At 38.5% G+C, this 72,089-nt stretch overlaps 4 protein-coding genes across 9 annotated transcripts in view; 1 reads left to right on the top strand and 3 right to left on the bottom strand.

Moving 5' to 3' along the window:
* LOC144026673 (3',5'-cyclic-AMP phosphodiesterase 4C-like) overlaps positions 1-13,073 on the top strand; it is an 88,799-nt gene extending 75,726 nt beyond the window's left edge. For all 5 annotated transcript variants that reach the window (XM_077533561.1, XM_077533562.1, XM_077533564.1 and 2 more), the window contains 8 exons: positions 4,565-4,737; positions 4,802-4,900; positions 6,330-6,494; positions 6,578-6,677; positions 6,863-7,017; positions 7,378-7,500; positions 7,595-7,777; positions 9,199-13,073. In XM_077533561.1, the coding sequence (XP_077389687.1) occupies positions 4,565-4,737; positions 4,802-4,900; positions 6,330-6,494; positions 6,578-6,677; positions 6,863-7,017; positions 7,378-7,500; positions 7,595-7,777; positions 9,199-9,708 (1,508 nt within the window). In that variant the 3' untranslated portion in view covers positions 9,709-13,073. The remainder of the gene's footprint in view (positions 1-4,564; positions 4,738-4,801; positions 4,901-6,329; positions 6,495-6,577; positions 6,678-6,862; positions 7,018-7,377; positions 7,501-7,594; positions 7,778-9,198) is intronic.
* LOC144026674 (gamma-interferon-inducible lysosomal thiol reductase-like) lies at positions 11,440-18,034 on the bottom strand. Its single transcript, XM_077533566.1, has 7 exons — positions 17,754-18,034; positions 16,688-16,876; positions 16,540-16,611; positions 15,511-15,600; positions 14,786-14,938; positions 14,472-14,540; positions 11,440-13,252 (listed from the first exon to the last, which is right to left on the bottom strand). Exons 1-7 carry the CDS (start codon positions 17,883-17,885, stop codon positions 13,193-13,195), a joined length of 765 nt encoding a protein of 254 aa, XP_077389692.1. The 5' UTR covers positions 17,886-18,034; the 3' UTR covers positions 11,440-13,192.
* A 3,803-nt stretch (positions 18,035-21,837) lies between these two features.
* LOC144027296 (phosphatidylinositol 3-kinase regulatory subunit gamma-like) lies at positions 21,838-36,831 on the bottom strand. Its single transcript, XM_077534699.1, has 12 exons — positions 36,256-36,831; positions 33,948-34,545; positions 28,725-28,859; positions 28,448-28,547; positions 28,170-28,268; positions 27,548-27,728; positions 27,238-27,360; positions 27,006-27,145; positions 26,577-26,753; positions 26,295-26,363; positions 25,074-25,235; positions 21,838-25,004 (listed from the first exon to the last, which is right to left on the bottom strand). The coding sequence occupies exons 2-12, from the start codon at positions 34,177-34,179 to the stop codon at positions 24,815-24,817; spliced, it is 1,608 nt and encodes a 535-aa protein (XP_077390825.1). The 5' UTR covers positions 34,180-34,545; positions 36,256-36,831; the 3' UTR covers positions 21,838-24,814.
* Positions 36,832-39,078: 2,247 nt separating this feature from the next.
* Positions 39,079-67,154, bottom strand: kank3 (KN motif and ankyrin repeat domains 3). 2 transcript variants are annotated; one of them, XM_077534819.1, is made up of 12 exons: positions 66,985-67,154; positions 53,669-53,741; positions 53,035-53,120; positions 49,856-51,625; positions 48,442-48,544; positions 48,079-48,306; positions 47,883-47,973; positions 47,404-47,623; positions 45,514-45,660; positions 43,876-44,072; positions 42,077-42,178; positions 39,079-41,155 (listed from the first exon to the last, which is right to left on the bottom strand). In XM_077534819.1, the coding sequence occupies exons 3-12, from the start codon at positions 53,069-53,071 to the stop codon at positions 41,096-41,098; spliced, it is 2,955 nt and encodes a 984-aa protein (XP_077390945.1). In that variant the 5' UTR covers positions 53,072-53,120; positions 53,669-53,741; positions 66,985-67,154; the 3' UTR covers positions 39,079-41,095. The 2 variants fall into 2 exon arrangements, with proteins under 2 accessions (XP_077390945.1, XP_077390946.1); XM_077534820.1 differs by lacking the exon at positions 66,985-67,154 and adding an exon at positions 63,288-63,442.
* Positions 67,155-72,089: the final 4,935 nt, after the last annotated feature.

The following is a 72,089-nucleotide window of genomic DNA, read 5'->3' as shown; positions in this document are numbered from 1 at the left end:
CGTGCGTGTGCGTGCGTGCAAATACGTATAAATTTATACTCATTCATTCACCTAAAACCTTATAAATATCCCATTACCCTTCGCCTTAACCAGGTACTTCAGAATCTTGCCAGAGTCGTGAGATTTAAATGGTCAGGAGACCAGAGAAAAGGTCAGAAAAAAAAAGAAAGAGAAAAGAAAGGTGACATCCAGCACCGACCAAACACTTCCTGCCTTCCCCATGATTACAAAATCAAAGTCTTACGCCAACCCCGGAAGCCTCTAAATTCCAGCAAATTTAGCGAGATCTCAAGAGCCCAGAGGAAAAACTAAAGAGAGGAAGGAGGGAAGGATCGATAAGGCAGAGTGAGATCAATAGAAGCCAGTACATCCAATCCATCAAAGTGAAGTCCAGCACCAACAAGACCCCTCCTGCGTGGTTACAAAACCGGAGTCTTATGCCAACCCCAGAAACCTCATACTTCTAATAAATTAAGATCTCAAGTGACCAGAGGAAAAACTAAAGAGAGGAAGGAGGGAAGGATAGATAAAGCAAAGTGAGAACCACAGACACCAGCACCAACTGATTCAAGGGGCTGTGGGAGGGAGAGGGTACTTCTGTTGAGTTTCAGTAGATGCTGGTGCGACGGATCTGGCATGCATAAGGACCACCACCAAAGAAAGAAGCCGTCAACCGCGGTCCAGCAAAGCGAGCACCCCCCCCCCGGAATCCCCAGGCCGCGGCAGCACCAAGGCCACCCCCAAGCCACCCGAGCGGACACCGGTCGGCGAGCCGACCCAGACACCCGGAACACCCCCGCCCCAGCCCCGGCCCACACCCCCGAGCCCAAGGCCGCAGAACGAGGCCCAGCGGGCCCCCACAGCACCCCACCGGTCCCCAGCCCCCATCCCCCCACGACCCCCCCGCACCCCACCCAAACCCGCCATCCACCACGACCCAGGCCCCACCACCCCCGACCCCCGAACACACCCCGACCCCCAGCACCCAACCCCCCACCCACCCATACCTCCCCCCCCCCCCCCCCCCCCCAAACAAGCCGCCCCCCCCCGACGGCCGCCACCCCCCCCCCCCGCGAACCCGGCCCCCCGCGAGAACCCCCCACCCCCCCCCGGAAACCGGCACCGGGCAGCAGCGCAGAGAGGGAAGATGTGCCCACCCCACCTCCAGCCGCGCGAGATTTGCACAGCGGCGGGAGGGGGGAAGCAGAGGAGGAAGCACCACTTTTTTTAATCCACAAAAAAATGGCTGCGGCAGACATAAGATATGAGCATAAATGGCATTTTTTTGTCAGACATCTGGTTATACAATGTGCAACCACCCAGTAGCAGTGATGACTAATTGTGGTCAACTCCATCTTTTAAGTTGACCATTTCTGATCGAGATAATAAAATCCCCCCCCACAGACCCACAATGTCACCTCTCGCGTATTTGTCCTCCTTCATGAAGCAGGAAGCAGCTTGCTAACGAACAAACACAAATGCTGTACAATGCTCGATGAATTGTTCTCACTTTTATGAGCAGTTCAGTTTCTGCTCTGTACTGAGACATAATGGTCATTGTGACATTACTAACACAACAAAATCTTTTCTTAAAGACTTTTTTCACGATTCTGTACACAGTATCTCCTATTTGGAGGTTTTTATTAGGGATGGGCGAATACCAAGTGTTTGTATCGAGCCGATACCCTGCCTTATTTCATTGTATCGGTAGGGATGTAACGATAAGCGCAATATCGTGATATCGTGATATTAAAACTGCCACAATATCGTCGTCGTCATGTTCATGATATTTAAATGCAACACATCTGTTAAAGAAAGTCTGGTCGAGTTCCATTGGTGCAGATCGAGCACCCTCTGGTGGCTAGTTTTTTTTTTCTTTTTTCTCTTTTCACAAAGCATGTTTTGGCCCTTCTATGTTTAAAATCTACACTAATTGTCAGATGAAGGGAACGTAATATGCCTGTGAAGCAAGTCAATATGTGGAGGAACTCAATGTGTATGTGCATTAATAACATAATATAATAATAATAATAATAATAGGAATAAAACATAATAATAATATTAATAATAATAACATAACATTGATGTTATGTACAAAAGCACAATATTGTGTTTTATTTTTGTATGAGCTCATTTTTTCTAAATATTATGACCTTTTTTAAATATCGCCAACCTCCCCACAATATCGTGTTAATTATCATATCGTGAGCTTCATATCGTGATAATATCGTATCGTGACGTTTGAATATCGTTACATCCCTAGTATCGGTACTCTTACTCGGTACCAGTATTGGCCGCCCTCTTGTGGCTGTTTTACAATCAGGAAGTAGACATTTGAAATTAGAAGAATAGAAAATTGACATTAATTTCATGCAATTTTAAGTAATAATGCTCAATTTGAATAGGACTTTCTTTAAAATTAACTCTCATTGTTCTTTTTTTCGGTGGGAGGTGTGATTTTATGTTACAAAAATAATACTAGTGACCGTACTTGGTATTGGTATCGTGACTAATGGAAAGTTGTTGTACTGTTATCGGTCTTAAAAAAGTGGTATCGAACATCACAGGTTTTTATACTTTTATATTGTTTTCATCAAGAAAAAAGGAAAAAATGTAAGGTTTTGTTTTTGTTTTCAATTAAAAATCCAAATCTATCAGTCATGTCTAATTGTTACATAGAATAGTGTTCATGAATGTTGGCATTAATATTATTCACTTGTGTCCATGTGCTGTGTCTATAGGGAGGAAATTGGCTAGCTATTCTATTCAATTGACTTAGAGGCAAATTTCAGCATTTTAAATGCAAGGCTACAAGAAGAAATTGAAATAGCACAGAGATGTTTTTTTTCTAGACAAGAGCTAGGAGGAGAGGCTTGCTTCTTATGCAGACAAATAGTACGAGGAATTTTCCTCCCCTAAAAAAGAAGGCGGCGCGGTACCAGACAGCATTCCCAAACACATTGTGTGGCGTTGTCGTAGCAACAGGGTGCAATATTATTAGAGGGCATGTTGCATCAATAGAAGAATCAGTCTACACCAGCCGTGCCCGCCGGGAGGATGGCGGCTGAGCCCAATCAGGAGGTGGCTGCCCTTCACGCCGCGTTTTGAGATGGGTGCCTCCATGTCCTGCCTGGCTGCGCTCGGAGATGACCACCATGGTTTCTGGTGTGAGAAAAAGACGACATTGTGAGGGAGGTGAGCGTCATAGCCTTGTGTGATGCCAGCACTCTGACGTGTGTGTTTTGGGGTTCGCATTCGGATCTTCATTGATATCCTCTTCATACAGGTGCAAGACGTCCTTTAGAAATACTGTGGAGCTTATGTGGATGTAATCTAAAGGTTGTTGTTCGATTTTATGACTCCAAATTGGAATATTTTGCTGGATGTAAAAAAACAAACAGATGAGTCACTTTGAACATGCACGTGCTTCTGCGGACAGCATCTTTGTGTCAACACGTCATGATGTTACGTTCTTTTTGTTTTTAGTATTACCATCTACATTGTAGATTATACCCTAATTTCTGATTGCATTTGTATGCATACAATACTGTATATTAGAAACATCAATTTGCTTTTCTATTTGTGTTACATCTGGTCTTGTTTCTGAGCTTTTCATTCATGGATATACTGTAGGTTTTTTCTTGTTAAGGTTTAGGGCTGGGATGTTTTGGTCCTGAGCAAATCCCAGTGGAAAAACATTACTATTTAAAAATACTACGTGACCCACATTTGAGGTGTGGTGTCAGTAAGAGTATTTGAAGGGAATGTGTGCGTCATGCAGTCATGGGCAAGAAGTGTAAATTCAACAATTCACTCCTTGCTGTACATGTTTGGACTGCCAAAGTGTCAATTACAAAATTGCTTTTCAAAATTTAAAATAAGTGGTGAAACAGGCCCAAAGATTACAGTTATGCATCCACACATCTGTTTGTGCACCCTGGATGATTGTTACTGTACATGAATGCTACCTCAGGACACTTAACTCATTCACTCCCAGACATTTTCACAGAAGCAGTCCCGTTCACTCGCTCCCGGCTGTTTTACTGGATTTGGACTGATTTTGCAAGGCCCACAGAATATTGTGTTCTATTGCTATAAAAGCATGGAACCTAGCAAAAGAAAGATTAAAGTCTCTTCTTTCACAAGGAAAAAAAGTGTGTTTCTATCCGTTTCCGTTTTGCAGCAATTAGCATTAGAACACAGCTAAGTTTCATCAGTTTTCACAAATCTATTTAAAATGAAAGTAATTGAGCTTTTTTTTCTAGATGGCCCTGGTTGATTTCCTTTGCTCTGCTGCCACCTGCTGGCCGTTTGTGTAATAACTACCATTTCTGCAACCGTTCTTTGCAGTTGAGAGGCTGCATCAAAGCCTTCTGTATGCTCTAGCATAAAAAAACAAAAGAAAAAAACATATAAATACGTCTTTGGGACACTTAGAACATTAAAAAAAACGTATTTACATGTTATTGGGAGCAAATGAGTTAAGAAAACCTGTTGCTTTTTCGTACTTTCAAAAGTATCACACATACAGTAGGTCTAAAAATGGATTCTGTCCTCTATGCAGAGAAACAACATGATGTGGAGATCCTGTCTCCGCCGCCTAAAGAGAAGGAGAAGAAGAAGAGGCCCATGTCACAGATCAGTGGTGTGAAAAAGGTCACACAGAGCCCCAGCCTTGCGTCCACCTGCATACCTCGTTTTGGTGTCAACACCCCACAGGAGAACCTGCTGGCCAACGTGCGTCTACAAACACACAGAGAAAGAAAACATGCGTTACACGTGTCATGTTTTACTTCCTCAGGAGATTGAGGACCTTAACCGGTGGGGTCTGGACGTATTCAAGATAGCAGAACACTCTGGAAACCGCCCTTTGACGGTCATCATGTTCTCCATCTTCCAGGTAGGAACATCTCCTAACCCAGGGGTCTGCAACTTGCGGCTCTGGAGCCACATGTGGCTCTTTAGTCCCTCTCCTATGGTTCCCTGTGCGTCTGTAAAGAAAAATAATAATATAGAAATTTATATTTTTTACATATGCATTTGTATTTTTAGATCAAATATTCTTCAATTGAATTAATTATTTAGATTTAAAAAAAAATAAAAAATATTCAAAAAAATGTCAGCGTCCAAATTTTAAGTTGTGAGAAAAAGCTGAAATTTTTTTTTTTTTTTTTAATTACCTAAAAATGATCATAAAATATCCAAATAGGAAACGGAAAAAGCAGAAATTTATCATAAAATGTCCATGAAATTGCCAAAAATGTCAGAAAATCGAATAAAAAAAATGTTCAAAAAGTAACCTAAAATGTCCACACAAAAAAAAGTAAAGCAGAAAATTACCATAAAATATTTTGGAATTGCCAGTATAGTCAGAAAATGTATTTAAAAAAAGTTTTAAGTAGAAAACATTCAAAATGTAATTATAAAATGTCCAAAAACAAAAGAAGAAATCCATAAAATGACCGCAAAAAAGTCAGAACATTTATTTTTAAAAGAGCAGAAAAGAAAGCATTTTAAAAGTAACTATAAAATGCTCAAAAACAATGAACAAATCCCGATAATTACAATAAAATGTCCACAAAATGTCATAAATTTGCTGGCAAATAAAAATCAGCAAAAATGTCAAAAAATAGCCATAAAATATCCAAAAAAGGAAGTAATAACTGTAATATGGTCATAAAATTGCCCAAAATGTCAGAAATTTAACAGAAAGACAGTAAAGTCTAAAAAGGTATGAAAAACGAAGTATGAAAAATGCACACAAAAAAAAAATACAAAAATTAAAGACGAAAGGTAGAGGAAAATTAACGCATTTTTTTGTCATTTGTGGTACAGCTCTAATTAGCTCTCAGGCACTCAGTAGATTAGACTAACATTAACACACTTCATCACGATCTTCAAAGGTTTTGCGGCTCCAGACATATTTTTTGGATATTTATTTGGCCTACAACGGCTCTTTTGACAGGAATTGTTGCTGACCCCTGTCCTAACCAAATACAGCACAGGGAAGGGAACAAAAAGTTGAATCTACAGAAAGAATGAAGACAACCCTTGTTTATCACAGGGGATATGTTACAGTGAATATTTGGGATTTAGAGACATCATAATAAAATCTAAACTTTTTTTCTAGTTTGACCCCTTCCACATGCTTTAAATATATTCAAACGTATTTTTTTCAAATTTTTCCAAATAAAAAATATGGGCCTTGGGGCTCAATAAAGGTTTGAGCCTCTTCTCACTCTCCTGCTATATACAGTATTTACAGTAGCTACTGCATAAATCATTCAAAATGCTTTTTCAACATGACTTCTCTCTTTGGACCCTACCAGGAGCGAGATCTTCTAAAAACGTTCAGAATCCCCATTAACACCTTCATCACCTTCATGATGACCTTAGAGGACCATTACCGTGCTGATGTCGCTTATCACAACAACATCCATGCAGCTGATGTTGTGCAGTCCACGCACGTGCTCCTGTCGACGCCCGCTCTCGAGGTGAACTTCTTCATGATTTGGAGTCAAATATGACAAATACTTGTGAGTATGCCTTTTCTAACACCATCTTTGTGTCCTTACAGGCTGTATTCACAGATTTAGAGATCATGGCTGTTTTGTTTGCCAGTGCCATTCACGACGTGGACCACCCGGGCGTCACAAACCAGTTCCTAATAAACACAAGTAGGTCTTTTGATCTAGTGATAAAATACTTTTTCATCATTATGAAAAAGACGTGTGAGAAACAATTCATTTTCATTTGACACTGCTGAGAGCCATTTCTTAATATTTTGTTTGAGAGTCTGTAACTTTCTTTATTGAGTTTCCAGGTCACATATTTGAAGCAGCTTCCAACTTTTCCTTCACAGGTTCCGAGTTAGCGTTAATGTACAATGATGCCTCAGTGCTCGAGAACCATCACCTCGCCGTGGGCTTCAAACTGCTCCAAGGGGACAACTGTGACATCTTCCAGAACCTCAGCAAGAAACAACGAGATTCCCTCCGCAAGATGGTGATCGACATGGTGAGATTTTGTGCTTTTGCTTTTTTTGTTCTTTTTTTCTTTTCAGTTTAGGACATAACCTGTGAGCTGAAACTGTTCTTGAATTGAATTGAATTATTGAACATTATAAGCACAAATTCCAATTACTTTTACTCATATCATGCTCGTACGTTCAGTAATCCTCCATTACAGTCCTTAGAATGAGATATTATTTACTGATTATGAAAAAGAAATCCAGAACCTCTGACTGAGACCCAAATGCTCCAACATCAGCCGGCGTATTCCACATACTAAAATAAAATATAGTACAATTCTTTTTCCTAGTTGTTTGTACTATTTACAAGTACTATTGTAATGTATCACCTCTAATGTCGTGATTAGGTGCTAGCCACAGATATGTCCAAACATATGAACTTCTTGGCGGACATGAAAACAATGGTGGAGACCAAGAAAGTGACCAGTTTGGGAGTTCTGCTGCTTGACAACTATTCAGATCGAATCCAGGTTAGAGCACCCCCTGTTGACAAAACACAGAATGTTTTCAATCATCATCTTTGTGTCAAATCATTTCTTTGAGTGAGCCTGTTTTCTCCTCCAGGTTCTTCAGAACATGGTTCACTGTGCCGATCTGAGCAACCCAACCAAGCCCCTCGAGCTTTACCGTCAGTGGACGGACCGTATCATGGTGGAATTCTTCACACAGGGTGACAGGGAACGTGATAAGGGCATGGAGATCAGTCCCATGTGTGACAAACACAATGCCTCGATTGAAAAGAGCCAGGTAATACGTGTTTTGAACTTGGGAGTCAATCTAGCTGACCAGTGTTTTTTGTTTTTTGTTTAAATTGCTGACAGACATTTTTCCTCCCAAATGTAAGTGGGTGGGAAATAAACTTCAAATGTTCCATATGTGTCCTTGATTCATAACCAAAAACATGTTTGGTAATGTTAAAAGTTGTTGTTGTTGTTGTTGTTGTTGTTTAGATGTTTGTGCTACAATACAACATAACCACTTGTACACTTTAATCCAGTATAAAAACTGTATAACAAATTTACTACACTGAATTATATGATGTACAGTCGTTGCTGCATCCTGCCATGGCATGTTTCTAACAGTCGTGCCTTGAGATAAGTGACGTAAGAGGGTTTGGGGTTTTTTAGATACAAGCCATTTTGCTTGAGACAGTTGAGACAGGAGCGCTGTGTTGTGGCAGTTAACACGCTTTAATATAAGCTGCAATGTATGAAAAGAGGCTTCAAACTGTTTAATGCCACGCCAGTTGAAGCTTACTGTTAACTAAACATAAACAAAGAGAATTACATTTTGTTTTTTTTTAAAACAGCCAAACTACTGCCTGAAGAGAGGCCCTGCTAGCTTAATGCTAATTAGCATGCAGTGATTTATGCAATGTATTAAGTACATGTAGGCAGAGTAACAGTATTCAGTCATCTTCTCTGTCTTGAGCTCAGAGGGAAATTGAAGCATTATGAATCTTACTTCAATTGTAGGTCATGCCCCGCTAAAATATGATTAGCTGCTGAAAATGGTCATAATGCCTCAATGAACAGCATATCCATCTGTCTATGTTATACGTAATGGGGATGGGCGAGTATTAAGTTTCAGTAGTGGCCCGATACTCGGGATGTAATGATAATGGCAATATCGTGATATCGTGATATTAAAACTGCCACAATATATCGTCATCGTCATGTCATGATATTAAAAGCAGCACGTCTGTTCAAAAAAAGTCAGGTTGATTTCTAATTGTGCAGTTAATTTAACTTTAATTTTCACAAGGCATGTTTTGGCCCTTCTATGTTTAAAATCCACCCTAATGGTCAGATGAAGGGATTTTTTTTTTTTTTGTATGAGTTAGTTTTTTTCCAATATTGTGACCTTTTTTTGTATCGTCAACCTCCCCACAATATCGTGATAATTATCGTATCATGACCTTCATATCGTGATAATATCGTATCGTGACGTTTGAATATCGTTACATCCCTAGTATCGGTCAAAATCAAAATAAGGAAACCAAATATTTTATTTTCATCCCGAAATCTCAAACGAAAGGGAAAGATCCCTGACTTGTTGTGATGAAGGTATTGTTAAATTAAAAGCTCGCTGATACAGCTTTTACATTGAATCTCATCGTTTTCAGTTTTGTTGTCATTGCTGACATTGTTTGTGTCTTTCTTGCGTAGGTGGGCTTCATCGACTACATTGTTCACCCTCTGTGGGAGACGTGGGCGGACTTGGTGCACCCCGACGCTCAGGACATCCTGGACACCCTGGAGGACAACCGAGAGTGGTACCAGAGCATGATCCCGCGCAGCCCCTCGCCTTCAAGTCCTGACGAGTCGCACGCCGATCTCCGATCAGGAGCGAGCTTAGGAGGCCCAAACCCGCCGTCGGGGGTAGGCGGGGACAAGTTCCAGTTTGAACTGACGCTGGAGGAAGAAGAGGAGGACGAGGAGCTGGAGTCTGACCTGGAGAGTCCGTTGGAGGATGACCCCGAGGTGGAGGCGGAGCGACACCAGGACTCCTCCTCCCCCTCCACGTCCCCGGACCCGCGCAGCAGGTATCGCCCTCCTTCGCCCGCCAATCTGACGTTGCAGAGCCCCCACCCACACAGGACGACGAGCTCGCCGAGACGGGAGGGATCGAACGGTGAGGAGGATGACGGCGCCCCCTGCCTGCGCGAAGGCACATAACAACCAGCACAACCTGCCCTGCTCAAAAAGACAGACAGCAGCACTGAGAGGAGGCAGGGCGGGCCCTTACCTACCAATAAAGTCTGTAAAGTCACCACAGTCCCTTTACACTGGAGACAGCCTCTCTGTAGACAGAGGGATGACCCCCCTCTTTTTAATGTCATATTTATATTGTCCTCTCTTTGGGTGCCTCCTTAATTAAGTCTTTATTGTTTCCCATCCTGCTTTGGGAGCGTCACTTGGACTGGGAAGAGTGACTCTCTCCCAGAACAAAAGGTAAAAGAAATGTCTTCCTCCAAAATAACATTTGTACCTTTTGGTGATGAAATGAGAGCTGCGTTGGTGTGACAGGGTCTTGGAAATTATTTTGCACCATTTTAAAACCATTCATCATCTTATCTTGTTGAAATGATATGTAATTAGTAGTTTTTGTTTGAGGTGAGCAGCGAGAAAAGTGATGGACCGAAAACCTCAGGGTATGAAGAGAAACACAAATCGAATGTAGCATGGATGCTGTGCATAACCCAAAGTCATTCCCACTTCCAATTTACCTCGAAGCTACACATAACTGGGACTTGTCAACCAGTTGGAAACAAAAAAAATAAATTAGGCACAGAGAGCAATCAAATTGTATGCATATATATTAGGGCTGCACAATAATGTTGTTCAATATTGCGATATTGAATGGAAATGCCTTTATCTAATGAAAGCAAATACATTTTTCATGAGGCAAACTAAGCAGGTGCCATGTATACTTAGCTGATTGTCATAACTTATTTTTTCTATATATTATTCTTCTTATTATATATTTTTAAAGTTATTTAGTGTTAGTCATCCCCTTAGGCACTGCTCTCCAATTGGATGGCGAGGTGCATTATTTTGCATTTCACTGGTCAAAGTCAGATAACTGCATACGAATCCATTTGAAACTTATTTGTGCAGCCCTAATATATATATATATATATATATATATATATATATATATATATATATAGAGAGAGAGAGAGAGAGACCATCTTGTAGCACCTGAGATTAAGCACTGAAGAAGACACCACCTGTAGTCTAAACTTTTCTCTCTTTTTTTTTTTTTTAAACCTGAGATTAATTTATATGGTGCCCTTTTTTTTTTTTTTTAAAACATGTTCGGACTTCATTGTCCATTTGCTGGTCGTGTGTTGATGTGGTTCAAAAGCATTTAGTTTTTCTTTGATCAGGGTGCCTCCAGTCCGCAGTAGCACTTTACCATTTCTGTTGCCGAGCTCTTTGAATGTGTCACTAAGGGCTTCACCCACTGTAGGCCTGCACATCAGAAATACAGTACAAGTTGCCTGACGGTAGGCATGAAAATACAAATATTTTGGTGATTTGGTATTTCACAAACTAGAAGGAACATCTTTACAGCGAGTTGTAGGTTAAAACAATATTGGCTGACAAAATGTCCCATCTAAGCCAAACGTGCTTTGATTACTTCCACCAATCGTGAACAAGCATTGACAGGTCCTGTTTTCAACAACTTGCTTTTATGTCTTGGCCCATGCCTTAAATAGGGAAGGGCGTTTGGATATTGGATTGCTAAAAAGTCATGGAATCTCTCCTCCACAAAACAATCATGTGTGTCATATTACATAGGAACAATCAGATCACCCACATACAGTATGCTGTAGTCCAACTGATGCGTTTAGTTGCTAATGAGGCAATGTTGTAGTTTTGCTCTATTCATCTGATTGTGTGAGACGACCAAAAAAAAAAAAAAAAAGCCACATTTTCTTGTTTTTCCACCTTGTTGGCCTGCCATTGACCTTAAATCATTTCAAACTGGTGCAAATAAAATAAACAAATATTTTGTCAGTGACTCCCAATATTCACTAACTTTAACGTTTTGTATTTTTAAAGAAAACTGAAATGTAATAATGAGCATATATTTGAAAATGTACTTCTTCAGAACTTAACGATTTTTGGCAATTTCAGAACAAATTATTATAACTGCTCATAAAAACCAATGCATATAATAAACGTATGCATCAAAGGTTGTGATTCATTAACATTGGGTCACTGGCAAAACATTTGGCAACATTAACATTTTTTTTATTTTTTTTTGTGCCATCAGTACTCATAGCTTAGTGTTTGTTGCAGCCTTTACATCATAACCACAGTGCCTGGTTCTTAATGAAGCATTAAGTCACCTCAATTCAGTCAATCAAGTCACCTTCATGTTAAAGGGACCTGCTGACTTCTGATCCCATTGTGAGCTTGATTATTCAGAAATATAAGCAAACTGTTTTATTTCCTTTCACATTAAAAAATAAATAAATGAATAAAAGGCAGGACCAAATTTCATACAACAACAAATTAATGTCCTTGTTAGAATTGAAACTAGATTCTTTGTTCTCTGCCCAGCCCACTGGTAGCCAACACTTTTACAGTGAAAAATGAAATGGAGCACAGGAAGTGATCAACACCACTTGGAAGTTAAGCGCTTGTCTGTAATAACAGTAAAAAAATAAAACACCTGCCAGCCTACAATGCTACATTTTTACACTCAAGGTTTTAAATTGATTGTATTAAAGTCAATGACTTTATTGTGATAGTTTTTCCAATGATAACTATATTTAAAACGGACAATTAGTTTTAGTTCTAACTGTGTAGTTTAAAGCCTTTTTGTGTACTAAATGTGTGTCCATTCTGTAGATGAACGTTTATGGCCAACAGAGGTCGGAGGGGAAAAAAAAAACAGGAAGTTAAAACAGCACTACACAATTTGCATTTATTGCACTTCCTAATCAGGTAGTGGTAGGAAACACTAGTTTCAAAGTATTTCATGAACACAGTATGCGTTATCGATCAGCCTTTCTATTTCATGTGACTTAGGACGTTGGCCGTGGATGTTAAAGGACCAGTGTGCTGTTTTTGACACGCTGAAAACAATCGTATTTTGCATCTGGATTTAATTGAGTCAAATGGAAAGAAAGGAGTGAAAGGTTGGTGAGTTAAACTCAGCATTGTGGTTCTTTGCATATAAACACTAGTGCCAAAAAGTGTTCAATGTGTACACAGGTGTTAGTGCTCTTATGTTGCCATCATGTTAGTAATGTTGCTCAGCAGCCTTTTTGTCGTGCTAACTTCGCTAATGCTATTTATTCTTCTTCATTCTTATCTGTTGAGGGAAACGTACTTTAAAGAACATTTAATTGTTTAATCATTTGTTGAGCCTCAAGATCAAATCTAAAAGTATTGATATGTGTACAACTGATCTGCCACTCAACATTTTTGTCAAAGAAAAATTTGTCCTGTTAAGCCAAATGATTTTCTGGACGTTAGCATATTTTGAGGGGAAATGCCAATAAATTACTTGGAAATTGATGTCACAGTTTTTTTCATGATTATCTTTTTTTTTTTCTTTTTTTTTTACACAATGTGTTAGTATGACTCCAATGTAAATGCATGTGACAATTAATGAATATATGTCAAGTGTATTGAGACGTTTTCAGCAGAAGCCTCTGTCAAGTCGGACCGGCGCGCCGTTGCAGGCTGGAGGCTTCACGCCCTGCAATCATACAGTCACATGATTTCAGCATGCATGACACTGTCTAAATTAGTGATAGACCGAGCGGTATGTATTTTCCAGGGCCGATACGACACCGATTATTAGTAGTCGAGGAGGCCGATAACTGATATTTGGATCAGATATTTAATTGCAGTAAAACTGAAAATACCTTTTTTTTATTTTTATTTTTTTTTTTTATTATGTTGAAATGCCATTGAGCATATTGTTAAGTTTTTTTTTTTAATTAACCATATAGAGAATGTTATGTTTTGAAATTTTAACAAACCCATAACTGTAATGTTAAACTTTCTCTCTTTTTTTATTTATTTTTATTTATTTATTTATTTAAATTAAAAAAAGTACAGGGAGTTCCCAATTTCAGCAGCATCTCTTATAACATGAAATTTTAAAGGGATACTTCACTTATTTAGCCCATTATAGTAATAAAAAGTTAATATTTTGTCTATAATTAGATTCTTTCATTTGTCACGTACAATTAGTACCTTTAAAAACACATTTTGCGATTTGCTGTCGACTGAAAATGACATCACAAGGGCTCAGGTAACCAATCACAGCTCACCTGTTTTCTAGGTTTGGTCATGTGACATTCACAAGCTGAGCTGTGATTGGTTACATGAGCTCTTGTGACGTCATTTTCAGTTGACAGCAAGTTGCAAAATATGTTTATAAAGGTACTAATTGTACATGAAAAATAATGAAAATATCACATTTATTATAGGCAAAGTATTAACGGTTGACTGCCAAAAATAGCTAAACAAGTAAAGTATCCCTTTAAATAAATACATAAATGAAAGATTCCCTGAAGTTAACCCAGTTTTAAATTGATCTCGAAAGATCACTGAACGACGATCGCTTGCAAACTGAGCAAATTTTGGATTTTTGTCAGGGTTCATAAAAGGTTTCAAAAGGTGTTCACAGGCAGTCGAAAATTGTCTTAACATGTTTGAAATTTCTTTGCAACATGAAAAACTTTGTGACAAGTAAAAACTGTTATCTTAACCCTAACAAAGTATTCGCCGCTCAGTGATATTGCAGCTTTATCGGCCTTCTGACTTGTGAAAAGTGCAGATGCAGGGTATTCATCAAAAGGCCAAATATCAACACAGATTATCATTCTTTATCGCAATCTTTCATCAGGTAATCATTAGCATTCAAAAACAAAAGCAAAAAACTTCTAGCAACAAAACCAATATCTCACCTTGTAAAGTTGGCAAACCAAATGGAAGAGTGAGGACATGGCCTTGTCTTCATACTCCTCTGTGAACTCCTGGCAGACAGTTCATCTTTAGTCATCAGTTCTGAACTTATTAACTCACTCATATTAAATGATTTTTGGGCCCAAAAGATCTTCTTTTTTTTCTTCTTGGTAATGAAGCTCCAAATCGTGATTATTTTTTTTCTATGTCAGATGTTGAACTTACACGTCAAAAATACAGTCTGTAAACAATTCTGATCACCTGGTTTGAATTTTCCTTGCTGAGACGATTCCAAGTGTACGTTTGAGTCTCTTACCCCATTGAAGGTGACCCAGGGGACGTGCGCGTGCGGAGGGCTTAACGCTCTCGTCATGACCGCGTTGGCGTGCGTCAGTCTCCGGCCCAGACCTCCCTTGACACAAGACTCGACGCTGGCCCAGGAGACGGCGGGGGCGTGCATCTGAAGACACTACAACAACAACACACATGCAGAAGAAGGCTCAAAATAGGATTGTAGGTCATTCAATTCACTCCTGTTTGAATTCCTCATTGAGAAGCATTTCAATAACCTGGCACCAACTTCCATCCATCCATCCATCTTCTTGACCGCTTATTCCTCACAAGGGTCGCGGGGGCTGCTGGCGCCTATCTCAGCTGGCTCTGGGCAGTAGGCGGGGGACACCCTGGACTGGTTGCCAACCAATCGCAGGGCACACAGAGACGAACAACCATCCACACTCAAACGCACACCTAGGGACAATTCGGAGCGCCCAATTAACCTGCCATGCATGTCTTTGGAATGTGGGAGGAGACCGGAGTACCCGGAGAAGACCCACGCGGGCACGGGGAGAACATGCAAACTCCACCCAGGAAGGTCCGAGCCTGGACTCGAACCGGAGACCTCAGAACTGGGAAGCGGACGTGCTAACCACTCGAGTACCGTGCCGCCCTGGCACCAACTTGTAAATCTTTATTCATATCGTGCAGCAGCTATACCTAATTTTACTTATTATTTTTAAATCTCTTCAAGAAAATGCTCACCGGCTGGGCTGCACTGAGAGCATCAGCAGCGGATTCCATGCAGTAGATAGTCTGAAAAGCTGTGGGGCCGGACAAATGAAGGATGCAGGCCTGAGGGGAAGTGTAGTTAGTAACATTATTAATATTTTTAATAATTTTATTTGAATTATTTCTATAACTTTTTGTTAAATAACTTGTTTGTGATAAATCAATTATACAATTGAAGTGAAAAATCACAGAAGCGTGTTGCATTCACTTTAAGGGGGAAAAAAACCCAAAAAACTTTTCTGACTAATTTTTGGGGGGAACTTTGTTTTTGTTTTTTTTTAAGTATTTTTTTTTCTGTTTTTCTGAATATTTTTGTCTGTCATTAAAAAAAAATAAAAATCAGAAAAACAGAAGAAAAAAAAATATTCCTAAGAAATCAGAAAAAAATGATTCCAAAAAACAGAGCACCAACTTCTGTTTATCAGAGTATTTTTATTTTTTTTTTATTTTTTATTTTTTTTTAGACCTCTAAACTCCAAATGACTTGTTGCAGACCACTGACCTGTATATATGACTGGATAGCCGATAGCCCAGACTGTTTTTCTGAATAATTCTTTCCCTGTTTTTCGGATTGATTTTTTTTTATGACAGAAAAAAAAATATTCGGTAAAACAGAAAAAATATATATATATTCAGAAAAAGAGAAAAAAATACTCAACCACCAAAAAAAAACACCCCCCCAAAAATAGTCAGAAAAAAACAAAACAAATTTTTTTTTTCAAGTGAATGCAATCCGCTTCTGTAAAAAAATAAGTTAAATTACAATGAATTATCATTATTCATTTATATTTTTTAAATCTACTCATGGAACGACCTGCCCCTTTTAAACCCTTTAAAAAAAAAAATCAAGTGAATGCAATACGCTTCTGTAAAAAAATAAGTTAAATTAGAATGAATTGTTATGATTATTATTATTTATTTATATTTTTAAAATCTACTCATGGAACGACCTGCCCTTTTTAAACTCAAATGTGTCTCTTTCGTACTAAAGGTCCATATAACCTCAATCACGTTCCGACGGCACTCTGGCTCCCCATGCTGGCAGGTGACGGTAGTGTTACCGGACACTAGCTCCTGCGAAGAAATACAGTATTGAAAACCTAATAAAAAGTAATACCACTAGGGAAATACTACCAAATAATAGTCGCACCTTTGCATTGCCATACGGCACCAGTGTGACCTTCATGATGTCCTGCAGCATGGACCAGGTGGGGAAGAGCTGCTGAGTGATGAACACCCTGCAGGCTGGACACAAACTCTCGTAGTAAAGAGTGACCGACACCGGCGGAACTGCCTCCTTTGGACGTATGGCGCTTAGTTCCATACATTGCTTCTGTACCTACAGAAGGGGAAGGAAACAATATTAAATGGCCCCATTAGTGACTGACTGTGAAGTACAAGCATCCATTTTAAATCGACATAGCATGGAATAAATCGACAGAGGTAGACAGATGTGCCACTGTAACCACTCACCACCGACAAAGACAAAAACAGTCTAGTAAAAAGTCCAAACATTCCGTTTGAAATCTAATTTATCTCTTTATGAAATTTAGACCAAAACAGCCCATCCGGTCACATGCGTAAGCACCAGCCTTTAATGCCTGAAGGATGACTCCAATTAATCACAACAACTCTATTCAGCTCAATCGAACTTATATTAATCTCAACTCAGATGTACTGTTTTCATTGACCTTATTGCAACTATTGCGCTGTGCAAACCAGGGAAAGGAAACTGGTGGCCCGAGACCACACTGAGTGGCTTCTTAATTAATCATTAAAAAACATAAGATATTGTTTTGTTTTTGTTTTAGGGCGGAAAATTACAACTACAATGTGTGGACCTCTGCATAAAATAAAAAAAATAAAAATAAATATTTTTTTAAATTTAATTTAATTTTTTTTTTTGTGTGCATTGAACTAAACCCATTTTTTGTGAATATTTTGTATTTTGGAGGTTTAGCCGCATTTTTTTTGTTAGTTTATATATATATACGAATATGTATGGTTTGCAAACAAAATAATAATAATAATAATCCAAGACCTGCCACTCTAAGTACAGTGCACCTGAAAAGAACAGTAACAAATTCTACTTTTATGACTTCCCACCACTGCAATCCAGTATTAATAATCACTGTAATTACCACTAACTGCTCTGACATGAAAAAGGTGCGCATGTGTGCGTTCTAACTTAAAGTTGCAACCCTTCGTCTACTCACCTTGCATTCAACAGCAATCAGCAGGGAGCGACACCACTGCGATGGAGGATATCGACAAGACGGTTTAGGATGAGACGCGGTTGAGATCCGAACATGGCAGAGGATGACGACCACAAGAGCCGCGAGCTTCATGTCGACTTGATGATGGGAAAGAGAAAAACGACGGAAGAAAGGAAGGAAAGGCGCAGGGAGTGGACAGACCCAAATTATCTGCTCACAACTGTCAGTCGACTACAGTCAGGTGCAAAAAAAAAAAAAAAAAAGATGATGAGTTCATGGTCCCTGGTAAACTCAATAAAAAGTGAACAGCGAAGAAAAAAAAAAAAAAAAAAAACTATATTTAAATAAGTTGGAGTGTGGTGATCAGAACTTGATGAGATACATGCTAGTATTTCAATTACTACAATTATTATTTCTCTTTATATTGTGTCCATGGGTCCATGATCCATCCATGGTGACGAGAGCAAATTGCGACGAAATGATGAGTTCAAAGACCATCGTTCACTCTACAGCCTTGTCTAATAATAATAATAATAATAATAATAATAATAATAATAATAATAATTGGCCAATGTGGAGATTAGCAGGCTGATGAGAAAGAGAAACAGCACTCTGTCGTGCAGATTCAACAAATAATCTTACTAGTTCTTAATATTTGGGTGGCCACTAGAGGCCGCGCGAGCTCACGTCTGGAAGCTTTATTAGCCTCACCTTGTGGCGTCCCCTACCGATGTTTCGTTAGATTGCAGCCCCCGCAAAAACACCAACATTTCTGTAACATGTTTTAAATGTTCTAATTTATTGATTAGCACTTCACAGTATTGTACTTAAGAAAAACATACTGCAACATAAATGAATAAAACGTGCGTGCGTTTGCCACTAGGGGGCAGTATAATAATTTTAGTTTAAGTTGAGGGGGGGGAAAGCGCATCATTTTCTGAGTTTTATGTATAATTTTCCAGTAAACCTCAACTGGGGGTGGTAAATAAAGCACTGCTTATTCTGAAGTTCACTGCCACCATAGCTTTTTAGTCACAACTCGAGGCAAAAAAATGGGCAGAGCGACTGTTTTTTTGTATATAAAAAGAAAACAACAACAACAAAAAACTAAGACTGGACATCGGGTATTCAGGTTAAGGTATTAATGTATTAATTGTGATGATTTATTAGGTATTATAAGGTATTATATACAGTATAGTGTACAGCACTGTATACACTTACTAAATAGTGTAATTTGTACACTTTCAACGCTGTTCCGGACCACGATTGTAGTTACCAATTATGTAAAATTGCTTTTTGTAGTATATTGGCCACCTTGGTCAAAATATTAGGGGGGGTGAATAGGTTCAAGTGCGGTTCTGCAAACTAAAGAAACTTGAGCGTGAATTGTTTGTAAATCTTCATCATTGATGATTGAAAGAATTTAGCTAATTCAACTAGATTGTTAACTGTGGAATTCTGCCCGAAATTGGACAAGAGAATATTGTAAAATGAGATATGCACTCTTATTTTACATCTTGACTTTATTTGGTAGTTAAAGTGCATACATGGACAAAGGGAACTCTGTAAGAAGGCAAGGAAGGACAGGAGTTTTACACCAACTAAAACATTTTCAACCAGCACATTTCTTTAGATGACTGACTCCTAAAAAGAAAGACAAGCTACCGCGATACAACACACAGTGTCATTGCATAATTGAAATAGTAAACAAACATTTACATGAACATGTATTTCTTCACAGCAATTGACTATTAAGTGCAGCTAGATGATTTGGATCAAAGCAAAGGGACAAATTCCTACGGTCACAACAGCAACAAGCCAAGGTCACAAGAACAGTACGCACTTTGTTGCGTGTACTACAGAAACAAGAAGAGGTATTTGATCATACGCACAGCTCAAACTGAAACAAAATCTCCCCAAGTATAGAAAGTCACAGGGTATTTCAGGGTAAGTCTTCTGATTTGCTGTTTTATTTCTATTTGGATGACTGTGGTGTCTGTTTGACAAATTGACAACATGAAAGATGACATCTCTCACTTTGCAACACTTCCATTAATCACACCAACCCCCCACGGGACATTCGACATCTCTTGGCTTTTCAAATATTCCAGCCACACTCTGCAGTCCCATAAGATGACATCTACCAACCTCATGCTATTGCTAACCCTGGAAAAATCGCAATTATCTTCGGACTTGTGATGGTTAATTGTCTTCACAGTTGTGTTAAATCAATTAGATTACACTACAGATGTCTGGATCATTATCAACTTGACCATAACATTTTTATCATCCACACCACAAACTAGTAGTACCTTGCACTTATTTCCAATCAGTCAAAACCCAATTTCAAGGCCTGAGTATTGTTTCTTTTAACCTGTAAGAAAATCCGAGGTATTTCAAAGAACATTTTAATGGCTACCCTTTTTAAATAAAGTTTTCTCTTGCGCATGGCGAGTCCGCTGAACTTCCACTGGCTAGTGTAATCACGACTAGAAAGCAAAGTAACCATTTTCAGTGCATTGAACTTTTTCTTTCTTTTCAGTCACACAGTAATGAAACACTAACAGAGACCACAAATACATACTTGTCTACATAAAATAATAAAATGGTTAAGATGTCACACACAAACAGTGTTTCTGAGTCTTCTCACAACATGTTTAGCACCACCACAAACGGGCTTGCTTCATTATCGACATGACATGATCACGTGAACACGGTCGTCATCATTTACATCAATTGAGATGTATTAGTGCAAATTCTGTGTGTCGGATTGCCACCATTTTAGAGCTGCTGTGCAAGTCTTGTGATTGTGCATACGTATTTCATACATTTTCTTTCAGCAAGGACATTTTAAACTGTTGCCTGTTTAGCTATATGATCATCATGTCTAGAACAGAAACAAGAATAGAAGCACTCAACATATGTGCTCACACAACATCCTATTGTTCAGGGGTTCTCAAACTGAGGTCTGGGGACTCATGGGGACTCGGGGAACCATCAAATAATTTGCAACAAGTTATTAGTGCATCATTTTAAAAAGTGTGACGCACCTACATAAACTCCTGACTACCAGCAATTCAAATTTGTCCTCTGTAGTGGACATTTTTAAACCTGAATATCTTCCACCCAGTGCAAACGATTGAATCAACTCCTTTTGTGCTCTATAGAGGACTCAACTCAACTCAACTTAAAGAATAGGGTAACAAAACAAGAACAAAGCAAACATTTTGAAGTGCGAATACATTTTTTTTTTTTTTTTACAATACATTTTACATCAGTAAATAAATAAGAAGTAGGCGAGTGAATAAAGAGATAAATAAATGCATAAACAACTTTATTCATTTATTTTATTTTTATATTTTATTATGATTATTTTTAATTAATTATTTATTTATTTATTTATTTATTTATTTATTTATTTATTTATTTATTCATTCAGAGCTGTCCAATGATACAAAATGTGTAGGGGTGGGGCTTCCCTCAGTGCAAGCACTTTTTAGGGAAGAGGAAAAGTAAGTGTTTAACACTTTTTATTGAACAAATTTAGGTTTTAAATGTTGTTAGCAAGGGTGGCATGGTGGATAACTGGTTAGCACGTCCGCCTCCCAGTTCTGAGGACTCGGGTTCGAGTTCCGGCCTTCCTGGGTGGAGTTTGCATGTTCTCCCCATACCTGTGTGGGTCTTCTCCGGGTACTCCGGTCTCCTCCCACATTCCCAAGACATGCATGGCAGGTTAATTGGGTGCTCCGAATTGTCCCTAAGTGTGCTTGTGAGTGTGAGTGGTTGTTCGTCTCTGTGTGCCCTGCGGTTGGCTGGCAACCAGTCCAGGGTGTAACCTGCCTACTGCCCAGAGCCAGCTGAGATAGGCTCCAGCACTCCCCGCGACCCTTGTGAGAAATAAGCAGTCAAGTAAATGAATGAATGGATGGATGGATGTTGTTGGCAAAAAAAACTCTTAAGAACACATTAAAGTATTGTTTGAATTATTTTAACTGTATTTGAGCCTAGCATTTAAGTTTTAAAAAATGTCCTCAGTAGTAGACACCTCATAGCTTAAAAAGTTTTTGTTTTGTTTTTTTTCAAAAATTTCTTTTGCAGTATTCTAGTTACTTCATAAAGATTGGGGAATATCAAAATAAACATGATAGGACAATATTTTTTTTCCTGGTAATCAGGAGGCTATAGGGGCAGCCACTAAAACAAACAATTAAATTACTCCTCCCTAATTACAAGCTCTCATATTATTATGCCATATGACAAAAATCTTACAGCCCATCCCAGCATGAATAAAGGCTAGTTGGTTTATTTTCAGGAACATACCAGTAATTCTTGTGACAGAAGTCACCAACATCGAGCCCATAGGAACACATGAGTAACTCATGGCCTGTTTTAGATCACCAATGATGAGACATTGGGATTTCCTCGGAATGTTGTCAAAGTGATCATCTCAAAACAAACACTTGCGGACATTTATAATCTAGGGACAGTAATAAAGTGATGCATACTGATATACAGTTCGAATTATAAGAGTATCCTTGGAAAATGTTGCTAGGTCGCAGCACCCAAAAAGTTGAGAACCCCTGCCATAGGCAACCTTTTGTTAGTCCTGTACACGAAACAGCATTGCTCTCAACAGAATTACAAACTTCACATTTTGACTGTAGCTTCAGTTCATGCACAGTTTGTTCAGTCCACCATCTGTGCAGTATAGCCGAACACACTGAGTGGCTGAGAGTAAGCAGTGCTGAGTAAACAAACAGACAAACAAACAAACAAACAAACAAACAAACAAACAAACAAACAAACAAACAAACAAACAGACAGACAACAAACAAACAAACAAACAAACAAACAAACAAACAGACAGACAGACAGACAAACAAACAAACAAACAAACAAACTTGAGAACATGAAATGTGGGTGACACACAACAGACCAATAATGAGACTGTATTGACTAACATACGCACCCCTAACAGCCTTTTCCATTTCGGTCATACATAATACTTGATGGTGTTAGTTGCTTACTATAAAAATAATTTTGAGTGATTTAAGTGTTATTTGATGAGCACCAATCCGCCTCCGCTCTGCGAGCACAATCAAGAAGAGCAAACCTGTCCAGGGCTGACAGGACCTGGACAGATCTGAAATGTAAACACATTTAGAGAGACTAAGAATGCTTCTTACGGACCGCTGTTTTGATTGTACCTCACAAATGCTTTAAAGAAACTCATCCTAACACTGCACCGATAAATGTAGTTGGATTTCAATTCTGCTCGTCAACAGAACCGAAAATTCAAAACCGGAAGTCGAGGCTGAGCTCAAAGTTAACCTTCCGACAACTCGAATGGACTTTTTTGTTGTGCTTTTTCTGTGCAAAATGGAAATATCGTTACAAAACCACCCAAAGGCACTTTTAATCCAGAATTTCACGGACTACTTTCCCCAGTCCAAATCTTTTAACCTGGATCGGCAGATGCAGATGCACTGTAATCAGTCACCAACACTTCAGTAAAGTTAGCTTCAATTCATATTGTATTTGTTATGCTTTTGTCACTGTAATCATTATTCTTCTTATCTCCTTCATTTTAATACTTAAATGGGATCAAACACCTTTCTCATTGTGCTGCAATGATGTGCACTTTGACCTTATCGTCATTGTGACTAAAGATACAACAGGGACCAAACGTAACCTTAAAGTGGATTTTTAGGTTGTTGTTTTTTTTAACAGTACATTTCTTCTTATCTTATACACTATATCTAATATTATTAAATAAATTGCATATTTACCACACACAGGCATAAACGAAAGAGAGAATCTATTATGTTGCAAATGTTGCCATTTTTTTTTTTTTTGGTTCAACTCGATTATTTAATCTTTAAAAATCATGATCAAGTATGCACGAAATTCAACATATGAAATGTACGTGTGCATGCATGTGTTTACAAATGATTCCTAGATATACTTTAGATACTTAAACAAATTAAATGAATGGGATTACTTGTACTAGATGCTGTCATTAGGAAAAGTCAATTTTATTCTTTGATTTTTATTTGAAAGTTAAGAAAATATATATATTTTCTCGAAGAATATTTTACTTTAAGGGGGAAAAAGTTTTCACTCAATCTGAATTAGCAAGTCAGATGATCAGTGTATCTCTCAAATTAGTTAAAAAATAAAAAATAAATTACAGCGTCTTTTAACTGAGACAACATGGCAAACTAATTAAGCAATCCAGTACATCGTAGGCAAGGCCAAGGGTGGGCAAAATATGTCTGTTGTGGCCCACATAGGGCACAAGTAGTTCTTTAATCTGATCCAATGAGCATTTACAGTGTCAAGTCATGTCTTGTATTCACTTAATATTTTTTTTTAAGCCTTAAATTGGTTCATAAAATGAATTTATTAACCATGCATTCATTAATTTAGTTAATTTATTAATTGGGTAATTGATTTATTTCAAGTAATATATTAAAAATAGCACATTTTGATTTAAAATAATCAACAGAAAATTAATTCAATGCATTGTAACTTGAATAAGTGAAAGTTAAGCTGTTAAATAATAATAAAAAATGTTACATATATATGTTACATACAATATTCAACTTTTTTTTTTTTTTTTTTTTTTTTTTTTTATTATTATTTTTTTTAATCAAATGTGACCCTTGAACCCAAACATTTTTGCCCCTCCCCGGTCTCGGCCCTAATCTGTTCAATTCTTTCTATTGTTGTCTTCCATAACAGAACTTGATCAACTTGACATGTAAGCAAGTCTGTATTTTACCATTTAGAGTAAACTACTTTGGAGCATTGGAAATCATGATGGCTGTTGTTTTTTTTTCTCTTTTTTTTTTTCTATTTTGATGTGACATAAATTGGATATACAGTGTTTAAAAAAACATTGAAATTGTAAAAACACTAATCATTTTTTCAGTTTGAGCTGGTTAAAGGTGTCCCTCATTTTTTCCTTATTTTTTTTTTTCTTTCTTTCTTTCTTTTTCTGAGTGCTCATACAGTGACGCGTTGAGAAAGTGCTATCAGTGTGACGTGCTGGTGGTTTCTCAGCTGGGCTGCTGGCTGAGAGCAGGCCAGGCCAGGGTTACATTCAGCTGCTGGTTGTGTTGGATCAGGGATGTGTGCTGATAGTGGAGGACCAGCTCTCTGAGCGACGAGTACAGGTTGTAGGGCTCCGCAAAACCGTAGCCTGTGGACGTCCTGTTGATCACACAGTGCTTCACATGCCCGTCCGCACTGTGCAGGAGGACACGTGTCACTTTCGCTCACTTTAGAAATATTGCGATCAAATGTTAAGGTACTCACACAACAGAGCAGGCAAAGGATCCTTTTTGACTTTGGCTATCTCTGATGAGGAAGGTGCCGTCTCGTTTGCCTTCCAGAAGCTCTTCTGCCTGCTTCCGAGTCATACCTCCAACGTACCAAGTCCTCTCTTCATGGTGCGTGTCATCTGCTAGAGTGTACGGGCTAACAAAAGGTAAACGAGTCAGTTTTGTTGCCTTTTTTTTTATTTAAATTTTTTTTTTTTTTTTTTTTAGATGTATTAAATATCCAGTAGGCAAGGTGGTAGACTCGCTAGGACATGGTCTAAATTGTGGCGCATAGGGTGCAAAATGATTTTGATGGGTTTGATCAGACAGATTCTGAGCTTTATTCTTACTTTACTTAATAATTACTTTTATCAAAATCTTGCCCTGGACAAGGTTTGTTGGTGGTCATTTGGGGTGGCCTGAGAGCGGCCAACACGTAGCTCTGACCCAGCCTTTACTGTCCCACTTTCATTGGTGTACTTTACATTTCGTTTGTCTAGGATGGAGATTGATGTGTTGTCCATAGAATTTTTTTTTCATTTGATTATTTAATATTTTAATGGAATGGATTTAAAACAAAATACAATTATCAACAAATAAGTATTTACTATAATTATAACATTACTACTGTGTTAGTGACGACATGACTTATTTGCTCCCAAAATGTATAAATACATTCTATTTTAAATGTTTTAAGCGTCTCACGTATTTTATGTTTTTTTTTTGTGCTAGAGCATACAGAAGGCTTTGATACAGCCTCTCAACTGCAAAGAACGGTTGAAAAAAAAAAAGGTAGTTATTATGGCCAGCAGGTGGTAGCAGAACAAAGGAGAGCAACCAGTGCCATGTTGACAAAAAGCTCAATTACTCACAATTCTAAACAGATTTGTGAATAATGATGAATCTTAGCTATATTCTAATGCTAATTGCTGCAAAACGGAAACAGATAGAAATATATTTTTTTGTCCTGATGAAAGAAGAGACTTTAATCTTTCTTTTGGTAGGTTCCATGTTTTTATCGCAATAGTGCACAATATTCTGTGGGCCTTTCAAAATCAGTCAAAATCCAGTAAAACAGCCGAGAGTGAAGGGGATTGCTTCTGTGAAAATGGCTTCTGTGAAAATGGCTGGGAGTCTATGAGTTAATGTAGTTTACAGTACACAAGTGTCACCATGGCAATTTACAAATGTTTTATGTCTAAATGCTGACACTCACTCTTCTTCACTCCGTACACCAAGCCAGTCATCAATTTGGCTCTGCCTGGTTCCTTGCTGAGAGAGCCAACTGCAATAGAAAGCAAAGTTAGTGTCGCTATATTAGATAAATAGACAGTACGAACAATAACATGTTTTAATAAGCCAGTCTGCAGTTTTGTTTTGTTTCATTTATACCCTAATAATTACGGACAATCCTCAAAAAATATTACTGGTCACATTGGCATGTATACGTTTTAATAAAGCAGAAACAACAGCTCTGAATCAAAGAAATTAAACTTACAACAAATATTGATCTCTGATCCTCCTGAGGTGCAAAAGGTCCGGCTTCAAGTGGTTAATTTTCCTGTCGACCTCCGTGTGGGCCAGAACCTTCCTCCTTAATTCCTCCTCCAATTTCATTTTGCTGTTATATATTTCCTCCACTCTGGACTGCAGCTCATCTGGGTTGTTCTGCATTCTGGAAGCAGGCAGGAGAATTACAACCTTCCTTGTCATCTCTGATGTGGGCGCTACTTTCACATCCACCTCTTTTGAAAATGTGCTACAACTTTGTATTAGCAAGATTATAACAACACGTCTAGTTGTTAATATTTGGGTAAGAATATTCCAAATGGATTTATTAAATACCTCTTTATTTACAGTTATATTTTGGAGAATGTAGGTTTGATTTTAATAAGCGAATGATAACAAAAAGTGTTTGTCTCCTTACTTGTCACTTTCGGCGTTGTCTAATTTAAGGAACATGTCGATGTATTCCTTGCTGTAGCGTTCCTGCGTTTCACACTCCTCCTCAAAAATCTTGATGATTTCACTGAATGCCTCAATGGCCATCCGTTTAGTCTGCAGTTCCTACATTGGAGAGCGAAAACAATATTGAACAGTTTAGGTAAATATTATTTTGTTTGCACTTTTTTGTGTAATTCTAAAAAGTACGTTTGCACCTGTGATGTTTGATTCAGCTCCTTATGGAGACGGTCATACTCTTTGCTCTTCTCTTCGTATTGGTCCTGAAATAGTTTGAGCCGTTCACCAACTGCATCAATGTCGAGCTCCATCACAGCTTGCTGCAGAGATGACAGATGATTTTTTTTTAAATGAATAAACACCTCATGCATTTTCCGTGACTTGCATTTGTTGCTGCTTTACATTATTTATTTTTTTCCCGGTATGAGTGTAATTAAAAAAAAAAAACTTAAAATAGGTGATAATGACATATTCAATATGATACAGAATGCAAAACAACAAACTCACCTGCATATATTTAGAGATGGGAAACAACAGCCGTGTGTCCAGTTTGGAATTGTACTGGGCCAGCGACTTGTTCTGGTAATACTGAATGAGGTCCACTACAGAAGGGAAGGTCAACGGCTCAGAGAAACCATATCTCCCACTGTGATGGAAGATCTTTATCAGTCTATTGGAGCCATTTTTCCTGTCAGATTCAAGTACATATAATGGGGAAAGTTATAAAAGCATTGACAGCACAGAGCATTGCTAATGTATACTCATATATATTTTTTTTCTTTTAAGGGGCATGACGCAACTTAAGACTCAAATTGAAGCGTTGAAATACCCATATTTTTCACCCGCACATGATTTAAGACTTGTATAATGAGGAAGCTCTACTGTGGCACAATAACTGTTTCCCCTATTTTCCTGTAAAGTGAAATAATGTTGGCGCAGTCGGGCCGGAAACTTTAACTTTTGCTCTGAGCATGACGTCATGCTCATGATACTGGTCGTGTGCGTCGCTGGCGTCCATTCCGCGTTTCGCCAGAGGGGTCGCAAATGTGCAAAAACTCTGAATTCTGCGTCATGGGCCTTTAATGAAAGAAAGGTTGTGTGTGTAGCGCAAAAGACTAAAATTGTTTACCTCAGTGTTAGTGTATATTCTCCCTTGACCTTGCTGGAGGCGTCACGGACCAAGAATGTGCCATCGGGTGTGTTTCTCATCATTCCATTCACCTCATCTCTGGTCAACAACACAGCAAGGATTATTTCATAAACAAATTCAGATTTCTGGGGCAATTAATTAACATCTACATCGGGCATGTATTAAAAAGCATCATTTAAAGTGTCTGTGTGACCAATTCAAGCCCCCACAATCCATTGTGATCATGTTTTCTATCAAGAGAGAAGAGGCTGTTGTACCTTGAGATGTTGCCCCAGTACCACTCCGCATCATCCAGCTGCTTTGCCTCACAAAAGAAATCACATGCTGCCATTGCTTTGGTGTTATTGGGTTGGATCCCTGTCCACAAAATAGGAAATACTTCACAATATAATTTCACACATATTTTATCCAAAAAGTATGTCATGTTAGGGTAACAACTTCACATCTTTGGAAACTTTCTATTTGGAAATCCACGATTTAAAATGCATACTGGCACATCAGAGATTCCCTTTGACGAAGCAAATTAAAGAGTACCGTCTTCCTTGGGGACGTTTCCAAAGTCTTGAAACACATCATTATCAGCATCTGCGATGGTGGAAAGGTCGTGCACGAACGCTGTTGAAGACTGAGCCTCGCTGTCACTCCTGTTCATGCTTGGCCCCAAGAACACTGCAACATCAAACGTAGAAAGGTCCAGTCACAGTGTTAGCCAGGCTGCTCACCATCTGAACCATGTCATCACTGCTGTCCTACTGACAAGGACTCCAGAAAGCGATCTGGTTGTGTTGCTGAGTACATCACCATGGAGGAGCGAGACACTGCCCAGACTCGTCTACTGACAGGTGACACTGTCTGACTTCCTAGAATACCAGAACTGGCACTCCTCAATGCTCAGGCGCACTGGGCCAGAATCCTTGTTGCTTAGAGCTCAACCTCGCCTCGCCTCGCCTCACAAACAACAGCTGCCCGCGTACAGATTTCATGTTCCACTGCCAGACTCGAGCTGCTGCTGCTGCTGCTGCTGCTGCGTGTTTATTGTGTCTGCGTCTTTCAAGTGGTGCGTCTTTAGGCTTCCCATATATGTATGACATCTATTTAAGAAATTACTTCATTCCCCAGTACATATAATTGAGTGGGTGACATTTATATGTGTGCAGAGTCCACCGCACAATATTAGCAGTTGATGAAAGTTTACACCTTTGACACTTGATGATGGCATGCAAAGAGATTTGTTAAATTACTGTATATAGCCAGAGCATGTTGAAGGAATAACATGAATAACTTGGTATTATTAGAAAGGGCCTAACGCAACTAATAAAAATAAATAAATAAATAAAAAAAATAAAATAAATAAAAATATATATTTTTAATTTGATTTTATTTGTTTATTTTTTGTGCAGATGCTTTATGTCCTGCTTTTAAACTCTATAAAGCACTTTGTGACTTGTGTCTGTGAAAAGTGCAAATAAATAGGGACGGGCGAGTACCGATACCAATATACCAATATCGGCCACCATCTTGTGGCCGTTTTACAATCAGGAACTAGAAATGAAAAATCAGAGGAATAGAAAATTGTCTTTAATTTCATTTTTTTTTACATTTTCTTTTAAGAAAAATACTATATTGGAATATATAAATCTTTCTTTAAAATTATTTGTCATTTTTGGGGGGAATTTTATGTAGTAGTGGTATCAGTATTTTGTATCTGTACTGGTCTTTACTCAAGCGTTGAGTATCTGAATCAGTCTGAGAAAAAAGTGGTACTGAACATCCCTACAAATAAAGCTGACTTATTTACTTAATATATATCTAAATAATATTTCATCTGGGTCTAAAATCATCTGATCCATCTGGCTGATCAATGTTAAAACTATTTGAATACCCTCATTTAGCAAAGTTTATACATCCACTTGCGTCTAATACAGGAGCTGAATCAAAAGTTCTACCTTTACAAAGCTACAATAATGTTTGATTTTGATTCACACTACTATAGACATATTAATTTAACTCCATGGTTATTATTGTGGTTGCAGTTCTCAGGGGTGGACAAAATCAAATATGAGATACTGTATTACATGAGAACCAAATCAGTTATGGGAGCGTCAAAATACTGTAAACAAAAAAAATTAACTATGATCATGCAGTACGGTTCATCACCACTGCAAACGACATTCGTGAATAACTATGTCAGTCCGGAAATATTGTGATAATTTTATTGCGTTATTTGTGGCCATTTATTTTCATTGTAAGAGTCAACAAATAATCTGCTGTAACTGTAACTGTGTAGAACACCTAGGAAATGGTTGCAGCATAACAGTGTGTGCATCAAAAGGTCCCAAAAGATGATTATGCCCAGAAAGCGGCATGATTCTGTAAGGGATACCTCAATGCCTCCAGGCATGATGGGAGGAGGCGGGGCTGCATTCCTCAGGTCATTTTAATGATGTAACAATACGCTCTTATACACCGGACATCTGAGTCAGCTCTTTCCTGACTTTTTGCCATCTTGCTACCTTGCGAGTACGGTTTGTAAATGAAGTGTGAAGTTTAACACGCAAAACTCACTTCGCATGCCCTTTGTGTTGTAAGCAATTGTCACTGTTGCACTGACGTTGCGGCGCATCAAATTATTTCATGGCTCAAAGCCGTAGCAGCTGTGTTGAATGCCTACTTTGGTCTGATGGTGGTCATCAGAGGTCATCCAGTTTGGAATGAATCTTGACGTCTCCACACTGCGCATAAAAGCATCTAAAGCAAATTTTATTTTTATTTCTGCAGGTAAATCTGTCAAATGATATCGTCCTTAACATAAATGATTATTGCCTTAATTGAAAACTTTTTTTTCCTTTTTTTTCTCAATTTCTCTGTGAATATTTAGTTACATAATTTGCCTATTCCTGAAAATATGTCTGTGAGTGAGTCATTGTGTATGGAAACATGGAAATGCAAATGTTGTTTTTTTTTTGCAAGTACGTTCAAACTAGAGCTGTCAAACAATTAAATTTTTTAATCAGATTAATCAGATCTTAGAATTTTGATTAAGCACAATTAATCATGAAATTAAAAAGGCTTTTTATCAACATTCTTTTCCCCGCCAAATTCGAAGAGCACCTGTTATGAGTTAATTCTTTTGTCGTTCAATGTTATGTGGACGTCTTCAACATTTTGTTTCTTTTTTTTGTGCAGTGGATCAAAAAAATTAAAAAAAAAAAAAAAAACTTTCTAAAAAAGAAAGAAAACTCACCATAAGTTAAGGGGACAGCAATATGAAAATCAACTTTTTTTTCCTTTTTTTTTTTTTTTAGCTTTTAGCCATGTTAAAAATTGCTCATTCCTCACCAAAAACATGACCGAAGTGGTGTTTTCCCTCCAATGGCCCCTCTATGAAATTCTAGGTCATTCTGTTCGCCAAGCACCAACCCCTCCCAACCTGAGAAAACGAGCTGTTGTCACTTTGTGATGTCATAAGGTGCGCACCCACCCCCGCACCGCCTCTGCGGACTAAACGCACGCCCACTTTTTCTGAGACCTTCATGGGATAGTGACAAAAGTAGCCTTTATTCTGTCCAAATAAGTTCAAAGCAATCAAGTATCCTTTCCATTTGCAATGCCAAAGTGCAATGACAATTGTCTGTCTTAAAATCCAGTCTGGTTGACACTTGTGTAAACTACAAGTAAAACTTTTGTGCTATTGAACCTAAGTGAACGAATGGTGTAGTGGTTAGCGCGCTTACCCTGTAAGCAGCAGGTCACCGGTCTGTGACCCACTCGGGCTTTTTTTTTAATTCTTTTTTTCCTCTCCTCCCCTCCTCCTTCACTACTATTTTTTGCGGCGACGAGCAGTTTTGTTTTAAATGCTTATTGAAGAATTGATTGCTTGCGTGGCCATTCGGAGGAGTGCTTGAACGCAGCGCTACAGCAGCAGCCGGCTTGGAAAAAAGGGGGCGTGGCAACCACACGGGGAGAGGCGGGGTTTTACTGAACCGGGCGTTTTAATCGTGCGTTAGAAAAATAACCAGCAAAACATCTAATATTTCATTAAAAAAAAAAGTAAATATTTTGACATGAACAAATATTCTGAATGTCATATGCAAACATTTAATAAATGCTTTACTTTAAATCATGTAGTTATGTTTATGGCTCAAACACAACCTGTGCTACCTAACAACAATCTGCTGTCAAGTTAATACATGATTAATGCAATATTTTTTTTTGTAATTAATCAATGAGTCATTTATTTAACTTTAACAGCACTAATTCAAACGTACTTGCAAATATCTAAATGTATTTTTGCAATTACATACAAACGTACTTTTCTGCTGAATGCTAAAAACTAGTATTTGGCCAAAATATTTTTAAAAATTCAAAAGAAAATAGTAAATAAAAGTAAATAAAAAGTAAATAAACATTCTTTATTCATATATATATATATATATATATATATATATATATATATATATATATATATATATATATATATATATATATATATATATATATAGTTTAGGTTTTTTTCTAAGCTTTTGCCCTACATTAAACCAATGCGTTTTAAAATTAAGTAAGTAAACATTGTTTTTTGCAATTTTTATAATTTATTATGTCTGCAGTGGATGATTTCCGGGCAGAATTTCTTCAAAAATGTATATGCGCATAATACTCCATGGGTTAATGGAGGGAAAATGTGTCTTGGCAGTTCCACAGCAAAAGTGGCATCACTTTGATGCAGCGGTCGAAGCACAAACTTATCAGTGTTGCAGTATTAGCACCTGAAAATAATGTAATAATTAAAGGTTCATATTGTGGGAATATTTTGTCCTACAATTTGACATAGCATGTATTTATTCAAAAACAAATTTCAACATTTGCAAAGAAATGTGTTTGGTTGTACTCATTTATCTTTAGCTATGTTATATGTTATATGTTATATTTACTTGTAAATGACATCTGTGCTCACTCAGTGATCTTGTTTATTCCAAAACCACAAACACATTTTAGCCAGATGTTTTGTTTCACAGAGCCAGCTGTGAACTTGTCCTTGGAAAACAAAAAATACTTGACAGGTGATCTGAATCTGATGAACCATCTGTCAATCATCATCTGGCATTAGTATCTTCAACCAGGATAGAAAATATATATTTGGGCAAGAATATTGGTTTACAAATAGTAATGGTGATTTTATTGATTTCAATTTTTCTCCAATTATTTCCCAAGAAGAAGTTGGATATTTCCTGTGTAGTGTCTTATAAAATACTTAATGTTTTGTTTTGGCCAACTCAGTGAATGCTACCTTAGATGTTGTCGTGCCAAATAGTTTTATAAGTATTCTCAAAAAGCTCAGCTGAAATTGATCACCGTGCTTGATGTCAGCACGCAAGACCTCAACATACGTTAAGAGACCTCCGTTTAGCAAGCATTAAAAGATATTTTGTGATAGGTATTGCTTAATCTCCAGAAAGGAGCAGCCTCAACAAAATGTCTTAAGAAGGAGACAACATTTTGACCCTGGAATTAATTATTTGTTTTTGTTGAGCAGAAAATACTTTACAAATTGGAGGTTGACCAGTGTCCTAGAACAGATTGTGTTCAACCTGACAGGTTCAACTGCATTATTTTTGTAACACACAAATATGTCATCAGTTGTAAACTGTAAGTCTTCTGTCTCATTTATTCCCAGAACGTAAACAGTTGCTTTGCCAGACCACAATTGATCAGCATACTATGTCAGGACGGCATCTTTTTTTTGTTTTGTTTTTTTACCTTGATCTGCTGGTGACAGATAAGAGCACGAAGCTGAAGATATCGCGCTCTCCTCTTGTGATTGGCTGGATGGTGATGACGTTATCGGAGGACATGCAGAATGAGGTTCAGGCTCATCCCCCGTTTGGTTGCTCTTCTCTGCCACGAGATTGAGTGATGCGAATGGTGACGTCAGAAAATCTGCAGCCTGGAACTCGTCAGCTGTCCAGAGCCGGAAACCCGCATCTGCCATTTTGCCCGACAAATACAGCTAGGTTCAATTGAGGTGGTATAGCAGCCGGATGCTGGGTCTCTCGGTGCTGTTGATCACATGCTATCAGCTTCCAGTTACACTCATTGCCAATGATAGAGAGGGAGACAGTGCAGATTTCATGGATGCCATTTGTTCAGGAGGTAGTGTTCATTCCTCTGCCGGAATCCCTCGTCGAAGCACATCCTTGAGCAGGAAGACATCGTCAGTAGATCTTCCATCGAGGGCTGTTGCCATTTTAAAGTCGTTTTTTTAGTTTCATGCCTGCTTGGTGCAATGAGTGGATCATTTCGGTCCTGATATCAGTTGCTGACCTGCCAACCGGCTTGAAAGTGACCGATGAGCAGTCTGAAAACGGGAAAAGTACACAGTCAGCATCGTTTATAGGTCATTTTTATATTTAAGAGAAAAAATGCAATCCTTTGCAGGTTTTAATTTATTTTCTATCTATTTCTATCTATCTATCTATCTATCTATCTATCTATCTATCTATCTATCTATCTATCTATCTATCTATCTATCTATCTATCTATCTATCTATCTATCTATCTATCTATCTATCTATCTATCTATCTATCTATCTATCTATCTATCTATCTACTCTTTCGGTCTTAAAATTTAAAATGAACTTCAATTGACTCAAATCATTGGAAATGTCTTTCACAGCACAAATTATACTGAAATTTGCCACGGACATTTTCTGTATTTGCATTTTTTCCCATGTTCATTACCTAACATTTTGTTTTGTGTATCTTCTGTATAATCATGCATGACGCAGTTGTCAAAGATATCAAATCTTGTACAGAATAATGCAATATTAAAATATCTGTTTAGAGAGTCCACCAAGGATGACATAACATTAGAAATAGGCAAACAACCAAATGATTCAATCCATATTTAAATCCCCAATATATAGCAGGACATTTAATGTACGAGTCCTCAACCCAACCCTCCCGTGATGGCTCACCCCATAGATAGATAATAAAATTCAGTGGAATGCCACTAAATCCTTTCGCAAGCATCTGGAATTAGTCAGCAATTTATGATGCTCCACCTTGTCTAATGGGGATCAAACAGATATGAAGTGTGTTGGCTTTTCGTATTGCTTCGACGCACGACAAAGTATAACTAAATTGTATTTGGGGGTTGTTTTCATCGTAACGATAAATTGATATCAATTATGCTTATTATATCTTAATAGAATTATACAGGGTGGAAAAAAACACGGATGTCAACTTGATTCCCAACTGGAAAAAAAAAAAAAAAAAAAAGCAGAAAAACCTTTATCCAGGTCATTGATTAAGTCTTACAGAGTCTGTATTCGTATCAATACAATAACGGCTTTTCTATATTTAATTAGTTCTATCGTCTTTATATCATATATATAACACATTACGGGTGACGTAGTTAATTTTCTTAAAAGAAGCTTATGGTTGAATCGGAATTTACGGACCGATTCAGATCGTACATCAATATGTTGAAAAATGCGAAAAGTGAAATGCGGACGTGACGCAGTTTTAATATGTAATTTCTTGCTCTGAAAGATTTGAAACACGGGTCCCAAAGCAACTTCCAGATAATCTCGTTTTTATCATCGACTAACTGCGTATTCCAATTTCTGATCGCAGCTGTCAAGTCAAAGATTCGAGATGCAAATAAGACGAATTTTGTTGATGACTTTATCGAACCAATGTTGTCTGCACACTTCACACATTATTGATAAATTAGTAAATCCATAGAAAAGATCCACCAAAATTGCAATCATATAAAAGTGAGGTTAAAATGTGAAATAAATACTCGTTTGAGATGATTCTAGCAACCGAGTAGCTAAAATCCACGGCATCAAAACGAAGGATCGAATCGTTTCTGCAGATGGGACGGTTGACATTCGCCATATTTGCATGAAGCCTTCATACTCCTCTTTGCCCCGAATGGATGCTATGACGGCTAAACGAATGGAGAAGTTTTGCAATGGCAACTTTTTTTTTGTAATACCCAAATTGCCTGAAAAAAGGAGCTATCATTGGCAATGCCAAGAGTGTTGGGGTCCGCACTTACCTGGTCCAGGACTGAAGACCGGCCATGAGAGGAAGCAAACGTTTCGTCGACATCCGTGAAGCGGCGAAGAGACGTTGCCGGACGCACACGTGGCTCAGATCAAACCAACCACCGGCTTCGGTCCTCACGCCATCTTATGTCCTTCCGCTCCTCCTATCCTCCCATCCTGTACCGCCTCTTCTCCTGCATCCTCCATCTTTGAAAATCCTCTCCTCCCGGTGTTTGTTTATCCCATCTGAAAACAAGTTCTTCCAAGCGATGTCATTCCTCCCGGGTATGTCGTTTGACTCCAGTGAGACAGTTAATGTCCTCATTATGCCGAAGCCTTTTCCAGTACTTTGCCCATTTTTGTTTATTGTTTGCCTGAAAAGAAAGAAAAGTAAACTTTTCTGAAGTGTCAGGTGAAAATGCTGACATTTCAGTTTATATCAGAAAATCTAACCAAAAAAAGAACAATAAAAATGTTGCTATTTTTTTTTAAGTAAGAGAATGTAAAGATAAACGCAGCACTGCTCTGTTCTGACTGCAACTCTTTTTCACAGTTGAAGAGCAAAGAGTGGCAGCGCAGTGGGGGTCAGAAGCATGAGAATGAGTCGGTGGGAAAGAGGGGGGGAAAAAGAAGCTCTAAAATAAATAAATAAAAGACGGATGCCACTGTTGCTATACAGAGCGAGGTGCTTAGTGGGCTCCTGAAATTCTATTGGCCAGCTTGTTGCCATGTGCTTAGGAATCAGCAGAGATGCTGCTAACAAATCAAGGAAATGTTCTAATATTAGACTGTATGTATCTAGGCAGTGGGAGCCCCTGACCTCTCTACTCTGCCAGCATTACGTTCCACTTCACAGATCAACATAATGAAAGAAGTGGTGTGGAAGGAAGTGGTTAAAAAAAATGTTAGGTCATCGTAGACAAAACAGGAGACGCAGCCCCCGCGTTTCTTTTCCTCTCGGTGATATCCCAGCCAGCACAAGGATTTAGTTGCGGCTTTCCCCCCTTCTTCTTTTTTTCAAATTAATTGGTTCGATACATCAACCAGCTTATTTGGATAAAAAAGCTACTTTTAATATATGATGTGGTCATTAATTACAATGTTTACATATATTTTCATATAAACTTGCCTGTTTCTAGTCAAATCTGGGTACTTTTTAACCAGTTTTTCCTTTCAGAAAAAAAAAATGTAATCTACTCATTTGTTATATTTGCACATCATTATGCTAAGAAAAAAAACAATTGTAGGACCCAATTGGCCAGCCACTCCTGTGGCCAATCTATTGGTATAATCAGGCATTTAGAGTTATTTCAATCTGAAAACAACACTAATTATTATTTGCTTTTGCGTTTAGCGAGAAGATAATTGGATAATTGGATAATGGTAAAGTGATCATGAAAAAAAAGATCAGAAAATACAGGATAGCTGTGTTGAATTGCACTTTATTAAACATATTCACATTCTAATATTATTCAACACCCTCCAAAGAAGGTTGGGGGTGTCCTTGAGTTATAGCCATTTGCTGAACAGACTACAAATAAAAAATAAATATCATAAAATAAAATAATAATACTAATAATAATAATACTTTGTTTATGGTGAGGGCGAGGAACCAAACTGTTTGGTTAGACACTCCTGAACTGGAGATTGAGAAACACTTTTGTTGTTACTCATATTTCAAAAACAATAATTTAAAAAAACAAAACAAAACAAAACTTGAAGCCTCCTGCTGTTCGCAGAGAGAGAACAGCTCGATGTACTTGACAATCACCATCTCGCTATGTTTTTTCATCAAAGATTCATCATTCAAGACATCTGGAAAAGTCAAACTCAGTGTATGTTCTTTTAGTACATTTTGTAACCTACTTTGTTTTCTCTTCTTTACTCTGAATATTGGTAACTACTGTGTTTTTTGATGCTTCTTTCCTTGTGTAAAGCACATTGAGTTGCCTTGTGTATGAAATTGTGCTGTACAAATAAACTTGCATTGCCTTACAACATACACATCCATATATCCATATCAAAATGTTATATATCCATAGATCCATCCTTTTACTTCCACTTACACACATCTTGTCCATTGCCATACAATGGAAATGGAGTAGCTAGACATGGAAATTTCATCCATCCATCCATTTACTTGACCGCTTATTCCTCACAAGGGTCGCTGGCGCCTATCTCAGCTGGCTCTGGGCAGTAGGCAGGGGACACCCTGGACCGGTTGCCAGCCAATCGCAGGGCACGCAGAGACGAACAACCAACCACACTCACAAGCGCACCTAGGGACAATTCGGAAGGTCCAATTAACCTGCCATGCATGTCTTGGGAATGTGGGAGGAGACCGGAGTACCCGGAGAAGACCCACGCGGGCACGGGGAGAACATGCAAACTCCACCCAGGAAGGCCGGAGCCTGGACTCGAACCGAAGTCCTCAGAACTGGGAGGCGGACACGCTAACCACTCGTTCACCGTGCCGCCAAATGGAAATTTTGTTTTTGAAAATTTCTGTCTGGAATGTTTTTACTACCTGTGAAAATATCTGTAAACTGTGACACATTGGACATAAAGCAGTCTTGTCGTTTTGGTGTGGCATAACAGCTGGAACTAAAGATTTCCACGTGACTACTGGTAACTGGAACACCCTTAGGATTCCCACACTTTGTCGCTTTCCTTCGTTATATAGTAGACCAGCGGCAGTTCCTTTACCATCAACCATGACTTCCTGAATCGAGATGAGCAGAAGGATTGCCTGACACTAATTCCCACTTGCAAAATGCATTGCCTACAAAGAACATGAGGGCACATAATATAACTTTATTTTCAATAGATAGATATACATGGTTTATATACTGTTTTATTTATGAGCATTAAAATATATGTATACAGTACACAGTTAGTGCAGACAGTGGAGGTGAGAATGTTCACAGATGAGGACAGGAGACAACGCACATTTGACCGTAAACCATAACAAGTAACTTTCGTCATCATTTCGATCACAGATGGGACATTTGCAAAATAACAACATAGCAAATTATGTTGAAAGTTCAACAAAATATATCACACCAAAAATACATTTTCTTCGCTGGATCTGATCCCAGATGACATCTGGCAAAAGGCAGACCAAACTCACATTCACAATTTCACATCTGCATACAAGTTTGGTGAATGCAGTACTGTATAGTAACGTTTACTTTTTCGCCATAATTGTATATTACAAAGCTCAACTCTGCTCAGAAATTTAAGCAAATGCCTCAAGCTTTATTTAACTCATTCAATCCCAAAAACGTGTAAAAACGTTTTTCAACACTTTGTCCTTCCCTCCCAAAAACGTGTTTACACGTTTTTTTGTTTTTTATAATGCAAGAGCATACAGGAGGCTTTGATGCAGCTTCTGACATAAAGAGGTGGCTTAAAGCAATGGCAGTTATTGCAGCCAGCAGGTGGCAGCAGAGTATAAGCGATCAGCCAGGGCCATGTTGCAACAAGCTCTTTTTGTCAGTGGTTTTACCAGGAAATGAGAATATCTCAAGTCAGGATGAAACAGCTATAATGCTAATTGCTGCAAAATGGAAAGAGATACAAACACACTTTATTTTTCCTGATGAAAGCAGAGACTGTAATCTTTCTTTTTGTTTGTTCCAAGTTTTTATAGCAATAGAACACAATATTCTGTAGGCCTTGCAAAAATCAGTCAAAATCATACAAAACAGTCTGAAGCAAAGAGGTTGCTTCAGTGAAAATGGCTGGGAGTGAATGAGTTAAAAATCATTTGAGTTAAAACAACACAGACTGCTGGATCGAGTTAGTTCATGTGAATGCTGAGACAAACATTTACACTTGAAATTATTTTTACATAAAAAAACAAAAACAAGCTTTTGTTTGTTTTCTTCATAACCACCAATGCTGACTTCCTGAAAACTGAAAATATCGCTGACCTGAACTTACAGTAAAACATGTATAGGAAAACTCAGGGCTAAACGATATCGCTTGACTTAACCGAGATAAACACATCTGACGTCACAGAACAAATGAAACACAATCGGAAATGTAATGTATGTATCCAGAATAGCCATGGACAAAAAATTTTAGATAACCCTTGTTCAATGTAAATGTCTGGTACAACTAAGGGTACGTTGGTTTGGACACAAACAAAAACAGCTCATGAGTGTTTTATTTAAGAGTTGAGCTATCTAGCTATTCTCCATAGTTTTCTTAATCCTACACAAAACAGTACTTTTAGGCATTCTATGTTTTCTTTTCTGACTGTAAATTCACATAATGCATCTTTAGTGGTACCAGACATTGAAATGAACCCGAAATTGAAGAAAACAAAGTGTTTCTTCCATGACGATATGAACAGGTATGTGTCTGTTCGGCATGCAAGATATCATATGTCACAAATGTATACAGTACAGCCATACATACAGCACAATATATTACATACTGTATATCTGGGAAGTACTGTGAATATATTCTTTGGTATTTCTGCATAGTGACTGCTAATCTAGCAGCATTCACGTGCACTTTCTCAAGGAATTGTAGTTTTTTTTTCTGAAGTTTTTCAATACAGTCCTGAACTTGAAAATGGCAGACCTTACAAGTGTGCATTGCCCACTGACTATAAAATATGAGTGGTGGAAATAATAATCTCCTGTAACTAACATGCAAGAAGCTCATTAGTCATAATAAAACTTTGATAATCTTTATGGAAAAATAATGTTCTCATATTAACAATACTTTAAATGCAGGGCATATTACAATATATAAATACATTGAGACTTAAGCCAATTCCAGTGGAGCATTTTACAGCCCAGATCCAGTTTGCGATCCAGTTTTTCTGCTGTTGCCATGTCACTCTGCAGGCCATGACTTGTGGCTGCTGGTCGGGCTCCTCGGAGACTTTGGACTTCCCTGGGAAAAAAAACTAAATTAATAAATAAAAAAAATCTAAAGCCAAGGTACAGATTTTACATAAGAAAAATCTTACAGCACTTCACCCACAAAATTTAAATTGTCACTAATAGTATACGTTCTGTACAGTACTGTACACTCAATTAAAGGGGAAGTCAAACTTAAACATATCTTGACAACAATATGTTGTATGTGACCTCACTCGCCTAAACGTGACATTCTGATTAATATTACACATGTGGAATATGAGTTATTAAGCAAAATCCAACTGTTTTTATCCATCTCAGGGGGCAGCCATTTTGCTACTTGCTGTCGACTGAAGATGACATCACAGTTGCTCAGGGCTCAGGCAGTGACCAATCACAGCTCACCTGTTTTCTGAAGCTGAGCTGTGATTGGTTACCTTACCTAATCCAATTTCACGTAATTGGTCCAAAAATTATACTTTACTGCAAATTAAGTATATTGTTAATCTATCTGGGTCAGCAATGAAAAGTGATAGGCAGAAAAATGAAATGCTCTTCCATTAGATGGCAGAATGTACAGTTAACTGTCTTTTGAAGTCACACAAGGAGATCTTCCGCAGCTCCATATGTTTCTTTTTTTGTTATTATGGCAGCTATAATAATTTTCAGATTGATGAAATGAAATCGGATAATAAAGGGAAAAAAATCCTGGAGCTCTGTGTAATAATGTACTGTACTGTATTGTGAGGAGAGGGGGGCGGGCTATGCAATAGCATGATGATGCCAACAGGGGGCAGCAAAGTACTGTGCATCTGCTTCTATGTGTTAATGGACATGGAAAAGTATTCATCTTTATTACTGTTAACCTGAAATCCACGTGTTTTCTCAAGTTTTATGCTGTAACAGCTTTGTTAGTATGTGTACAAACATCCTGCAAATGAGGAGGTGCACTTACCAGAGAAGATTGACTTTTTGCATAGTTCATATGGGCGTAGAGCAGCACAGCAGTGTCGTTGTGAGACGCCTCCAACGCGATGGAGAGAGCATTGCTGCCATCCTGCAGTCCAACGGAAAGAGAAGAGAAAAAAAAAGATAAGCAAACGCTGGAAAAGACTCCAGGTGCCCTGCAACCTTGAGTGTAGAAAATGACCAACCGCTAAACTGCAACAACTTTCTAGTTACCTTAAAAACTATTCATCCAAAGCTAATATACAAAATGGTAACATTCAGTCCTGGTTTGTCATGTTGTGTGTGTGAAGCTGTGTGGGGTTGGAGTTCCCCCCACCTTCATCCAGCTGTGCACAAGTGAAACACAATCCAGCAGCAGCCAACACATTCTGGCTCCAAGTCAGATCGGAAATGTCGGCTTGTCTGGACGGTTTTTCCCAAGCATCTCCTGACTAATACAATGTAAAATGTTTGCTTTTGCTTTGATTGATTGGTTGGCTGAAAGTTGATTGGTAAATCCTTGTTTTCATAAAACTCTAACTAATAATGCACATGAATGTGCATTTATTTATTTATTTTTCCTATGTCCTGTCAGCAGCACAAATTTGGGGTTAAGTGAAGACAGACACAAGTGATTGGATTCTCCTTCTATATTGCCGGGATGGAAATAAAAGCATTAAAGGGAAAAAAAAGAAGTAGAGGCGAGTGAACAAAGTCCAACAAGCTGTTTCCTGAGAATAGTTGAAGTTGAATTCCAGATGTGAACACGTCACATGTTTATAACTCAGATCCAGCCGTCTGCATGCTTAGAACATTCTTCACAAACACAAGATTTACTAGAAATCGATAGGGAATGTTCTTTGACATAGAACAATAATCACTCCTTTGACGTGATTTACAATGCATCCCAGATAGCATATCAATAAATAGCTTGCTTTGGTATTACACAATAAACTCCGAAAATTTACATTTTACTTGAAAATAAACTGCCCAATTGGGGAAATTTTCTTAGACTTATTACTATGACTTAACAGAAGAAAAATATCTCGTGGTTGTCTAGTTTAATCCAGGGATGAGCAAATTAAATGCTAGAGGGGGCCACCGTTTTTCTTCAGTGCTAGTCGGGGGTCACATAGGACCATGCATTTGCTAACCAGATGTATGACAAAAAATGCCATTATAAATATGGACACAATATGTACATCTGTGCAAAATATGTGCTCCTCAAATATTTGTTTGCATAATACATTTCTCAATGCATGTATGTACAAAAGATTCAGTCATCACTATCCTAATCCTAACAACAGTGTTTGAAGAAACAACAAAATAACCACATAGAGTACTTGTGATTTTACTGTTACATAAAAATTAATTATTCGTGTTATAGTATAGTGTAGTATAGACCTGGTGAAAGCACTAAGCCATGGCTGCCATCTAGTGGTGAATGGTGCAATCACAATTTAAAACAACAGCCAATGCATATAGCTGCAGTTCAGCACCCGTGAATTTGCGTATTCATGAATTTTATTTCTATATTTTAATATATTAATATTTAATACTGATGATAATAATAATAATAATCATAATAATAATAAATTATATATATTAACAGTTGTTGTTTTTTTAAATCAACATTTAATACTTAGTTTAATATTTAGTTTTTCCCCCCAATTTTTTCTGGGATTTTTTTTTCATACTTACCTGTTTTCTGTGAAAAAACTATATTGAATTGATCAGCATTTTATTTATTTATGTATTTATTATTATTTAAAAAAACAAACAAACAAACAAACAAAAACCTCTCACATTATCAACAATGGCGATATCACAACCAGGCTGCTCGAGGAGGAGTCTGACAATCTCGGCTCGGCCGTGTTCGCTGGCACACATCAGCGCCGTGGAACCTTCGTCGTCCTGCACGTTGACGTCGCCGCCGCACCCCAGAAGCGCCTCCACCATCTCCTGACGGCCATGACTCACAGCTAGCATCAGCGCCGTCTGACCTGCCTGCGCAGGTAGAGAATGATAAGACATTTTCAGCACTTTTCAAAATATCAGCTGCCATTGGTATGACAAATGACCTGCGAATATGAGTCAAGGTCTCACCCCCATAAAACAACACATCTGTGTTTATACAATCTTTGATTACCACCATGTCAAATGGTGGGAATGAGTGAAATAAAAACCCACACCAAAATAGAGTGTATCGCTTGCAGCTATGTGTAGTTTGTGTTTAATTTGTTGTGCTAGTACTGGATAACTGAAGAAACCCTTGTCCTTTTAAAAACAAGCATGCCCATGAAAGTTCTTGCTTCTTCTGTGTCCAATTAATGATTTTAGCATGGAGAAAAGTGTCATGAAAGAGCACGCATTGTTCTAAAAAGCCAAAAGTTCGTCATAAATGGTTGATCCCCCTCTTAAATGGCAATTTTGTGAGCTCCCAAATGGAAAACTTTGTGTGGCTAATTAAAAGGACATTAAAAATAGTCTGTATATTTTCACCGCATGCGATGTTTTGTACAATAACAAGCAAATAATTGGATTTAAAGTCCGGGACATGAGGCCAGACAGTCTTATGACTTCCTATTGTGATGGCATGCATGTCTGTCGCATACAGTTCACAACCTGATTAAACCGCCCAAACAGATAAGATGAAATTGAGTCATATGTGATACTATGCTAGAGAAAAACAGTTTCTTCAGTCAATATGTTAATGAAGAATAAAACCCTAAAATGTGCTTTATAGTTATATGTTGTATGTCCCCGCACTAGACCGAGCACTGCTTTCTGATTATTATTGAATTTGTCTAATAATGAATAAAACAGCAAAACCCAACCCCATGCGGCGGCCATTTTGCCAATTGTTGTCGACTGAAAATGACATCACAGTTGCTCAGGGCTCGGGGCTCGGGTAACAACCAATCACTGCTCACCTGTTTTCTGAGTTTGGTCATGGGACGCTCACAGGCTGAGCCATGAGAAACTGTGATGTCATTTTCAGTCGATGGCAAGTGGCAAAATGACCGCCCAATGAGATGGATAAAAACGGGTGGATTTTGCTGCTCATATTTCACCAACACAATATTAATCAGAATGTTTAGACTAGTGGGGGTGCATAGAAAATATCACTGAAAAGAAAAGTTTGGGGTTGACTTCCCCTTTAAAGGTTACCGGCACGCCATCTGACTAAAAAAATAACCTCTGGCATCTTGTACTGACAACGTTATCCCTTGAAATCATTTAGTAGACAACCTTCTAACAATTAACAATACTTGGAAATTTGCATTAGACTACATGGATACTCCTGGCGAGGCTGATATCTTGACAGCTATTCATCTTGTCACAAGCCACATGCTCCCACATCAACTCCGGGAACAATGTTGTTGTTGTTGTTTTGTCGAAGGCTATGATCAAGTGTTACAATGAGACAACGTCGCTGGTCACATGCCTGGCTGGCCTTGGCGTTGACGTTGCCCTTGCTGAAGAGCTTCTTGACCACTGACATGTCGTCGTCCTCCTTCACAGTGGACAAAGCCGCCAACATGATGGCCGTGTAGCCCGCCTTGTTCTGCTTGTCCACACAGCACAAGTCTGGAATATGCAAATGTCACGTTGAGACAACAAAGGCAAACACGCTCACAGTTGTGAGATTTAAAAAAAAATAAAAAATAAAAATAAAAAGTCAACATTATTAATATAACGCTCAGTGTTGTTGACACTGTCAAAAAGGTAGTAATTTAACAATACTATAGTTTAGTTGCAGTTTGCAACAATGTCCAACTGCAATGCATCATATTGACAATAGTCTCTCATTTTTGTACATTTTAAGTCGGGTCAACAACATAAAACGGAAATTTTGGTTATTAGATCATAAATTAGAGGAATTTAATTTCACTGTCTTGCATTACATTACATTACATTGTCGTGCAGCGAACCTGACACAAGATAAGGAGTGGGTAACGTATGGCTGGTGTGGCCAGCTTCATTCTTTAGTGAGGTCCACCAAGTACCGGTAATTCTATTCTCAAGAATCTTGGGCCAACTAGTGGAACCTACAGTTCGAAGCAAACATGGTGAAGCTGCATTTAGCTATTATGCTGTACACAGATGGAATAGGCTGACAACAGAAGTGATGTCAGCCCCGAGTGTAAATGCTTTTAAATCCGTTAAAAACTTTGCTTTTTTTCTTATACCTTTGAATAAGGACTTTTAAACAGCTTTAATTAAGGTTTTTTTCCTCCCTTCCTTTTTAATTATTATTTGTATTATTCTTTTAAACTTCCATACGCTAAATGTTTTAAAGTTAGCTGAATAATGTTTTAATATTGTCATTGTATGTTCTCTTCGTAAATTTTGTAACGTACTTTTATTTACTCTTCGTCCTCTGAATGTTAACTACAGTACTGTGTTTGTTGATGTCTTGTCTTTCCTTGTGTAAAGCACATTGAGTTGGCTTGTGTATGAAATGTGCTATACAAATAAACTTGCCTTGCCTTGTAATATGCTTAAACTGGAATGTATTGATTACCAGGAATTTTGCATTGGTTGATTTATTGTAAATAACATAAAAATATTAGTAAAATAATTTTCTAATGTATTTATTGATGCATTAAATACTTGGTTGAGTAACTAAATTAATTATGAATACAATTTGAAAATAAGAATGAATTGTTTTAATATTAAAATGATCATTCTAACTTTCTTTTTTGAAACCTAATCCACAAATGACCTGGCCCATCTGTAAATAAAAAAATAAATAAAAAATAAAAATAAAAAATAAATAAAAAAAAGAAAGAAAGACATTTAAAAAAATGCACTCAATGACAGTGCCTATGCCAAACAATCCTAACGGCACTGAGCTCCATTTTATTTTTCCAGTAGCTTAAAACTTAAATCCATTACAATGCATTCATTGAATGTAATTAATTTGAATTTAACTGTTAAGTACATTAAAACTGCATTTAATATTTTATCTGATAATGTACAATTTTTGAGTGTCTTGTCAGTGCTTCAGAGGTTTCTGGTGTGTGTATAGCGCAGGGGTGGACAAACTCTGTCCTGGCGGGCCGGAGTACTGCAGGGTTTGGATGTTTCCCTTCTCCAACACAGCTGATACATGATCAGCTCATCAGCAAGCTCTGCATAAGCCTGATAACGATCCTGTTGATTGGAATCAGCTTGCGTTGGAAGGGAGACCTCCAAAAACTCCGGCCTTCAAGGAATGAGTTTCCCCACCGCTTCGATAGCGTGTAGTACAATATTTGCTTAGAATATCATAACACTTTAGCCTATAAAATAACAGGACAGCCGCTAAGGACGGCTGTACCATCTAACCTGTGTCCAGCAGCAGATCCACGACACCGAAGTTGGAGTGCGAGACACTATAGTGCAGAGCGGTGTTGCCGTTGCCATCGGTCATGTTGACCACGTGCTCGAGCAGCAGCGCAGACACCTCGGAAAACGCCATCAGGTAGTCGGAGACCCGCGAAGGCTGAGCCGTTTTGGCGCTGGAAACGCGGAACCACTCCAGCTGGACCATGTGAGTGCTGGCGAGCTGCAAGTACATTTGGAAACACGACTTCCATCAGAATGCTAGTTTTTAGCTTGGAATGTTTTTGTGTGTGTGTGGATGGTTCCGAACTACCAAACACCTACTGGGTGTTAAGAGAATTCCTCAGTGTTTAGCGTCTGTTCAGTTCATTTCCTGTCTGAATTAATGTAATACGTCTGAATGGTTGGTGTGAGAAACAGTTTCCATCAACACTTGGGACTAATTACAGAAAGAGCGTAAAAAGAAGCAAGCAGGGACGCACCACTTCCTTACTCTTCAGTGTTTGGATATCATCATTGAGGTGATTCTTGAGAATTAGGCAAGCTTCACGCATTTTGGAGCTCAGTTCAAACCTGTCACAAACAAAACAGTTGTTCAAGTGCCCATGAAAACATATCACGTCAAATTTGCTGTGAGCGATCCGGGAATCAAAATGGACACGACACCGGAGTACACACTTCTCTTTGATGCCATCAGATGACCCGTTTGACGCTCTCAGAATTTCCTCGTCAGTGTCGCTCTCATCCAGGTTAACGTTTCGTTCCTCCTCTGAGGTTTCTTCCTCCAGATCCACTTCATCCTCCTCCGTGCTGTCTAAGCAGTCCCCCTCTCCACTTTCTTCAGAGGAGCTTCCCTCTTCCTCCTCCTCTGCATCTTCCTCTTCTTCACTGGATGTCGATTCATACCTAACCAATACAAATATGAAACGTCTAAAGTTCACACTTGACCTGACTTCTGCAAATATTGAGGGAAAACACATATTGTTATTCTTTATGCAATAGGATCACATATTGTAAACAGATTTCAAGTGGAACACCCACCCTCCATTTAAAATGCCAACAAACTGCAAGCTCTTCTTGCCTGTTGTGCGATTTTCACCTGCGCCATTGCCATCTTTCCTCTTCATGATTGATTTCAACATACCTGTTTCCATGAGAGGTAAAATATGAAAGCATCATATGTAACAATAGTTATAATAATTCAACGATTAGAGTCTCTTCTTTCATCAGGAAAAAAAATAAATAAATAAAAATATATATATATCTATTAGTGCTGTCAAATGATTAAAATTTTTAATCTGATTAATCACACTTTTTGATTAATCACGATTAATCAGCTAAATTACTTGCGTATTCGCGTAATATAAAATAAATACAAAATACCGTAATATTTTGACATTAACGCATTTTATTATCTGAATGTCATTTGCAAACATTGATTAAATGCATGTACGCAATTGCATGCATGCGTGTATTGCTCAAAACGTACCAGCATCATATCAATTGGGTGCAATTCAGCAATTATTAATTAATTAAATGCAAATTACTTTTGTTTTATCTAAAGTCCTGTCGGGGTATTTTTTAAAGCGAAATTTACCACCGAGCACACCAACTACAGTCACCCCGCTCATTTTGGAACAACAGGCGTAGGAAATGCCGTGCATTGACCGAATCACTGACCTGTGCAGCCTTCTATGTAACCATCCGCGGTTACGTTCAAGGCTCAAGTGCGGTTAGAAAAAAATAGTGTGATTAATATGCGTCAATACGTGAATCAATGTGACATTTTGTGATTCTGTGATTAATTAATCTATTAACTCTTTAACTTTGACAACCCTATTATCTATCTGTTTCCGTTTTGCAGCAATTAGCATTAGAATATAACTAAGTTTCATCATTATCCACAAATCTGTTTAGAACTGTGGGAAAATCAGCTTTTTTTAACATGGCCCTGGTTGATCTCTTATACTCTGCTGCCACCGTTTTGTTCTCTGCAGTACAGAAGCTGCATCAAAGCCTTCTGTATGCTCTAGGATTTAAAAAATAAATAACGTATAAATACGTCTTTTGGACACTTACAGTTAAAATAGAACATATTTATACGTTTTTAGGAGCAAATGAGTTAAATTTGCAATGATGGGTTTCACATACTGTACTACATTATACTCACAATGAAGACTTTTGTGTAGTTCAATTGGCCTTTCTTTAGTAGCACTCTTTCAATCACTATTCAATACACCAAACCTTTCTGTTTACATTTTTGTGAGCAATAAGAGAAGAGCGCAATCTCTCGTGGTTTGTTGTGACGCATTTTGGTTGACTTACATTTTTTACTGTGTGAAAATAAACAGAACTATCTTGGAAACAGAAAACATTTAGAAACCCATCAGCGGGTTTAGATCAGAGAAAGTGAACTATAGATGTGACAGCAAAGATTACAGTCATGTTAAGTTACCCGTCTTGTTGTTGGGTGTCGTTATGTCCTCTTGGTCTTCCTCTCTCTCCTCAGACATATTGACTTCATCCTCTGGAAAGATCTTATAATCATTTAAGGTTAACTGTCTTTTTTTTAACACAGTAACTTTCTGGTTTTCAGTCTTGTCATCGGGTATGTTTTCATACTGGCAACCAATGGTGGCCATTACAACAGATACTGGTTCTTCTGATGTCGCTATAGCATCAGTTTGGGCACTTTGTTCGATCAAGTCTGCTGAAAAATTGTTACCGACACATACGTCCATCACGGTTGGGCAGCATAAAATGGCAACATCCTTTAGAGTAGAGGATGTAGTCTCAATTTGGGCATCCTTAGCAACTGGTTTAGCAAGAACTCCCTTCTCAAGCGTGACTTTCAACGCTGTTGTCTCAATCTGTGCTCGGAGAGTTCCCAGATCTTTGTCTGCTAGGCTCAGCTGGCTCTCAAGACTCGTAATGGACTCCTGCTGGAATTTAATGGTGTCCTGTAAGATGTCCATTTCCCGTTGCGCCTCAGATGTCAGCCCAAGTAGTGACTCCATGACCCAAACTCCAGCCTCGTCAGTCTCTGCTCTGACCTGTGTTCCTTCCTCACGAAGAACAGGGTTATCAGTTCCTGTGCCCTTCTCACAAATATGGAGCTCGGTTCCCTCGGCGGCATCTTTCACTCCGTGGCGGTAATAGAAAACAACTGAGTCAATTGGCTGATCGTCTCCCACAGCCACTGATTTCTTGTCAACGGGTGGCTTCCCAGGAGCTTTCAATACAGCTTTTGATGAAAGTTGCGCCACACATTCATCCTTCGCCTCAAACTTCTCAGCAAGCTTTTTCAGTTCCTCGGATTTTCCAAGGCCTTTGCGACCAGGTGAGGCTGGGCAACTTAATCGACTCTGGATGTTAGGACTGGATTGGGATGTCTCTGTGGTCTGGGTAGAGGATTCTACTGACTGAGTGATCACATCCTTGGTTGCTTGCTTCTCCTGAAGTGCTAACAAAAGCATGTCTTTCTCAGCACGAAGCTCGGACACCTCTTTTTCAAGAGCTGGGACACCCTTTACTCGTTCCTCCATCTCCTTCAGTTGTTTCAAGGCTGTCGCCATTTGCTCTCGAACTGTCTGCAATTGGCTGGGGGGGACTGGAGTCACTGTAGTGCCAGTAGCAGGGGTGCTGAGTCCAGAGGTTTGAGGACTAGGTTTAGTCCAGCTGCTCTGCAGAGGTTGACTTGATGCAGAGGTTGACAGCTGCTTGGGAGGATCTGCAAGCTGGAATCGCCCACCATTGTGATGACTTTGTTCCTGCTGTAGTCTCCGGCTAGTTTCCAGAAGAGTTCGCTCAACTCTTGGGTTGCGTTGGGGTGGAGGGGGTGGTACTTTGGCACCAGCAGACAGTGGGGGGACGTTGAGGAGGGTCAAGGGGGATAGAGAAAGCACTTCACAGGGTGCAGAGCCAAGGCGGTTTCTTGGCGGCGGCAGGGGAGGCACCCTGCCATCCTCACTAGCAGGAGAGGAAAGAGACTCAGTGGATGTCCAACCACTAGTGCGCCCCCCCACACATCTCTGAGAGGTTTTGAGCCCCCGTCCGGAACGACGAGATGTAACAGCTGCCCTGCGGATGTTATGCCCACTTTCTATCTCTTCCACATATTTCAGGAAGTCCAGATCAAGCTGGAAACCGTATGGCGTTTGGACAGAATAAGATGCCGGCTGGTCGACTCGTTCTTGACTGGAGTAGAGAAATGGAGAGGCCAAATCTGTAAGGAAGATTGGACATGTGACTGAAGCAAATGGCGGACACTGAAACTCGCATACACACAAAAACATTTATGAATTTCAACACAATCAAAAGTGATGCAGTTATTAGGGGTGGGAATCTTTGATTGTCTCATGATTCGATTCAGATTTTTGGTTCTTCGATTCAGAATTGATTTTCAATTCAAAACGATTTCAGAAAGTGATTGCCCATGATTTCTGCTTTCAATCTATAGATGGGCAAAGAATCATCATGATCTACTCCAGTCTGCTTTACAAAACAAAATGACAAATGATTTTTTTTGGTACATTTATTAAGTTTTAAATTGTAAGAAAAGTGCCTTTTTCCACAAAACAGCATGTGGATCACAGCTGCTAATCTACAGGTATGTAGCTAACTATAAATTTCTATATCTTTCATAGTTCTGCCCTTCCTGAGCAGACAGACTGTGGCAGATAGTGAACACTCCCTTAAGAAGAGTCCAATGTTGCTGGTTTCAAGCCAATTATTACACTCCAGTTAAGGTTAACTGTAAAACTAAACACACAAAACAGAGTGAATTACACACAGTGCATACTTAAATGCAAACACACTGTTTTTAGCTTGTTTCGCGAACCTAGCTATCTCAAGGTTAATGTACAATGGAAAGCGCCATTGACTCGCTAATGCTATTAGCTACTTTTGTCTTCGCGTCACTGCTGGCCTCTCATGCCGTCACACCTGCATCAAAAGAGCGTTTGGCCACTTGGACGCCGGACAGGAGACGAGAGGTTAGCTTAGCGCTAAGCTAGCTGGTGCAATACAATACAGATGGATTTACTAGACCAAAGCAAGAAAATCACTCTGAATTTTACAGTTGGCCAGGGTGCAACGAGAGACCCAAGGAGTTGATGTAAGCTATTTTAAATCAAAAAGGAAACCTTTCCATAGATTAACGCTGCTGCTCCAACAACCTGGTTGTAGACTCCAGTTCATACATCTTTCATTCGGTACTCGTTAACCTGAACACGACCAGCAAATGCAGGTTTTGGGTGCGAGTTCAAGCTCTAACTTCTACTGATGTTTTATCACAAATTGTGATCGGTGAGTCAGTATGATTTTGATTTCAGATTTTTCCCTTCTAAAGTTGGACACTCATTTTTCAGCCACCCACTGCAGGAAGTACATTTCACCTATTTACAAGCTCATTTTGAAACTAGACAACAAATTATGGGTTATTTCACTTTTTGTTAGTCTCTCTCTACACATTTTGTGTTTTCAATCTTATTATTCGCTTATGTTCACAATTATAATAATTATTTCTATTTCCAGGTAAATAATTTATTCTGAACTTAAACAAGACAGCCTTGCATCCTATTGGAGTGATTTGTTTATTTTATTGTATTGAAGAACATGCTCTGATTAACTTACCAGGCAGCTTTGGGTTAACTTGCACTGACTGAGTCATCTTTCAGGTGGAGGACCTTTCAGCACGCACAGCCTCAAACAACACCTGGCTAAGAAAACATACAGTAACACGATTGCATTTGTCATCCTTGACAAGGAAGCAAAACTGATGTCATGTCCAAAGCACTCCCCCACTTACTTTGATTTATAAAGAAAACACTGCTGCCCCCAAAGGCAAACATGCTCTCTTCCTACTTACTGTAACTTTTATAATGTATACATGTCATCATGACCATCAAACTGTTCTATCCACATTTTCTCATACAGGGTACTTGTAACGTAAAATGAGGCCAAACTGCTCAGCAAAGTCGAAATACGTTTGTGTTTTCATAAAGCTCCTTTGTCCCATATTGTGTGACCACCTGTGAATGAATTGGAAGTAATCCATCACAGGGACAGAATGTTGTGTTAGCATATCAACCATTTGCTTTTCAACAGGATGACAGTATGTCAATCTTCTGACCCCTTTACTTGAGGATTCTTTCTGCTGTACGGCACAATAGCATTCCATTGCACGTATAGATGAATGGCATTTGCACTTGTGAGCGTGGCGGAGGACTATCAAAAGCAGATTGATGGCTGATGCTTTGGGACTTACCTCGCTCAGGATAAATGTAGAATTCATGCAGCTGGAGTCCAGGCTGATTCCCTCTGCTCTTCTGAAGTCAACCCTACAAAAGAAGAGAAAGGCCAAGTCAGATTTAGGACTATTGTTCCAAACCAGCTGAAGTTGTTTGAGCTAAACTTAAAAGAGTGAGACTTTCACCAGTACGTTGACAAGGAAGAGGCAAGGCTACAGATTTTAATGCCAAAATTCCTATTTATAAAATATTTGGAGCTTTTCATCCAGAAACATCTCATGCGCATAACCTCACATACATACAGTCATTCATTAAGCTTCAAGCACACACACACACACACACACACCCCTACACGCAGATGTGTTTCCGAGCAGCCCCAGGCACATTCCTACAACCTGCTGTTGAAACACGCCAGCCGTCCTTGTATCTGACCGACTACTGATAACACATACGCATACACACGCACACCTGTCAACTCAGACAGTTTATTGTCAAAGGAAAAACCACAAAATGACAAGACACTCAAAAAGGCTTAATGGGCAATGACGGATGGTGGATTCATTCATAAATAGTCCCGACTCGGCAGTGTAAACAATAATACGTGTGGTAAGTTCTGGCAGTCTCTGCACAGGATCGTCTTATCAGCTACTGACTGTTTCTACTCTACTGTTGGTCTGTTTCTTGTCCAAGTACAGAGAACAATGAACATGACGCACGCACACACAAACACTCACACAGTTTTCAAGGTTGAGACCTCAGGCAACGTTTTGGTCCAAACCAGACACAAGCAATTAATTGTACCACATTTTTTGAAGAACTCCTGCTTGTTTACTTGTTTATTGCTTGTGTTTGTTTTCCCACAAGGCACACCGCAATTACGTCACGAAAGCATGTTTGAAGACTTCCACTGATTTGTCTCAAACTAATTGGAAATTGGCTGAAAATTCTTCACTTTGCCAAATTCAATCAATTGGTGTAATGCAAGCAGTATTGTTAGTCAATGGCCATTACCTTGCAATGGATTGAAAAAAAAACCAAGAAAAAAAAAACAAAAACAAAAAACCTTCACACCACAGTTCAAATGTTTTTGTGATAGAAAAAAAAACAAGACAAAGAAAAATATTCCAAAGTTTTGCATCATCAAAGTGACCTACTATGCTCTATTGTTGTTACATCAATAGAAAAAAATACTATTGTTTATTGTGACACTTTCTGAGAAATTATATCATCATAAAACTGCTCATCGTTACCAAAAGAACAACATAATTAGGCTACAGTGAAGCATGATGGTGGCAACTTCATGCTTTGGGCTGTTTCCCTACAGATGGTGTTATGACCTTTGTCAAGGTGGATGCGGGGAATTATGAACCATTGGAAAATAATGACACGTGTGGTGTATTGATAGAGTTCAACAACAACAACAACAAAAAAAAAAAAAAAAAAGATAAATGCTGTAATAAAAGCCAAAGGTGCTACAGCAAAGTATTACCGTAGTTGAGACCCGAGAGTATGCATATTTATGCAACCAAGTTATTGTACATTATTTAGTTTTATTTTTCCCCTTAAAATATTTGAAAACTTTTTTTTCCATTGAGCAGCACAAGTCACATCACAGGTCACAAAAATTGTGAAGATTTTTGATATTTCTTCCATATCACAAATCTGACATTTGAACAGGGGTGTGTAGACTTTTTATATCCACTGTACAGTAATAAGCACACAATTAATAACAATACAAGCTTCATGTAAAAACAACAAGACCATTTTTTTTTTTTTTTTTTTTTGCATTCAACTTCACCTCTTCAAAGACTTCAACTTTGTTAGAAAAAGTCCCAAAATAAAATGGTCCTCGCATTTTTTTTTTTTTAAATTCGGTTACAAATGTTTCGTATTCACGTTCACTTTTTGCCATCATCAATTTTCTTAAGTGACATACATTGCATGAGTGTTTTCTCTTCTCACTGCTCCACACTTTTCACCCTCTTCATCTCACATGAGCGGTGTTAAACTTGTTACTCTTCACACACACGCACATGCACTCCTGTCTGATTTGATGAGAGGCAGCAAATTACAGAGTGCAATGTTGAAGCTGCATTCCTCCTCTCGACACCCTGAGCTGTGAGCAGCGAAAACCCCCACACAATTGTATACTCACATTTGTTGGACAGCCCAAATTAAGTCAGTGAAAACCCCCCAAAAAATTTAAATATATATCGGCACTACACACAAAAATGTGCATTAAAATAAAACAAACATTTTAACAAGTAGTTTCAGTTAGCTCATATATGAATATTAAACGTCATGGTAACCAGCTAGTTGGTAATTTGTTGCAAAATTCTGTAGCATTAGTATGTTTCTATAATTAATGCAGAAGAAGAGTGCACTACTTAGCTATGACCAGCAGAGGTGCTGCTGATTCTTTCTCAACATGATAAGAGGCCTCAAGACAAACAACATAACTGTGTGATTCATTAAATGTTTTGCATGTAAAAAACGGTCACAAACTTGATCGCTCAACCGCTGATCTACCAAATACATCTACCAATTGCGCTAAATTGCCACACAGTTCACTGTTTATTGTGTGACGAGTACACACAAACCGAGATGAATTGCAGTGTCTTATTTTGCATATTTAAATGAACTCAGTCATATATTAATTTGACTTCCACCCAACACTTCCAATTCCATCACTTCAAAAGTCATCTTGCTCGTGTGGTGCTCTCACACATTTTCCTTGGTGAAAAAAAAACATCATTGCCACTTAAAGCAAAAAAAATGTTAACGTGAACTAAGTATTTCAGAGACATTTAGTCAAATGCCATCCCTATTATTATTGGTATAGTTTCCCTTTCAGGTCATACCAATGATACATTAACAATTACATCAACATTGTGTGTAACATCAATTTTACAGTATAGCTCTTTATCATAATGTGTATAACTAGATGAAGGCTCAATTTTGTTGATCTTGCCATTATGGGATGCTTAGTCGTGTGCACCAATGTCTTCATACTTTGCATTACAAACATGCATTGGTAACAAGTAGAAGTTTAACAATTAGTCATTTGGATTCATTGAGCCTATAGGGGGGGGGGGGGGGGGGGGGGGGGGAACACCATTACAGCTAGCAGATTTTTACACTCAACAAAAATATAAACGCATCACTTGTGTTTTGTTCCCATTTTTTCCCCCAAAACCTTTAACCACATCCACAATATCCCTGTGAGGTAACAGGTTGGATGGATTATCTCAGCAAAGGAGAGTGTTCACTGTCACAGATTTAAACTAGTTTGTGAAAAATATTTGAGAGAGGTGGTGATATTGTGTATGTGGGAAAAATTTTAGATCTTTGAGTTCATCTCATGAAAAATGGGAGCAAAAACAGAAGTGTTGTGTTTACATTTTTGTTGAGCGTACAATAACAATTGAAGTTGTACAACAACAAATGCCCTATAATATGGCCAATAAAGAGAACCTATTGATGCAGTTTCATATTTTTCCCTCTTAAGGCGGTGTAGGAACATGTGACGGGCGGTACAGTCCCATGTCCTAACAGAGATGGAATCAGAGAAAATGAGAACACACTGGGTCATCCAAATTTTCTCTAAAGAGGAAATGTACCGCTTTGGGTCTCGGGATCATGTTTTGCACCAATGACCTCATTTCCCCACGCCGCCCCTTTTTCCCCGAATAAGAGACGTCAGGGCAAAAGAGCCTGGCGAGGGGCGGAGGGACTTAAAGCTGATGTCGTCCTCCTGAACAGGCAAACACTTTAACCACTTTACATGAGAAAAGAAAACACTCATGCACTAATCGGCACACAAATAACATTCAGTCCAAAACAATCAATTTACAACCATTAATTAATTTTTTTAATGGATCACCAACAAAAGGCCTTCTTGTTATACGTTCAGTATTGGTCAAGAGCTTCAGCGTGAGAATAATTCAGTTTTTCACTCTCATCCGATTTAAACCTAGGATCTGAAATTTATCTCGTCTTTAATGCACAACAGAGGGGCCTCATTCTGCTTCCACAGAAATATGCAGTTTCCTGAAGGGAAGCCCACTTTTCCCCTAATAAATCCCACTCATACACTGCCGCCCACCCTTGTATGCCCCTGCAGGAGACCTGCCATTGTCTCCCAGTAAGAATCAGGGTGGATGTGGTGGAGTGTTTGGGAGGGGGAGGAGGAGGGGGCAGGAAGCCCATCAGGCCGTCCTGAAAGCTGCTTCCTGAAGGCAGCAGGAAAACACTGCAAACCAGTCAGCGCTGAACAAATAGAGCCGACGCGACCACAAGACACACCGTCGTGAAACAAGAGGTCGCGTGAAGTTTGAGTTCATCCCCAATGATGGCTCGCCATCACATACAGTATGCTGACTCCACTGTTATCTATATTTATAATCCACATTTTAAGACAAGAAGGGGCTACTTCCTGCCTCCATCACACCCTGGCATCACATTTGGTCCTTCCACCACAGTCAGGCTGACTTGAAACAGCACATGCGGCCCTCCCTTTTCCTTCCAGATTGTCCAGCAAGCACAATCGAGCGCATTGTGACACCACAACGAAGCTTTATGCGTCTTTGGTGGCGACACTTTCTGTGTTTTGTGAGGCCTCGTTGTTTTCCTTCATAGCAGAAGGTCTGTTCATTCTCTCACAACTGTGTCCAGGTTCATAATGTCGCACAGTCAATCTAATAAAAGTGTTTGGTGAGATTGTTTGAAAACCAGCTGGACAGTTAGACACAAGTTCTATTATCCTATGGGTGTTTCAAATGCGAAGCTCAGCTAACGTGTGGATTCCAAGTTACGGTATCTCACAAAAGTGAGTACTTCCCTCACATATGTTTATCTTTTCATGTTAGGCCACTGAAGAAATGGCACTTTGCTGCTACCGATTAGATGCAGATGTGAATGAGAATGCAAATGTGAATTTGCAAGTAAATAGGAAAGAATTTCACAGTTAAAGTCCCTTTTAAAGGGTAAGTCACCCACCCCCGAAAAACAAAATATATATATTGACAATATCTGTCACATCTGTCACTTCAAGGACGCATGTGTTGAGGAAGGACACATCTGTACTTGCTCCTGCATTCACTCGTGAATCTAACTACTTGTTGATTTTTGCATTGGGATTTTTAACTACATTTTTGCAGAATGCCTGGCGGAAAAAGAGCTGATCAGGTTTGTTGACAGAAAGAAAAAGATTCACAATCTACACACGGACATTCAAGATGAACTGAGCGAGCAGTGTCTGGGATAGTATGGGATGGATAACGATAAAAATGAATGACTATTCTAAATAATGTATATGACTGATGCGTTATAGTAATGGGTCGATGGGGACGGATCTCGAATAAGCTTCGGCTTCTACCCGTCAGCCCTTCTTTCTGATGTCAATGTTGCAAATGATGTGATGTGATTGATGTAAGCTGTAATGTGTCTGAAAGGAAAAAATGAATAAACCAAACCAATATGTTCTCTGTCTAAATACAGGATTCTGGTTAATATTATGTCAGTGGAATATCTGTTAAGCAGCAAAATTCTGCAGTTCTTAATCAATAACAGAAGGCGGCCATTTTGCTACTTGCTGTCGAGTGAAAATGACATCACAGTTGCGCAGGTCTTGGTAACAACCATCACAGCTCAGCTTCAGAAAACAGGTGAGCTGTGATTGGTCATTGCCTGTGCTGTGAGCAACTGATGTCATCTTCAGTTGACAGCAAGTGGCAAAATGGCCGCCCACTGAGATGGATTAAAAACGGCTGGATTTTGCTGCATAACTCATATTCAAAAAGTAATATTAATCTGAATGTAATGTTTAGATAGTGAGGTCACATATTATATTATTATCAAGAAATGTTTAAGGTTGACTTCCTCTTTAATGGCTTTATTGCATGAATCGCTATGGCAACTGTGTGACTGAACAACAAGATCGGCGAAATCTGCCAAGACGTGGGACCCAAGGCTCAAAAACAGGACTGTCCTGGCCAAAAGGGACTTATGGTCACGCTAGTTCTAATTCTAACAATCTCTCAGTGGTCACTTTTTTCAAATTGACATTGATGTGTTGGGGTTTGTTCCTGCTCCGTCCCTGATTCTTGCAGAAAAAGTCAAATATTTCAGGACATGCAAGAAATGTATGAGTAATAGGTTCCCCACCCCTAATGAGCTGTTTGATTCTGGATAAATATTTACTCATGTGCTAAGAATGAGGATATGTACCGTAGTATTTCAAGGAAAGAAACTATAATTGTGTTGGTGTGAGTGAAGAAAAAGATTCCTGTGTCAGCTCTGCGTGTGGGCAAAGTAGCATTGTGGCTTTTGATGGAAGTTGCAACATTCCAAAAAATGTATTACCACAGGAACCAAAGCTGTGACAAGATGCAAATTATTTCTCAGAATAGCAACATTTTGTATATCATTTTGAGAACAATGGCGTTCCTAGCATCTTTTTCATCCAAAAAGGGTACAAAGTGCTGACAGTTTGCATCTCAGTAGCAACATTCAGTCAGACAGCTAAAGACGTCCCAAAGCCCTTTCTGAAGTAAAGCAGGCCTCACAAATTCGGGTTTTCCCCAACTACAACATCGCTGATGTTTGAACAAGCAACAACCTGGTTCTCCCTTTTTCACACGCTTGTTCTCAAAAGTAATCATCGGAACAACTGAAATTGAAAAACAAACAGCTTTGCCTTGTTGGTGGTTGTTTTCTCAGCTCTTTGTGTTTTCTAACAAGCACACACCAAAAGGCAAACATCTTGTGTTGACCTAGTTGTGTTGAAAGAATTGTGTCTTCACAACAGTAGCAACTGCATCTTCCAGATGTTTGCATCTTACATCTACGGAAACGGACCAGATGGCAGCAGCATTTTCTGCTTAGAAACAACAGAAATATGCTATTTCCTTCACATGCAACAATTATCGCACTGCAGCGCATCTTTGATGGAGGGGCTGGAATAATGACAAGGTACAGTGTCGACATCCCAAATACACACCTTTATCACTGTGTGGATGCTCTCAGTAGGGAAAACAAGTGAAACAAGTGCTTTGTATTTCAGTTTCCTAGAATGGACTAATTCAGTTCCCATCTAATTGGTGTTCTCTGTCACTGACGTCAGACAATATGCCACTTGTATTCCTATTCAACTGTTTAACAAGTTTATCTTTTTAGCTCATTTCAGTGGACTACAACCTGGAAGAGATTTATCTCAACTGTGTTGACCCCCAACAGTTTGCTGCAAACATCAAGGTTTGCGAGCAGACTAAACAAACGCAGCCAGACAAAAAGCAAAGACAAATTGTTTTATTACCTTCTCTCATTTTCTCATTTTGTTTGACCACCATGTTGTCTTTTCTTTTGTCACAGACATCCAGTATGAGCACACCATGTTAAAAGTTGGTTACAACTAATACGTCAAAATTCTGAGCTTTTACAGAGCTTTTACACACAAAAAGTGTTTCATTACTAAACATTTTATGAGTGGCTTTAGGTTCTTTGACGTAGCACTGTTAACACCTAGTTCAGCCTTCTGTAATGACATCATAGGGCAGGGAAGATTTTCCACAAGCAACATTTCCATTAGGAGTCAATGAATAAGAGTGTTTTCTGTAGGCAAAACATTGAAAAACTGCACTCATGTTACCCCAATCAAATTATTCTCAAAGTTATGTTTCAGAAAATGTTTCAATGTACATTGTCAACACATCACCTACCGAATGATATACATTTCCCTCAATAACTTCATCACTACCTATGCAGCAATTCCTCCTTCGCAAAAATGAGTTTTTATTTCCAGTCATCTTGTCTTCACGTCTGTTAGAAATGATCTCGCTAACTGCCGTTAAAAAACGAAAACACGGAAAGATGACGTGAAACGGCGAATGCCATATGTACTGATCCTCACCTTGCAAAAATTATGGCCAGATGTTAAAGTAACATTCAGGTAATTACATCCATCCATCCATTTTCCATTCCGCTTGTCCTGTTCAGGGTTGCGGGAAGCTGGAGCATGTCCCAGCCAACAAGGATAAAAGGCAGACTACATCTGTACTAGCCTCCAATCCAGGTAATCAAAATTAAAATCTACAAGTAGTTGTTAGAATGTGCTAGATCAGTGGTCACCAACCTGATGCCCACCGGCACGATCAGACGACGTCATGGAGCTAAATTTACCATGAAGATAAAATAGCTCCTTTAAATAGCTCCAATGGCTCAATCCTTCACCTGAACTGTGTCCAAAGATTACACACACATCAGTCAGCCTCATACATCAGCCAACATGCTCCTGCAGTCTCATCAACATGAGCACCACCGTTTATTTTCATACGCCAATATAATTAACTGCCAGGCAGTTGTAAATACTTCTAAAGTGTGTTGCACCTCAAAATACATCCCAGTTTCCCAACAACAACAGTATAGCTAACTCTTACTATACTGTAATGACCTTGACCACAGACGTTTTTTTTTTCTTTTTGTACAATTTCACTGTGTAAATATAATGTCGTTGTCCTGTGAAAAACACTTACCGTATGTCCATTTATGTGTTTTTTTTGTTTGTTTTTGTTGTTGTTTTTGTTTGTTTTTTTTTGGGGGGGGGGGGGCTGCATTCAAGTTTCATCCCATAGGCTAAACGTAAAAATGTAAAAAAATGACAAAATGGACATAAGTGTTGTTTTTCACAGGACAGTGACGATAAGCAGCCCTATTATATCATCTTCAAATAGCATTAGCACACACTTTGATGCTGCCATTTGTTCCTTTGGGCAAAGCTGTCCAAATGGCCAAACAAGACTTTCCTTTGTGTAAGAAGAAAATAAATCTGCAGCCTGGCCACATCGCTTTCTCAAAGCACTAATATGTCTCACATTACTGCTAACAAGAGGCTAAATAAATTTGAATTCCACAACTCTCCAAAGCAATTTAATTCACTTAAATCGTAACAGAATTGGAATGCCACAGAAAAGGCTCAAGATAAATTAAAATTGCATATATTCCAAGCCTGTGGTAAAACTGCTTCAGAATAGACAAAATCATCTTTGTAACTTCACTACTTAATATTTTGGTATCAACAACATCAACTGAATAAGAAAGAATAAGAAAGCCAAACTAAATACTTTGGGGTTTTCATAGAACTGCTTAAACATTTAGTGACATCAGCCTGCATGGGCACTCGTAAATAATAGGGTGTAATCTCCATATTTAAACCACCACATCCTCTACTGCTGCCCAGTTCTACTGCTGAATATTTATGCCGCTGCTGCCGTTTGTCCCACACTGTACGCATTAGCTGTGTTCTTCCTGGAGCCATTGTTTTAGAAAATGTAGTGATTAATCAAAACATCTAAGGGCTATTCTGTTACTTCTGAAGATGTGGCCTTCAGCTATTAGTTTCATTGATCGGACGTTGAGAATTATTTTTACACAACCATTAAAACCAGTTTTCCCACACTTTTGTTTGCAAGTGTCAGCTGTTCTGTTAAAAACAACAAAAAACACACACAGACAGACATGGAATTGGGGGAACAAGTTAGCCAACATTATTTGTAGCACCAGAGTCACGACAGCGTCTGCGTGACCAGTGAATGCCAGAATGGCGGGACAGGGGTGTGAAGTTACAGACTCGATACTCACTTATCCCACCCTGTCACTGGATGTAAAAGGACACAGAGTTCTAATATCGGATGTTTTGTTCAGGCTCTAAAATCCTCCGCACTCTTCGCCCATGAATTGGTAGCGAGGCTAAGTGAAAATGAGCCTTTTGAAGTATTGCTTTTATTACACCATCATGTCAAAGTCAAATGGAAGCAAAGGTGCAGTGTTAGCACCTAGCTAACAGTGTTATTAGCATTAGCTTCTATAGCGACCACATAATTAAACTTTGACTAAATTCTAAACATTGAGGCAGGGGGTATATGGGTTCGGCCCACACTTTGGCACATCACCATATCCTATTACAAGCACTGTAATTCTTTGTTCGTAGTGTACTTTGACTGAAATGTCACATTTTATTAAAAGAGGAATTCAAGTCAGTTTTCTTTATAATAATACCTGTATATTCTATGTGCCCCCACTAGTCTAAACGCGACATTCTGATTAATATTGCATTTGTGCAATATGGATAAAGCAGTGAAATACACCCATTTTTATCCATGGCAGCCAATTTGCCATTTGTTGTTGATTGAAAAAAAAAATGTCATTAGCATATAGTTGCTCAGGGTTCAAGTAACGACCAATCAGAGCTCAGCTTGTGAATGTCCCATGCCCAAACTCAGAAAACATGAGCCGTGATTGGTCTTTACCTAAGCCCTGTCAACTTTTGAGTTTTCTGCTTAATTCATACTCAATAGGGGTGTGAATTGCCTCGTACCTGACGATTCGATTCGTATCACGATTCACAGGTCACGATTCGATTCGATACCGATTAATCCCGATACGAATTAATAAGTCGATTGTTGCGATTTTTTTTCATTCAAATTTAGAAAATACTAATCAGTAAGCTTGTAGAGTGTAAGATTTATATGAAAATGTATTATTTATTTATCTGAAATTTCAGTCTTATAGAGGTTGTAATCTGTTTCATGTTTAAACAGCATTAAAATAAAATATTAAGGCTTAATGTTCCGTTCATATAACATTCTTCCATGCTTAAGGTGTGAATCCTAAAAAAAAAAAAAAAAAAAAAAATCGATTTTGCCTATTATTGAATCGATTCGAGAATCGCGCGATGTAGTATCGCGATATATCGCCGAATCGATTTTTTTTTTAACACCCCTAATACTCAACAACACAATATCATTCAAAAACCGCTAGGGGTGTTAAAAAAAATCGATTCGGCGATATATCGCGATACTACATCGCGCGATTCTCGAATCGATTCAATAAAAAAAAAAATTGATTTTTTTTTTTGTTTGTTTTGTTTTTTTTGTTTTTTTTTCCTAAGAGCTCAGAATTGTTCATTCGGTAGTCTTACCGATTCAACGTCTTATCATCATTGCCTTTTTTTTTTTTTTTTCTTTTTTGTGTGTGTGTGTGTGATTCGATTTTTAAACTTCCATTTTTAATGGAAAAATATTCAACAAAACGTCTGACTTCGGGTTAGGATTCACACCTTGAGCATGGAAGAATGTTATATGAACGGAACATTAAGCCTTAATATTTTATTTTAATGCTGTTCAAACATGAAACAGATTACAACCTCTATAAGACTGAAATTTCAGATAAATAAATAATACATTTTCATATAAATCTTACACTCTACAAGCTTACTGATTAGTATTTTCTAAATTTGAATGAAAAAAAATCGCAACAATCGACTTATAAATTCGTATCGGGATTAATCGGTATCGAATCGAATCGTGACCTGTGAATCGTGATACAAATCGAATCGTCAGGTACTAGCCAATTCACACCCCTAAAAACCGCCATATTTAAACTTGTAGAAGTTGTAAAGGAAATTTTTGACTTGACTTGCCTTTTAAGACTCTTAGAAACTGTTTTGACACACCATGAGATAAACTGCTAAGAAATACAGGCCAACTAACACAAATATTACATTCCACATACTGTATTAGTTTAGCTTTGCAGGAGGTCTGCAGCCATTCCAGGTAATAAACGTGGCAAATGCATGCTGTGGAGTTCAGCCTCTCTTTCCTCACATGACAGCATTGGGCGGCTGATAACGTTAACTCATAATAGGGCTAAAAATGGAAATCAGCGGCATTCATTGCATGACCACAGAGCTAAATTTAATAGCGTCTGATTAAATGATTAAATGAACTCTGTCTCCTCGTTTGCAGACACAAAAGAAGTGTGCTTATGAAGCGCTGTTTGTCTGTGTAGAACCAGAGAGTTCCTCGAGCCTCCTGACACGTCTGACTAAACTTACACAGCGTCTATTTGAGGTGCCGCAGCAGCAAGTCAAAGCTCAAGACAGTTGCATAAAGACGCCCGAGGGAACAGTACAATGTTGTTAGCAACATTGTCATTGAAGGACAGCTCCAGCATGCTTCTGCATTTGGCTAAGATGCAAGGTATGCCCTGGACTGGTCGCCAGTCAATCAGAGGGCACATAAGGACAACAATTCACCCTCACATTTACACCTAGGTACAATTAAGATTGTGCTTGAACTTAAAGGTTACAATGTATGGTACTGGATAAAACCAGGTGCTGTTGGGCACCGACTCTGGTGGTTAGTAGGGAAGTAGTCACTAATTCCTCACAGGTACCTTCAAAGTGAAGAACCACCAATCCACTGGTCCATTTTATGTCACTCACTTGAACCTCATCACACAGTAAACAACAAATCACAACAATTCTCCATTTCTAAGTGCAGCAAAAGGGTGCACAAATCCTGCACTGTTTATACTGATGGCCTGATAAAAACAACACAATCCTGAGGTCACCAAAACAGGCACACTCAATGGTGATTTCTTTTGGGTCACACCCTTTCCCCCTCTTACTCTATAAACACTCGAACACCAGAAATCATGAGGAGATTGTGCCATTTACACTATTCAGGACCAGAAAGAAACATGGAGATTGAATGTACTTCGCAGAGGGTTGCAGCAACGTCGTTTGAGGTGGATGATGTTACCGTTTAGGTGCGAGATATATTTTTACATTTGCTTCTCACTTCCAGAATTCCATAATCAGGAAGCTGCCATCATGCGTAGTAAAGATATTTCTACTTGTATTTGCAGAATAACCCAATCAAATGCAATGATATTGTTGCTCATTATGTAACAATGAAACTGCATGCAACAGCAATTTAGTTGCAGCATCACACATGTCAGCAAGCAACCACTTCTGTCAATAAGAATTAAGAAGTTGATGAGAATCGGTGGTGGGGAGGTTCTGAGGAAAACAAGCTCATAAATAATTAGTACAGTTCCAAAGAATCAAATAATTATTGTGTAATTGGTAAATTATAGTAAGACCAAGAGCTACTGTTTTAATTTTGATAATTTCAGTACATATTTAATTTGCCCTTATGTTGGATTGAGATTTAGTGAGGATGGTAAACAAAACAACGTAACCACTGGGCACAAGATAATGTTTAAATTAAAACAAACAAACAAACAAACAAACAAACACAAAAGTCAGTAAATGACTGTCATACTGCGGGATATTATTGCGAGGAGGAATGTTAAGCATTAACATTAACGTACATAATTTAACACAAGAAACGTTTTGTTCCAGTAGTTGCAAGTCAGAACCACAACACGTCAGTGGGGTTTCTAATTCGAGCGCACAGACTGTAAAGCACACAGCCAATTAATCAATCTCGTGTATCGATGTATGCTAATCGAGCCCGCGCCTCTTCCTTACCTTCTGACTTGTCTGCGGGGCAGAGCCGTCACACTGGGACTGCTCATGCCTCTCGAAAACGCAAGGAAAGTTTTTCGGGAGGGGAAAAGAAAGAGAACTCCCATGCCCCTTAAAAGTTCAAGAGAAGTGTGTCCATTGATGCAAGAGGGGAGAGGGTTTCCCATTTGGACTTTCAAAATAAAACATGCAGGGCTATAAAAGATAAAAGTTATAGAAAAAGGGGGACCACCCCCCTTTCAGATTTTAACTAAAATAGTTGCTTATATTTTCATAAGTTCAAAACATTGTGGTCAGATACCTGGACGTTTATATATCCTATTTTTGGGTGTATTCCAGCACCTCTAAATTGCATCCTAACCCCCAAGCCTCAAAATTTAAGAGAAGTTCATATATTTTCTTTATGTGTCCTTTATTTAAAATAAATAAATAAATAAATAAATAAATAAATAAATAAATAAATAGATAAATAAGTAACTAAGTAAGTAAATAAATAAATAAATAAATAAATAAATAAATAAAGCTAGAGAGTGTATTGGTTAATCTGTGTTCATTTTATTTAATGAAACCCTGACTGTGGATGGAATTCTTTTAAAAACAACTATTTATTGGAATTCTGACTTTACTACTACTGTGTAAGAGAGTACAGTGTGTCCCGACTCCCGAGTCCCGATTTATGATCACAAATGTAACAAAACTAACTCAGTCACAAAAACCCTGTGCCTTGGACTTACATTTAAAACTGCCACTATCACATTGCAATTATAAAAACCTAATACTACATACGCATTATAAAAACATGTACTATTAAGTGCAGACACCAGCTGGAGCAAATAAGAATTATTTATCTAATCATAATATAATCCTAAATACTATGATGCTCACTATAGATGCTGATTACTTCTATGTATTATTCAGATGTGTTTTGTTGTTAGATCAACTTTGCTGGACAATTCTGAACATCCAGGCCCATTTCCATAATGCATCCGTACGTGATTTACACAGTGAAAACAAATGGCGTATTGTATTGCTTTTTTCTTTTGAGTGCCGTTTGGCCATTTGTAAGGTCATCTAATGCATCCAATTTGTGTTCATATATCACATTTTTGCCTGTGCAGGCAGATTGTTATGTTAGTCAAACGACATTTCATCACATTTTAAAATGAAAATAGCCTTCACAAAACAAATTACAATGATCCAAAATCCAATGTTTTTCAATGAGTGGAAAGCGTGTATTCAATCACCGAGTAACTTAGTAAGGCCACCGTTTTTACTTGTAATTGTGGATATTTACTTGGATTTAGTTCTGACTGAGCAACTAATCAGTGGGCGGGGAAAGGCTGACGTCATTGAGGGCTAGTTCACTGGTCACGGCTGGCCTTTTGAGGAGGAAATTGAAACATAAATAAATAAATAAATAAACAAACATTTTTAAAGTTAAAAAAAAGTCCCAATTCTAATAGTTGTATCAGCAAACATCATTGATTGACGCTACGGAAGGAGGAAAATAGACTGTTGGGATTTCAATGTCAAGGGAAATACATTGCACCCTCACCAAGTGCTTTTTCTTATTTCTCGCCAAACGTGGCCCTTTAAGATGTTGCAGTGCCGCACTTTGGCACATGGGGGCGGTGTCGGTCCAGAGAGTGAATGGCAACAGCGGAGCTTGCTCTCAGCGCACATGCTGGTGGTTGAAAGGGGAAAATAATTTGTTCTAAAACAACGAAAGAAATCATGCCTGTTCAGTCTCTGTGCGACGTTTAATAGGACGAGGAAAGCGGAATTAACATTACTTTGCACGCTGCATTGTTGTCACTGCTGCAGCAGGGGGAGCTGCTGCTACAGTTTTGAGTCTGAGAACAAAATTAACTCCGCGTTCTCAACTTTTTTCTTTTTTTTTTAAGAAATTACAATACTTGTATTCACTTATTGCATTTTCGCCAAATGGGAAAGAAAACTGTTTAAAGTACACTTTATTTTACTTATGATATATAGTTGCTGATAAGAAAAAGATACAGGTTCAGGATGTGACGAAAACCATCTTAACAGTGACAACAAAGTGAAGATAAGTCATTGCTTCGACGTAGTAACACATGTGCAAGTAGATAACAGCGTTATCATGAAGGGACAGATTAAGCTCAATAATCCAACTAACACGTACAAGTACAAATGTGAGTAAGCATCTGATTTCTCTGTTATTCAACACTAACTGTGTAAAGAAAATAGATCTTTCAGACTATATTTGCAAGTAAATAAAATGAAAACATAAAACCAAATAATTTGGAGTCACCACAGTATTCCCATCCCCAATCAGTTTTGTCTCCTCCATAGTGACTCAAACACTGCGTGACTTTGACTGAAAACTCGTCCAGAAGAAAATCCTGTGCCTTTCAGAGAAACAATGCGGTGTTTGGCAGGTCACTGTGACCCAGCAGAAATAAGAGGTCATCCAATAAAGTCATCAGATAACGAAAATATTCACACGCACCAATGGCCAACAGCTGCCACTGCCAGGTCCTCTGGGAGCAAATTGGTGATCCATGTCTTGCTCAGAGACACTTTGAGATGGTCACCAGGGAAGGGGATCAAACTCAGAACCTTATAGATGGGAGACGGCCACTCAACCACTGATCCATGCTGCTCCTTCATGGGAAATATGTTACCGTAGGTTGTTTCTCTTGACGTTGCCATGATCTGAATTGTGCCACTCGAGAGAAAAAAATAATAATAACAATAATTGTGACTTGAACCATACTGTCTGTATTCAGATTTCACCCAAGAACTCAAGAATTTTTAGTCCAACTGGTTTTCTGAAGCTGAGCTGTGATTGGTTCTTACCTGAGACTTAAGCAACTGTGATGTCATCTTCAGTCGACAGCAAGTGGCAAATTGGCCAACCTCTAAGATGGATAAAAACTGACAAATTTAATATTAATCAGAATGTCATGTTTAGCCCAGTGAGGTCACATATAACATATTATTGTCAAGAAATGTTCAAGGTTGACTTCCACTTCCTAGATTGGCCTGGCCAGTCTAAACTTCCAACTGTTTACCTTGTTGCATGATGAAGAAGCTTCTCCTCATTAGTTTGGATGCATTTGGATGAACAGTTTTGTAGGCATCAGAATAAAATTCATTCTGCTGCTACCTTGATGCGTTGAGTTGCTTCATCAATCTAGACGAGTGAACCCGATGCAAGCGCATTACCTTCACCCTGCTTCACAGATGAGCTTGTGTGTTTTGGATCATAAGCAAATCCTTCATTTGTCCATACTTTCGCCTTTTCATCTTTCCTGAGACCACGATTAACCTCTACCAAAGTGATGGAAAGATACCATTTAAGAAAACATTTAATCTACCTTTTTCCTTTCTCTGGTAATCAGTAGTACACCATAAGCATGTTTTAAGAAGTTCAACTGCTTTGCCCAAAATCTGGTGGAAAATAACTGTGTGAAAACGAACATATCAAGCAGAACAGTGACTATGATGGCTTCCAACTTTTGCATTAGTGACAGCACTAACATCTAAACAATGGTTTCATGCTGTAAAGCAGTTAAAACGTTTTAGGAATGGCTTTTAATTGCAACATAACCTGTTTAGTGATATACAAGCACCATGAGTGACTCAAACAGCATTTTTCAGTTTATACACTGTTAGACATTGTAAAAACATAAATAGATAATACCATGTTCTCCGATGCCTTGTGCACCTCTTTGAAACAGATGACAATAAGCTTACAGTTTACAAGCTTTTTTGTCTCCCTGTAGCAGTTTTCCCAAATGAACTATACAGATGGAGGAAGTTTTCATTATCTTCCTAGTCCTCCTTAGGTCAACCTGACTTCTCGCCCACATATTCAACCCCTCAGTGACCCTGATTGTCCACAACACACAAACACTGAGGAGCAGCCAAAATCCAGCACTATTTTAAGGTCATCGGCCAAGAGTTACTTTTGATTTATTTGCGATGTGACGTTTACTTGACTATTTACATGTATCAACACACAAACCCTGCATAACACGTGCAAACTTTCCAGTCTGACCTTGCATGTTGGAGGCCAAAACATGAGCAGATCTTTATCAGAACAATAAAATTACTGCCCCTGGCCCCTTCCCACCTGAGCGAGACTGCTGATGTGCAAACACAAAGAAGTTAGCACAATACCTGTCTGTCACCTCCAGGCGTGCATCAAAGTCCATGTACGCTGGCAGCAAAACATGTTTTTACTTTCCTTCGACAGTCCAGTGGGCAAATCAGGAAGAAGTCATAAACACCTTTATATTAGTTTCAAGGTCTTCAACAAAACTTGTTGTCACAAAGCTCAAAAGTAATGTTTTATTTGACTTCCTCAACTAATAGCTTTTACAAATAAATTATTTACATGATGGTGTAAAGTTTTATATTCTGCTCATGTACTACTTTTTCTAGTTATCTGTACTGTACTTGAGAACTTTTCTGTCGACTTTTTACTTTTTAACATTCGAAAACAAATTCCGGTACTCTCTACTCCTTACTTTGTCAAAATACGCTTAAGTTAAAAAAAACAACAACAAAAAAACATTTTTTATAAACTAAATAGAGAGCTTGAGTCAGCTGCAGTAAAATTATCTGTTCTTGTCATTTGCTACTGCTAATTAGCATTAGCAAATGCTAATGTAGCATTTTCTTGGTAGTCTGCTCACGTGGGCAATAATGATTGAAGCACGTCTTGATGGCATAAAAGCCTGAGCTAACGCAATCTAGCTTTTTTTCTTTTCAGTACAAGCATATATAAGATAAACTTTGACTTTCGTAGTTTGAAGTTTGACTGTGCCTGTTTTCCATGTCTCCCTATTCCCAATGCAGCCTATTCTAATGACAGCTAATCAGCAAGCTCTGGAGAAGCCTCATAACGATCCTCACCTGTGTTGGAATCGGGAGACATGGTTGAGAAACACTGCTCTACATTATATTGAATTTTTGCATCCGTAAATTGAAAACATTAGGCGCTTTTCCACCGCAGGAACTTTTGGAGAACTTTTCAGTTTACCTTGGTAAAATTCAGTTCGCGCGTTTTTTTACCACCAAGAATTTCCAGGGTAATTAAATTCCCCAGCGGCCATCCAAGT

The sequence above is a fragment of the Festucalex cinctus genome, chromosome 10, assembly GCF_051991245.1.
Source record: "Festucalex cinctus isolate MCC-2025b chromosome 10, RoL_Fcin_1.0, whole genome shotgun sequence".
Taxonomy (NCBI): domain Eukaryota; kingdom Metazoa; phylum Chordata; class Actinopteri; order Syngnathiformes; family Syngnathidae; genus Festucalex; species Festucalex cinctus.
The sequence above is the reverse complement of the archived record's forward strand: the minus strand, read 5'-3'. Positions and strand labels throughout refer to the sequence as shown.

What these genes read in the sequence shown, in the direction of transcription:
- LOC144026674 (XM_077533566.1), bottom strand. Translation starts at nt 17,885, where the DNA reads ATGAAGCTCGCGGCTCTTGTGGTCGTCATCCTCTGCCATGTTCGGATC. An exon ending in GCCGTCGGAACGTGATTGAG is followed by an intron (nt 15,601 to 16,539) that starts GTTATATGGACC and finishes ACTTCCCCTCAG; the next exon opens with GCCTGCATCCTTCATTTGTC. An exon ending in CCTGGGTCACCTTCAATGGG is followed by an intron (nt 14,541 to 14,785) that starts GTAAGAGACTCA and finishes ACTGTCTGCCAG; the next exon opens with GAGTTCACAGAGGAGTATGA.
- LOC144027296 (XM_077534699.1), bottom strand. Translation starts at nt 34,179, where the DNA reads ATGGCAGATGCGGGTTTCCGGCTCTGGACAGCTGACGAGTTCCAGGCT. An exon ending in GAATATACACTAACACTGAG is followed by an intron (nt 27,729 to 28,169) that starts GTAAACAATTTT and finishes TGAATCTGACAG; the next exon opens with GAAAAATGGCTCCAATAGAC. An exon ending in ATCAGAGATCAATATTTGTT is followed by an intron (nt 26,364 to 26,576) that starts GTAAGTTTAATT and finishes TTTCTATTGCAG; the next exon opens with TTGGCTCTCTCAGCAAGGAA.
- kank3 (XM_077534819.1), bottom strand. Translation starts at nt 53,071, where the DNA reads ATGACTCAGTCAGTGCAAGTTAACCCAAAGCTGCCTG. An exon ending in AGTTAACCCAAAGCTGCCTG is followed by an intron (nt 51,626 to 53,034) that starts GTAAGTTAATCA and finishes TCTTCCTTACAG; the next exon opens with ATTTGGCCTCTCCATTTCTC. An exon ending in GTTGGCATTTTAAATGGAGG is followed by an intron (nt 48,307 to 48,441) that starts GTGGGTGTTCCA and finishes TGTATTGGTTAG; the next exon opens with GTATGAATCGACATCCAGTG.